The following is a 72089-nucleotide window of genomic DNA, read 5'->3' as shown; positions in this document are numbered from 1 at the left end:
TTTCAAATATCTCTAGGGAAAGATAATGTAGTTTGTTTAGCTATTTCTAGGTTAAGCTATTGAACCTAGAGAGATCGCTTCTGCCCACATAAGGGATTTGTCTAGAAAACACTGGCAATGTTAATCCATCTGGAGAGATGAATTCTATTTACTCATGTGGTCGATTTTTGTGTCAGTAATAACCTTCCTCCTTGGATGTCAATAAAGAGGGAGCACAAAATGTTGAAAATGATTGTTCCATGTATTTGTTTACATTAATTTTTCGAATGTAACATTTCCATTTGTCTTGTTTGTTGCATAACAATTTATATTTTTTTATTTACTTATATACATACATATCATGGTATTAATTATGTGTCATTTGAAACAATTACTAGGTATGTACCAAGTTAAAGATACGAATGTATATATCGAGCCTCTTATCGACGAGTTACTAAAGGTATTGACCAACATCACTATGTATGGCATTTGTAAACCAATAAGGCATAGGAAATTTCAATTCTATGGAATACTTGTATGGACAAATTTCATGATGCCCCAGGACTAACACATTTTTGTTGTATGTAATGTTCCAATATTGCACTTTAATAGCACATTTGGTAAACAAAATTGTGGCCAAAAGTAGCACATTTCTTATGGATGCTAGCAAGAAGGATAATACTAACATGGGAGCGCATACAATGACGAGGATTTGAGGGATATTCTTATTGTTATCTGAAAAGTCCAACAAAAAACTGTTGAGCACCTCTTCAATGGATGCTAATTTGTAGAAGGATAATGGAATAAACTAGTGTTGACGTTTTATCAATCTAACTGCCTCAACAATGTAGAAATCATTGAAATGATCTCCTCTTGGAGACCTACGACTTTTAAAAAGCCAATCCTCAACCACACATGGGTCCTTTCTCTAGGTTCCATTTTTTGGTCCTTATGGAAGGAAAGAAATAATAGGCCTTCTTCAAGGGACCCTACAAAAAACCTGAAGAAGTTTGGGTCAAAATTCTTAAAAACATAAGAAATACCACTCTCATTGTGAAATGGACGAAAGACAATTGGTTTTCTCCCCCTTCGGAATCCTCCATTCTATCCACCCTCTTTGTCCTTCCCTGTCATTCCATCCATTCGTCTCCTCTCTATTATGTAGGCCCCTTCTCCTTGGTGCTTTGGTCCCCCCCTCTGTAGATTTTTCTTAAATATAACTTTGACGACGAATCAAAAGGAAATCCTAGAACCTCAGGCTATGGAGGCATATTTCGTAATCACAAAGGAGATCCCCTCTTCATCACTGCTCGTTCAATTGAAATAAATAGTAATAAAGCATCAAAACTTTTTTCGTGGAAAAAAGGACTTGGTTTGGAAAAATCCCAAGGTTTTCACAAATTGCTGGTGGAGGGGGATTCTCATATTTCTATCAACATTCTCAAGCATCTTCAGAATGTTACCAAGCCGAACAAATTATCCTTTTGTTGGATATTGGAAAATTACATTTCGAGAATAGCGGAGTTGTTAACACACATCTAGGTAGTCATTCCAATTCATATTCGACACTCTAGTAATAAAGTGGCATATTATTTAGCCAATTTGGGTTGCATTGATATCAACTTCTCTTTTTCGACCCCTTGGGAATCAATTCATTCCTATGCTCTAGTCAAAGACTACAATGACATTATACTCAAGGATAAGAAGCAATGTACCCTTGTCACAAAGAAATCAAATAGAGACTCATTGGAACACAAATATTTTGCTATGATGCTCACTAAAATTGAAGCTTTGCTTCACAACGGAAAGGGTACAACCTCCTCAAGCACCCCTGATGGTCCTATAGATGTATCAAATTCAACCTAAACATCACTAATGTTTCTTTAATAGTGGATAGTGGCATCTTGCTATGGTTTTCACTCCTACAAATATTATTGATCATATACAAAGTACCTACAATTTTGCTCTAGTCAACACTGCATATCTTTTCACTATAATTGTATTTCATAAAGAAAATCTGTTAAGCTTTAATATTTGCACTTTATATGTGCTCTTTAGGACAAAGGAATTATGTTTTCATCACTAGTCTAGTTTCCCTAATGACAAGAGGCAATGAAAAACTATTTGATGCATATTTTTCTTAGATGATCAATAGAAATTTAAGATGAAAAAAATTATATTAATAATTATTTTTGAATAATTTATTTTATAATTTTATTATCTTAAATTTATGTTGATAATTGAATAATATTATTTCTCATATTATATCATCTTATTAATATTATTATTTTTAAATTGTGATATATTTAAAATTTAACTATAAATAACTATAATGAATGATATTTAAAAATTAAGTTTGGATAAATAATAAGTACAAATTCAAATGTTACACAATAATTTTGTTTTTAAAAATAGATAATAAATAGGAAAACAATTTTAACTATGAAAATAAGGTATTAAAGATATGTTTAAAAATTAAAAATAAATTTTAATTATAATAATTAAGATATTACATTATAATTTTCTAATTTAGTTAGATATTAAATACAATTAATTATTGAAATAATTTAGATAACTCTAGCCAAAATATTATCTTCATGGCATAAATATGCCTAATCTTTACTAGATTATTAGAAGATGAAGAAATATAAATTTTGGAAATACGAATGAAATTTAAAATGTTATTACATTAAAAATTTAAGAAGAAATTGTGGTGTAATAAAAAAACACACACACACACACACTATATCTATCTATCTATCTATCTATCGACCTATATATATATATATATATATATATTTCTTCATTGACTAGAGAATAAGTTAAACTTTGTTAAAATAAGAACAAATTCTCATGAGTTTTATGGTGATATTGGACATTGGTAGATTCTCAAAACACCATGGTATGAAGGAGTCTGTCACTTTTGTGAGACTAAGAGGGTCAAAGATGAAAATACACTCTCTTTGATTATCTTGTTTATACTTATATTAAAGCTAATTTTCATATTACTTCTCACACTATCAACCTTCTTGACCTTTTAGGTTAACAAAATTAGGACGAACTTCGAGCACTTTTATTAATATATTTTTAAAATAAAAATAAAATGCTAAAGAATCCCTAGAAATCTCTTACCTTCTTAAGGTGCTATAAACCACTTTTAGTCTTAGTCTAAGTGTATATTAATCATGGTCATTATCAATAATACACTAATTAAAAGATTACTATTTATTATATTAAGATGATGAATGAATTATAATATTTTCTATATACAAATTTACTTGGAGACCATTTTATTTCTCTTGTTATATAGAGTTTTCAAATTACAAATATTAAATGTATGCTCAAGATTTATTAAAAAATAAATTATTCTTGGTCATCACCATTTAATAAAAGGTTGTGATTAAATTTCTTAAGGTACTTACATTTTGTAAATGGGGATTTGTCATTATTTGCATTATTAAAAGGTTTTTTCGTCACTTGACTAACTTCCAAACCTAAGATTTGAATTCATGCCAACCTTATTGCCATTATTGACTTTCATGTTTGCATATGTGTCCTAATACTATAAGTTTTTCTCATATGGTTGGGCTAGTGTAGATGATTAAGCATATTATTATTGGGCCAGACACCAAATTGATGTATGAGACCCCTTTGTTTGTGGGACAAGGGACCTATGAAGGCATACATACTCTACCCCCTCTGGTTTTGAACCTGTGAACTCTTTGAGGAAATACATGCTCTTGACCATTAGGCTCTCTCTCTCTCTCTCTCTCTCTCTCTCTCTCTCTCTCTCTCTCTATATATATATATATATATATATATATATATATATATATATATATATATATATATATATATATATATATATATATATATATATATATGTATGTATATATATGTATATATATGTATATATATGTATATATATATATATATATGTATATATATGTATATATATATGTATATATATATATATATATCTATATATGTATATGTATATGTATATGTGTATATATATATATATATATATATATATATATATATAAAGAGCTGGAGGTTAAAAGGAAGCTAAGATACTATAAGGAGGTGATCAACCCCACCCTTGATAACCATAATTATCTCTTTGTGTTGACCAAAAATAAGAAAAAATGAACATCGCTTGAATAAGAACCAATTCTCATGAGCTTCGAAGTGAAACTGGTCGGTGGTCTATTCCCAAAAGGAAGCTAAGATACTATAAGGAGGTGATTAACCCCACACTTGAAAACCATAAATATCTCTCTGTGTTGACCAACACTAAGAAAAAATGAACATCGCTAGGATAAGAACTAATTCTCATGAGCTTCGAAGTGAAACCGGTCGGTGGTCTATTCCCAAGACTCCTTGGGATGATAAAATCTGTCAGATTTGTGATACTAAGAAGGTGGAAGATGAAAAACACTTCCTTTAAGACTGCCTGATTCTTACTCACATCCACTCTCAATTCACTAACATCTGCCACACTTCTAATCTTCTTGACTTATTAAACAAACCCAACTATAGCAATCTTGGAGGGCTTCTTTCTCTTCATCACAGACACAAGATTTTGAAGAATCACAATTATATTCTTTTTCTTTTCTTGAGGTCGGATAGACTGCATTAGTTTTTTTTTTTTTTTTAACACGATTGGGTATTGATTATATTGCAAAAAAAGAGAGAGGTAAACTCCTATTACATTCGATGGGGATTGGATTCAAGTAGAAAGATGAAAATGGGATCGCAGTCCCTAATTCTAAACTTGATTCCAATTTTCTATGTATTCCTTTGACTAGCTTGGCGTATTGCCATACATACTGTCCTAGAAGTAAAATAAACTTGCAATACATATACAATTAAAATACTTCACAAAAACTGGTTGACTGACTGTTCCTGTTGAGAGTGGCACTTCTTGCTTTACTGAGTGGAGGTTTCCCCTTGCTGGCTCTGAGTGATTGACTTGATAGAATCTATGGTTTCCTCAAGATGCTTGCATTTGTTTTTGAGCTCTATTATTTATGCTTTCTGCTTATCTATGTCTCTCTATTTATACATGTTCTCTATTTTCATTTCTGACCTGAGATCCTTGAGAGCTTCATTGAACCTACCTATCATGAACTTGTTGGCCTTGCATGTTGGACAACCATCATTTTTTGCAACTCTTTCTATGGGATTGCACTCCATTTTGTTCCTCTGACTTGCTGAATCTTTGGTGATCTTTTTATTCCTTTTGTATTTGCTCTTGTTGATCTTACAACTCTTTTTGATATACCTTTTGTTGAGAATTTTTTTTCTCTGCTTCTCTTTCCTTGGAATGAGAGTTTGATTTGTTGAAGCCTGTTACCACACAAATACACAACAGTGCCCAATCTGGCAAAGATAAGATGCTCTGAGCTTGTTTTGAAGAAATACTATGAGGCCTATTTGAAGGGATGTCCACTGAGACTTTTGCGAAAGCTGAATGGATGATGGAGGAGGCACTGTGAGAAGGTAGATGGGACTGAAGGAAATGATGGAGATTTCAAGAAGAGGGAGACACCCTGATAAAATGACACAAAGAAGAGGAAACACAGGGCAGAATGCTATGTCGATTCAATGGAGGGATACACAGGGAATTATTGGGAGCGGTATGCTTGTTGGAAGGAATGAGAAAGCTCTTGCTGTTACAATGTTTGGAGATGGCTGAGAGGCTAGTGGAGAGCTCATAGAAGGACGACGGGTGACCCGAATGTATGAAAATTCCTGACTAAGAGATTGCTCCACTGATGGCTTGACACAGAAAACTGAAAACATATAACTGAGAACTATTGCTATTCACTGAAGAGTTACATAAGCTTGTATTGAGCTTACTAAGATTGTTGATGAACGTGAGGATACATGTCCTATTGCAGTGTTTGAATATGGTCCTTCGATTGCAATTTATGAACACATTTGTTTCTTGAAACTTGACACTGAAGTGACAGATATCGACTCAATTTAGGAAGAGAATATTTCTGTCATCCTTGGCCTGCGAGCTTTGGATAGTGTTAGATTTTGTTTGGATTTTCTGCTTATACTCCTGAAGGTACCAATTGAGTGCCTCTGTTAACAAATCTACCTTTTGATTTTCTGGAGTACTCTCACTGATTTTTTGATTTCCCTCATGCTTTTTTCCATTTTTTTTCTCTTTCTTCATGAGGGATGTTGTAAATTATGGGATGGAAATATAATATATTTCGTTGTTTTCCTTGACGTTGCCTGCTTCTCTTTCTGTAGCCTTATTGGCAAGGTTATCAGCCTCTTTATTATGTTCTCTCAGGACATGTTTGAAGCTGACTCTTCCCAATCCTTTTAGATTCAGTCTTATCCTCTGATATATTCTGTTGATAGCTGTATTATTGGGATTTTTACTATTGATCATTGCTTCAATGACAATTGCAGAGTCTCCTATTATCAGAGGATCTCAGATTATTTTTTTTTTAGTATCCTTGAGCTTAATAAAAGACTGTAGGCTTCTGCTTTGTTATTTGTGGTTTCTCCTAGACCCCATTCGTAAGTGACGATCTCTTTCCCATCTGGATCACTTATCGCTCCTCCTGCTCCTGCTTTCCCTAGATTGTTTTTCGATGCCCCATTAAAAAAAGACTGAATCTAATTTGTTTTTTCTCCACTCTTCAAGTTCTTTTTCACTCATCCTTAGTTTCCAATTTATTGTTGTAGGAGCTTTCTTTGGTCCTACTTTCCCAGTGGTTTCCAATATAGCTTTGCCAATCCAATCTCTCTCCTCTTGCTGAAGATTGTTGTGATCCACTGCTGACATCCCTTTAGTGTTTATAATTTCTGAGACTAAACCCCATGTTTTTGATAAGATTTTACCTGTTCTTGGCTTTTGATCTTTGAAGATATTTTTATTTCTAGTTAGCCAAATCTGCCAACATAGTACTGCTGGAAGGCATTTCTAGAGCCTGATAATTGTAGCCTTGTTTTTTTTAGAGTAAGGGTAATTCTTCTCCCAAGTTTTATAAAATTCTGAGAAAGTATTTGTGAAGTTTAAATTGATTTCCAGCGGGCTTGTAATCTGCTTCCAACATTCTCTGGCTATCCCGCATTCCAAGAAGAGATGCTAGATGTACTCTTCCTCTATCATGCACATGGAGCACCTAGATGGGCCCTGAATTCCTTTTTTTTCTTTTTAAGTTTTCAGCAGTTAGTATTTTTACTTTGAGAAGAGTCCATATAAATGCTTTGATTTTAGGGAGACATTTAGTTTTTCAAACCACTTTCTAGAGGCTCCACTCCTGATGGTTTTTTTGTTCTTGAAGTGCTTTGTACCCTGTTTTAACCGTGTACCCTCCTCCATTTGGATCCCAAACATAATTGTCCTCTTCCTTAGTACTTATGGGCATTGCACCTTTGAGGTGATGCTTTAATTTCTCCCATTGTCCTTTTAAGTTTAAGGGGATTGTTGGGATTTTCCACTCATGCCAAATTTGCTGGTCCCATGCCGAAATTGAATGAAGAGTGTTCAACCCTCTTTCTGCCATCCATTTTTGTATGCCAAGGAGGTCTCATTGAAGATTTAGAGGCTCTTTTCCCATTATTCTGTCATCCCAGATTGCCACCAATTTCCCATTTCCTGGATTTTTAGATATATGATTCCTGATTGAAGGGATTATTTTCTTTACAAGTTTCCAAACTTGCGTGCAAGGTCTCACAAGAATGATGTATGTCAATAACTTTGTTTTGGTTTGATTCAAGTATTTTGTGGCGAGGGCTTTTTTCCACCAACTTTCCTTTCCGGTTATCATTCTCCATATTATTTTCATCCCTAATGTAGTGTTCATTAAGCCTGGTAAATGTATGGATAGACCTCCCTCTTCATATCGTAGTGTGACTTTACCAGACTGAACTTTTTGTTCTCTTCCTTTCCTCCCCACCAAAGAAAGCTTCTTATGATTATTTCCATTTGCTTGTGAGTGCTTGTTGGAGCCAAAATAATCGCATACTGATATATTGGGAGAGCTGAAAGTAGTGCCTTAATCATAATCACCCTGCCTGCCATATTGAGCCACATCATACCCCATTTTTGTATTTTGTCCTTCATTTTTTCCACATGTTTGCTCCATACTTCAGCTTTCACATTCTCCTTGGCTATTGGAAGTCCTAGGTAGGTGAAGTGCATCCATCTTACTTGTGTTGGAATTTCAAGGATTTGTGAAATGTTATGCATTATTCTTGGAGGAGTGCTCCAACCATATATTCTACATTTTGAATTGTTTAATAGCCCTCCGGATACCTGAAGAAAGTCATCCAAAACTTTTTAAAATCTTCTTGCTATTATACTTGATACCCCTCCAAATAAAAGAGTGTCATCAGCAAAATGAGAATGATTGATATTTTTTACTCCTTTTGCAATTTGGATACCTGTGATTTTTTTTCTTTCCTTTGATTTTCCAATGCTGCACTTATCGTTTCAGCCATTATAATATATAGAAATGGGGATAGAGGACATCCTTGTCTCAATCCTCTTGAGATCTGAAAGAAGTTATTGGGCCTTCCATTTATTAGTGGCGCTATTCAAGGGGTTGAGATACAAGCTTGTATGATCTCGATTATGTCTTGAGAGAACCCAATTTTTTTAAGAACTGTTGTTAGATATGAGTGGCTGACTCTATCAAAAGCATTTGCCATGTCTAGCTTTATAATAATTCCTTTCTCTTTCCTTTGAATGCTAGTATGAATTGCTTCCTGGACAATAATCACATTGTCAATTATTTGCCAGTTGGGGACAAAGCCGCCCTGGTTTTCAGAGATTACATCAGGGAGAACTCTCTTGATTCTATTGGCTATAATTTTTGTGATAATTTTTTAGGAGGAGTTGTAGAGAGATATTGGTCTGTATCTGTTGAAAGTTGTTGGGTTGGATTCCTTTGGAATTAGAGCCAAATATGAGGATTTGGTATTTCCTCCCATTTATTTTTTTTTTAATACATTTTTTGTCATTCTCATGAAATCTTTTCTTATGACATTCTAGTGCTGCCTATAGAAGGTGATTGTGAACCCATCTAGCCTTGAAGCCTTGTCTGGATGTAGACTCCATATTGCTGCGAGCACTTCTTCTTCAGAGATTTCTTTGTTTATTTCTGAATTTTGTTCCTCACTTATTTTTTTTGGATGTGTTGTAGAAAATCCCCATGATCTGTTGGCTGTTCATTTGCTGTTAATAAATCTTTGAAGTGGTTATGGGCTGCTTTTTTTAATTCCTCCACTCCCTTTATTTCTTATCCATCCACTTTCATTTGGCATATCTGATTTCTGGCTCTTCTAATTTTCATTATGTTGTGAAAGAAGACAATATTTTTATTCCTTGCTTTCAGCCAAAGGCATCTAGATTTTAATCTGAGCTCTTCTTATTCCTTTCTATTTTGCTTGTATATTTCCCAAAATAATTCTTTTTCTTTCAAATAATCCTGCTTGTCCTTGTCTTTGTTTTCCTTTTATTCTTGCATGTTGTCCATTTTTTTTGTAGTTCTATTTTTTTTTAATTTCATTCTCTCTTGCCCATATTTTTAGCTTTATTCTCAGATTTTTTTTAATTTTGTTTCCCATACATATTGGGGAGATCCTATAATGTTTTGTGCCCATCCCTCTTTGATTTGAGTTCTGAAATCTTCATTGTTGTCCCAGATTGAATTGTATCTAAAAGGAAGAGGACCTTGGTTGTCCATTTTGCCCAAAATAAGTGCTATTGGTTTATGATCCGAAGATGTAGTGTGAATAATTTTGGATTTTATAGAGGTGTAATCATTTGCTATGGTTTCTTGAACTAAAATTTTGTCCAACCTCTCCTTTATATTATTCTTACCCACTCTCTTGTTGCTCCACGTGTATTTCCTGTACCTGGCGGGATATCAATTAGATTGTGCTGCTCCATTATTTCTTCCATAGCTTCTCTTGACAAATCCGCATGATAAGTCCCTCCAAATTTTTCCTCTACCTTTCTTAGTAAGTTTAGATCGCCTCCCAAAATTATTTTGCCATTTTGACTTTCTGTTAGTACTTCTTTTACCGAATTCCAGCATTGTTCTTTTTCTTTATAATGATTTGGAGCATATATGTTATTGATGCTGTAGTTTTCCTTTGTGCTGAGATCCTTTAATTCTATTTTGATCCAATGTTTTCCGATTTTTTGATTTGTCATTTCCCATTTCCTTTTTTTCCAAAGAGTGCAAATTCCTCCTGAGGCTCTTGTTGCCTCAAGCGTCATTCCTTCATAATTTTTTAATTTTTGTATCATTTTTCCAGTTTATTGACTGTTTTTTTTGGTCTCCTAGATCATGAAAATGTCTGGCACTTCTTTCGTTAGGATGTCTCTTGCTGCATTTACTTTGTAGGATGTGCCCAGACCACGACAATTCCAAGAGACCACTATCATTATTTATTGGTTTGTTGATGCACGATGCCCTTCCCTCTCTACTGATTTTTCTCACTGTTTCTTGTATTTTTCCCAAGGAAGGAGTCCATTGGTTGCTGAGTACCTAGAGCCATCTCTTTGGCAGCTGCTTCATCCCTTATTTCCTTGTTGGATTTTCTGCTTGCTTTTTTTTGGTGTTCATTGATTTGTAGGGTCTCTTTGGATTGGTTTCTAGTTAAGATATGGTCCATTGATGTGGGGAGAGCGAGGGTTTGAAGGGATGGTGGAGAGGATAAGGGGGTTATGTGAATGCGATGGGGATCTGGGTGAGGGAGGATCTGTAGTGTCTTCTAGTGGCCCAAAGGGGTTCGAATTTGTGAGGTGTGGGGGGAGGGCAGTGGAAGGAGATGGTGAGGAAGTTTCATTTGATTCCTGAGGCTGCGAAGATGGGGGGGGGAGGCTGCTTGTTGGTGGGTTTCTTCCTTTTTACTTGCTCCCATTTATTTTCTTGTTCCTCTACATTTTCACTTTCTTTTTTTTAGAGCATCTATTTGCAAAATGATCATATTCGTGACATACCTTGCATTTGAATGGGATCTTCTCATAGTCCAGCTGCTGTATATGTGTCCATTGGTCGACCTTGATCTTTATCACTTCTGGAAGTCCTTTTCCTAGATCCACTTCCACACATATTTTGGCACATGCATGCATATTGTCTTTCGGTTCACATGTATATATATTTTTCTACTGCATTTCCTATGGCCTTTACTGACTCATCTCCCCAACAGTGTAGAGGGAGATGGGGTAACCTGACCCATACTGGCACTCCACTTGGCACATCCATTTCAGGATCGAAGTCTGGGGTCCATTGGTTTAGGTATAGTCCTTTGGTATCCATGAAATATGGGCCATTTCTAAAGATCAGATCCCTATCTTCCTTTGATTCAAAATGAAAGGTGTAGTATCCCCTTCCACATAATCTTATTGCGATTTTCCCATTGATGGTTGAGCTCCAGTTTCTTTCGACCCATCTTTGAACCGATTTGGGGGACGACCATAGCCCAGTGAACTATCCAACTAGACCACGTCCAGTGAGAGACAACGCTGCTCTGTGAGGAAGAGCAGGTGGAAGGAAAATTTATGGAATATCATCAAGTTTTTTAAAAAACATGTTTACTGTTGGCCTAATTCTTGAAGGTCCCGTCACTGCTATAAGGGAGGAAAACAAATCAGCTATTTCTTCATTTCCTTGGAGTTGATCTGTTAGTGGATCGCCCTCCTCTGGGGGAACCATTGGCTCTGAGATCTCAACAGCATGAGGTTGCTGAGTGGCAACTGCGTGCAGAGAGGGAACCCGGTAGGTCAAGCAGTAGGCTCACGTGTGCAACCTAGGAAGTTTTTTGCCACTTCTAAGAATAAAATCTGAAGGACTTACATCTTCAACTGATAGACCGCATTAGTCTTTATAAAGGTTAATCATCATCTTTATTAAAAGAAAACATAATTATACAAAAATAATTTAATTTAATATTTTTAACTATATTTTTTTATTAAAAAATCTTAATTATATAAAATTTATAAAATTTATAAATATAATTATATGAAAATTTTGTGATCAATGTATGGAAATAATCGAACAGTCAAATCAAGTTATCGGTATGCACTCAGTAACTACGGAATTAATGGTGCTCCATTGCATCATATTATTAGCACGTCGTTTAAATACTATTCAAAATAAACTAAATTATAATTTTATTTTAAATTATTATTATTGTTATTAATTATAAAAAGAATTAATATATAAATTAAACATATACATTTAAAAAACATGCAATAAAATTTTTACCTATAGATTCAACTCCACTTTAATTCATTTCATACAAAAATGTAATTTTAAAATAAATTTGAACATTTGATTTATAAATAGTCTTATGAATATTTTAAAATATTATGTGGAGTTTTGAATCCCTCTTATTTACCTAATATTATTGATAATTAAATTAAAAATTTTGAAAGCATATTTAAAAAAAATAAAATTCTAACTTTATTTTAAATTATATATAGATATATATATATATATATATATATATATATATATATATATATATATATATATATATATATATATATATATATATATATATATATAACAAGAATATTAACTACTAAGATTCACTTATTATGGAGATTTTTAAGTTGGAAATAGGCTTATTCATATGACCTTTTTTTTTAAATAATCAATTATATTAAAATGACAAAATGATATAACTATTTTTGAGATAAATATTGATCTTTGATATGTGAGTATTACTAAGAATATTCTACAATGTTTACTGGAAATTAAATCTCACCATCTACTTAATAATTATTGATATTTAAATTAAAATTTTCGACGTTTTATTCTAAAATATACGTCTCTATCAACTTAATTATGTAAAACTAATCCCTTTTAAAGATACATAATAACAAGTGTTGCAGGGTAACTTAGTCCCATGCCACTCTAGTCGGAAATTATGTTTTGGGAAAATTTGCAGCATGTCTTTTTCAAAATAGGCTTTCCTTTACTTTAATTTAATTATCAGTAATTATTAGGTGGATGGGAGAAATTCAATTTCCATGGAATATGACAAAATATTCATTGTAATATTTAGATATCAAGTGCTAATATTTATCTCCACTTATTTATGTTGTTTTAATTAATTTATATCAAATTAATTAATTAAAGAACATGTGATATTGAGCATGTGGTATTGATAAACCATTGTATTGTAACAAGAGCTACTTACAAGTTAAGAATCTCCATGATAAAGTGGAAGTGAATCTGATCTGAAATGAGGGTTTAACATCTTGTTATACTTACAAGAACCTCTCACTCCAAAGCTTAACAATTATTTGATCTAGCTTATGTTGACAATTGTGGAATTAAGTACTTGAAACAGGTGTATGTCTTTGTTTGTTTTTAACTGTTTAAGTGCTTTAAGTTGATTTGTTTCTACTAATATTAGACACACATAACAACCATATAATGCAACAAATAAACATCAACACATAACAACAAATTTACTCTAGGGGTTCACTTGAATATCGTGGGCTACGTCTCCTTGAGCTTCTGCCAATTTGACTTCGCTCTTTGGGATTATGGCTTCAATTCTTTTACAAGTTCCACACTCAAATCCAATGGTTATTTACTGAACCAATGGGCTTAGAAAACCATCTATATCCCTGTCATGGATGTCATCATTCTGCAAACAGATCTAAGATCCCTTAGACTTGATTCCTTCAATAGGTGCACTGAGCTTCCCTGAGCTTCTTGACGGCACAAACTCCTTCAGAATTCTTCAAATGTCTTTGAACCCTCTTCTACTATCTCTAGAACATATCAAACATCAACAACATTTTCTAAAAATGAGCACTGCATCCCTGATCTCAGACTTCCTCCATGGATGGCACCAGGTTGCATGAAACTTCCCTGTAGTATCTTGGCCTTTAGAAGTCTTCAGATGCTTCTGTAAACCCTTGCAATGGATTCAAAAGGCTCATTACATTCAGAAATGACTGTTGGTTCGCTGAGAACGGATACTGGTAGCTCCTACAACTGCCTCCAACTCCTGGTGGCCCTAAACTCCAAAATCTCCCTGGACGAAAATCTCCTTGAAGATGGCTTCTTCAGCTTCTCTGGACTGTTCCATTGGCTTTAGAAGGCCTCAATTAGCCTAGCCAGCCTCTTGTTTCACTCTCTTAGGTCAAAAATAACTTCTGGAGTGCATTTAATCATTATCTCCTAGAGATCCTCCACTAAATCTGGTTAACTGCACTTAACTATAGTTAAATTTGGCAAAGTCTGCCTTTTTGTCTGCTCTGCCAAACTAAACCATTGGGCTGACTATTACATAACTGTCTCGGCGTGCATATGGGGCGGTCACACTGGCGGTTAGGGATAAGGTTGGTAAGTCGGGTGGTTTTGATGGCACGATTTACCCCGCGGTAATGTGACTAGTCTTTTGGGACCACTGGCGGTCCTAACCCTCAAGCCTCCAACCATTACAACATAAATATAACCCGGGACCCATAACTATTAAGAAACAATGGTTAGCGGAGTTGGTAGCGTGCTTGTTTAGCCAGTTGGAGGTCATGGGTTCAATTCCGTTGGACCCAACAAAATTTTAACATGCCATTCCAGGGCCACGATTGGCCACTCAAACAAGAATATTTGGGTAATATTTGAAGGAATATTCCTTGAAATATTTTTTTTAATATTTTCCAAAAATCATTTTATCCTTGGAAATTGTAGTTTACTAGACTTTTTCAACTGGCGATAACTTCTTCATACGGTGTCAGTTTTTCGAACCGTTCACGGCACCGGAATCAAGAAGACGAGATTTATCCAGTCGTTCAGGTTCGACACTCTTTCAAACACTTTGAATTTTGAGCTATCATTAAAGTCCTGGATCAATATCTGATCAGAATCTCCATGGTTCTCCACTTTTATAAATATTGTTACATCTTTATATATATATATATATATATATATATATATATATATATATATATATATATATTCTTTTATTATTATTATTATTATTTTATTTTTAATTTGGGCAATGTGAGATGTATCATGGCATAAGTGTTTTGATGTTTATGTGCATTTAGCAACCATTTAATTTATATGGATATTGGTCAACACTAAACTAATAATGATAAATAGGCAAATGGAATCCTATTTAGTAAGAATTAATAAATGAGAAGTGAAGTAGATCAATTAATTGCTTGCTAAGACACAAGACACAACTAAATTCATAAATTTGGTGGTAGTAATTGTTAGTAAATCTACATAGTTAGAGTTTACTCCTACATAACTGTTTAGGAAAACATAAATTATGGTGAAAAACAATTCATGCTAAGTATATTTATTTACATCTTATTCCTTTCCATTTTTAATGCAAAACTTGCTTAAACTAGGCAAATGAAATCCTATTTGGTAGGAATTAATAAATGAGATGTGAAGTAAATAAAGTAATTGCTTGCTCAAACACAAGACACAAGACACAACTACATTCATAAATTTGGTGGTAGTACTTGCTAGTAAGTCTACATAGTTAGGGTTTTACTCCTACATAACTTGTTGAGGAAAACACAAATAATGGTGGAAAATAATTCATGGCAAGTATATTTATTTACATCTTATTACTTTTCTTTTTTATGCAAAAACTTGTTTAAATTGTGATGGGAAGTCACTTATGCTAAATATGTTATTTAAATGAGTATGAATTATTTTCAAAGATTTTATTTTTGGATGGTTTTCTTGCAAAATTTAAAAAGAAAAAATCACTACAGGAATATTGCTACTATACCCATAAATTATGGCATAAAATATATAAAACAATTATCCACATAACATTATATTGTGCAAAGGCTACAATAAGTCCTTCAAATTATAGTTCAATCAAATATTTGAATAATATCAAAAATAAATATTTATTTTTCAAAGTTAAACATTATACATTATCGAGTTGTCTTTAGTGAGACTTTTTGGAAGCTTTTCCGGTGGGTTTTTCCCGTCTAATTTCTCTAAAATCTGGCAGGAATTTATTGAAATCACAAGCTTGATAGGTAACCCCTGCACAATCGAAGTGCCCTAGGGTGTTGAATCCATATATACAATCAAAAAACTAGTTTAAATAACACAAATAAAGATTTCACCCCTATTTTTTTCCGCCATATTCCGAGGCACCAAAAAGTCTAAAAATTCACACTAAAAACAACACCATAAATTATATTAATAAACCTAAACTTACTAAAATTTGTATTAAATTAATATTAATTTAAAAAAAGTATAACACTAACCATTTTTAGAAATAATATCCTATAAAAACAACCAACTTTCCAAAATCATTAAGTCACACAACTGACCACTATATTGAAGTAACTTCATATTCAATCAAGGTAAAAAAATCCAGATCTAAGCAGCTTTAAGGGCCATTTCAATTATTTTACCATAAAATGTTCGAGGATTTGGAAAATAATTGAGTGTATTTGACCAGCAAACCGTCACAGACAATTTACCATTTAAAATCCATCCCTGTAACCAAAGCAAATCGCCCCTTAACAAAAATTTACCCATCAAAATCCATCCTGTAACCAAAGCAAATCCCCATAACAAACAATTTACGAATCAAAATCTTTACCCATCAAAATCCATCCTGTAACCAAAGCAAATCCCCATAACAAACAATTTACCTATCAAAATCCATCCATGTAACCAAAGATATACGGTAAACTCGTGCGCTGACATCTTTGTGGACCTGTCTGCTAAAATGCCGATTCGGCGGAGATTAATTTTCCCAGCAATGTTCCCATCGAATTCAAGTCAATCCATCGTGTGTCGTGCTAACACAAGCATCACATGCAGGGATGAGCATGCAGGCAACAGAAATCCCGAGTACCTCGGGTCAGGGAAGACTGCAAGCTCCGGTCAGATGGTAGCGGACATGGCGCTCGTCTACACATTAATAATTTCATACCCTTCACATACTACGTGGCCTCAGTGCAACCAAGTCTGAAAAAACGTATCAACAAATGGAAGATCTTCCAACAACGCTCTGAAACGTCTGGTGTTTTTTCAGAAAGACAGAAAGTGTTTTTGGTGGGTTGAGCCTCTATTTCCTTTAAAGCGTCTGCCTACCTTCCACTTTCGCTCATCTCACGTACAAAAATTCAGAGATTCGTACCTTTAAATTTACTGTATGTTTGGTTTAGTATAGTATATACGAGGGGTAAACATAATTTCATCGAAAATGTGTCATGTAAGCACAGTAAATGGCAGGTAAAATCGACCTGACAGTTGCTGTTGGTATTTGTCTGCACACTGCATTTTCATGAGAGTACTTTATATATATATAAAATATAAGTGTATTGAATGTTTTGTAGGGTGAGGTTTAAATTGTTGGATTTAAATAACTATACAATTTTATATTTTGTATATATATGGTTAGATTTAAAGTTATTTTGTATATATGGGGTTAGATTTAAAGTTATTTTGGAGTGTTGGATATGCATTGTTAGATTTCAAGCTATTTATTTTATAGGTTAGAATTTATATTGAAATATATAGAGTATTTCATATTTTATAATTAAATATTTATTTTTGTGTTTGAATATGGAGAGTATTTAATATTTTATAGTCAAATATTTAGAGTTTCTCTTGACATTAAAAAAAATTATATAAAAATTTTGAATGATACTATCTCAAAATATAATGAAAAATGTATGAAAAATCTTGAATGATTTTGACTATCTCAAAATATAATAAAAAATGTATATTTAAAAAAAATAAAATTTTTAGTATCTTTCTAAAGATAAAATGAAAAATTACCCTAAAAACCATGTAAATTATCTCTTATAAAAACCAAACTTAGCTTATGAATAAAACTTATCACTTGATAGGTTATGAATGCAACTTAAAAAACTTATGACTTGATCCATTATGAATGGCCCTTAAAAAAACCATATTCAAGATTAGTTCAATGAAAGTCTTTTGTAATCTGGACTATTCATAAATATGGAAGAAAATCTTGTCAGAGATGGTATAATTTTTTTTATTAATTTTGACATATATATATTTTTTAAAAAAAAAATAGAATTTCACATTAAAAAAATCTTTTTGAATTTTAATAAGTGAAATTAGTAGTAAATGTATTATATATGTTTATTTGAAATGTTTTAATTTCATGTAATAATTATATTTAATTTAAAGCTAAAAATTAAAATAATTATGTTAATAAGTATGTCTATTTTAGAATAAGCTTTTATAATTTTAATTTAATTATCAATAATTTTTACGTGGATGGTAGGAATTTAACTTTCATAAAATATTTTAGAATATTTTTAGAGGGTGAGATTCATTTTCAAATTGGTTATGCCTTTCTTTACCTTTTTGATTAAATTTATTAATTAAAAAAATGTCATATGGACAAGTGTTATATGAAATGAATTATAGTTTCATGAAGTGGGGGTGAAGCTCCATGGTTAAGAATCTTGTTGCATGTTTTTTTTTAAATGTATCTATATCTAACTTATATATTAATTATTTTTATCAATAATAATAATTTCAGCTTTGTGTTTGTTTTTCAATCAGGTCAAAGGATAAGAGCTTTGTGTTTGTTTTTCAATCAGGTAAGAGGATAAGAGCTTAACTCGTAGCTAGGTGGTTTAATTCCCCCTCCACTAGGGTTTTATTCTCCTAAGGCATGTTAACATGTGTGTCAAAAATTCAAACATGTTGAAAATAATTTTAAATAAGTTTGGCACTCGTTGTGATTTAAGGTATATATGTTTACCAAGGGCCTAAGGGATCAAATCTCTTGAGATGCAAACCTCTTTTAGGGTGAAAAGAGATTTAGAACAATCTTAACTCTAGATAACTCCAAATTTACCAAGGGCTAAGAGCCATCAGATCTCTTCAGATGCAAACATTTTTTAGAGTGAAAAGATATTTGATCCCTCTCGACACTTGGTAGATTGGTAGATCTAGTATTCGACATGAATAACATGGGTCAATACCATAGGTTCTCAATACCATGGTCATTTTTATTTTTGTTATTATGTTCTTATAGGGATATTTTATTTTGTTATTTTTTCTAATTTTTTATTTTCCAATTTCGAAGGTTACATTACTTTAATTGATTAATTAATTTATTTTTTTATGTAACTTGATTTAGTCAAAATGTCAAACATTATGTTACATCTCTACCATACTAGGTTGGATATCTACCATACTAATCAATGATAATTTAAAATAAAGTTACAATTTAGTTAAATTTTATGGTTTTTTTTAATCTTAATAATGTGACATGTATCATGAGGTAACTATTTGATTTCTATCTATCAACACTTAATTTATATGGTTTCTCTAGTTACATACAAACATTTTTCCCCAACGATAGGTATCCAATGTAGATACCATCCCTAAGTTAGGCTATGAGACCTCCAAGGTAAGATACATACTTCTATATCTATATCAAACCAATCTATTTTCTCTTATGCTCAACCAATTTTATTATCATAATCACTCTACTAATCTCCTCCAACCCTCAAAACATTGATGACACTCTCTTTCTTCACCCATAAAAAAAGGAAGATCTTTCTTTTCTCTACTCAATAATCCTTAGGGCCAAATTCTTAAAATAACATAAACATATAGAGTACATACAATGTACATAAGATGCAAATGTGGAGCACAACTCCAAAATAGATAAGATATATGAGTTACATAAGAACCCCTTAAAAAACTGGAAAACCTTTTCCAAATACCCCAATATATTCATTACCCAAATCATGTGTTCTATATTCACCATAATGAATATATTAAGTTCTACATGTATTCTAACTCATTTCATATGTGGGCCCTTTATTAATCCAACCCCTATTACATATACATTTACCAAATACATACACAACTACCCCTATATACACCCCCTTGGTATCATATCATATTCCTCCATCATATGCTCTTCAATGTGCACAAAAGGAGGCCAATTTGTTTTTTGTTTTGCGGGAATCACTTGTAAGAATAATAATTGCATCTCAAGCATTTAAAGAGAAACAAATGCATAATGGATGATGGAACTTTAACTTTCCCAACCTTTATTCCTAGGAAAAACTATCCATATTCATCCAAGGCCTATGATTTACCCTTCACAGTGTTGATTTACTCTTCACAACGTAGATTTTTCTCAATTTACATTGTTGTTAATGGTTAGTAATGGAGAACACATCATGTGAAATCAAGAACGTGCATGTGAGAACAAGCTAGAATGAGTTCTTAGAATGAGTGATGGCTCACATTACTCCTGATAGGAGGTGTATAAGACTCTTACACTTTCCCATGATGATTGCGCTCAACCCATGTTTCCATAAATACATGAAAAGACTTCCACAACAAGCTCTTACATGCATTTAATGATTGGTTTTATAAGAAAATGGAAGTGGATGTTTTCATTTGAGATACATGGTAGGAAATAGATGATCTGTAAGGCTCACACTCGACGATAGAATACTTAGTTTCCCACGAGCCCCTTTTTCATCTTCCTCTCTTATGGAATCTTAACCCCTCTTGTGCTCCTAACAACCATCTGAGATAATCATATATATTATACTCCACCATTAATATTTACATATCTTGAGTTTATTGTGGCAAGGCTACCACATAACCCATATAAATATATTTACATCATATATTTATCTATCCACTAATCAAACCTTCAACTTTACACTAGGAATCTGCACTAATGTATTTACATCATTTACACATGGGATCATTTATTGAAATTCACATCACTTGATTTCCATCATTATAACCATGCATTTTAATTTATATAGTAATTATATCCAATATAATCAAGGATTCAAAGCCATGGTATTACAAATATCATCCAAAACTAGATAAAACTACCAATTATTTCGATATATCACTCATACCGTAAATAAAATTATAGCCAAAATGTTAACTTTAATGTTTGAAAAATACCTTTAAAATCATTTATTCAACATTTACAATATAAACACATTATATTGATTAATTAACTTAAAACCTAATTATTTAATTATTTTAGAACAATGTATCTATTATTAATTAGAAACGATTATATTTGTACTAGAAAAATGTTCCAGCTACATTGTACAACATCAATATACATATAAATCCAACAAAGCTACTGAAACAATGTCCAGAGGGGATTTAACATTCTAATACCACAAAACATTCCTTCAAAAACATTTTATGAAACCTACTGCAAGTGTACAATAACACAAACTCTTAGCAATAAACAAACTTAAAAATACATACAACACACTACTATATATAGTAATAAATTTTGACGAAAACGTATGATGGTATGACTAAAATTTGTCATAATGCCGAAAATTATAAGAATTAATGTCATTTTTTAAAAATTTATTTTAATAAACCTAAATTGGTCAATCTTCTGATGACATGTTTTGAATGTGTTGTAATTCTCAGAATATTCTTTGTACCATCATAAGAGTGACGGTATTTGACGGTCGTCACAATATCAATGATTTTTTTTTCTCTATCCATTGCACCATTAATGGAATGTTGGGTCACTTTTTGACTAGTCAATTTTGACTTGTTCAATTACCGTTGACAATAAGTAAATTTATAAACATGTTTCTTTTAAGAGAATAATTTTAAAAGGTTATAAGGTCTTTTTGTCAAGAAGAATATATATATATATATATATATATATATATATATATATATATATATATATATATATCGAATGAATTACAAAATATAATATATCTAGTTTGCTAATCAATTTTATAACATAATCATCGCAATTTTTTTTTATGGGGAAGAATGTCAACAAAAATTAGTCGGGGGAAATTAAGGGGATGATGGGAGATGTTATTTCCCTTACACTAAATGTGGGGGCTTACGTACTATAAGAGATTTAAGAGAAACTTCTAAACTTGACATTGTAAGAAACATGGGCACATTGAAGGGGGATCGAAGGAATATTCTCCCTTGGTAACCTAGATATTCATTATCTATTGTGTTTATATTAATTGTATTTGTAAAATTTTATATTGTTATAATGTTTGTTATGCAAACTACTTTTAATTTGTATGATTGTTTCTAATTATAAAGTCAAGCTGCCCCCTAGTCGGTGTTCGAATGCCCCATGTAGTAATTGAAATGTTGTGCAAGCTGAGGAACATGGAGAAAATATTGAAGATCAAGTTAATGATCCTATGGAAGAAGATGACAATAATAACATAGTTCAAGATGATGAGACAAGTGAATTGATCCAAGCCTTGTTCAGTTGACCATTTAATGATGAGGATGAGGAAAATGATGATAATATTCTTGATGAACCTTTGCTAGAAAAGGAAATGCCACCACTTTATGAAGGCTCAAAAGTAAATCTTCTCTCCGCTATATTATTTTGGTGAACTTAAATGTTTTGAATTGTTTTTCAAAGTTAATGATGAGGATGAGGACAATGATGATAATATTCTTGATGAAACTTTTCTAGAAAAGGCAATGACACCACTTTATGAAGGTTCAAAAGAAAATCTTCTCTCTGCTACATTATTGTTGGTGAACTTAAATGTTTTGAATTATTTGTCAAACACTTGTATGACATAGATCTGGAAGTATGTGATATATTTCATCACATATTAGACATAAAGGTTGATTTTCTTCCTTTTATTTTTGTGTTAATTAATGTGTAAAATAAGAGTGGAATATTTACGATTAATATTCTTTACACTAACTTGTGATTTTTTGTTGTAGATTGTTAGGTGAAATTATGTCACCATCGTCAAATGTTTTACCTTTCACATACCACGATTTATATACCATTATGAAATAAATTGGAATGAAGTATCAAGCTATAGACACATGTCCTAATGATCATATTATATATTATGGAAAACATGCATCGAAAAAAAATAAAAAAAAATTACCCACAATATTAGAGCAATAGATATCGAACCTATCAAATAACAAAAAAGATGCCTCAAATGGTTCTTCGTCATATTCCTATAATTTCATATTTTCAATGATTGTTTAAGTGTGAAAGCATAACACAATTTATGAATTACCATGCATGGAAGAGAAGTAGAGATGATGTTCTTTGAATGCCTACATATGGTTATGTATTTAGGGAAATTGAGGAAAAATGGCTGCAATTTAAGAAGAACCTTGTAATGTTAGGCTTTCATTGGTAGCTGACTGTTATAGACCATTTTGTCCCACTTAGTCAAAAGGCCCCAAACCTAGATCTCTCTTCATCCTTTACAATTTGTAGCTTCTGAATTTGTACTTTAGGGGGCAATCTGTTACATGTCATTTTATCACACTTAGTTAAAAATGCCCCAAACTTGGATCTATTGTCATCCATTACACTTTGCATCAATCCCTTGTAAGGCGAAAAGGAAAATTATTTACAAAAGTTATAAGAATCTTGGATTACATTGGTTCAAAACCCTAATTTGAGACTCCTTCGTACTTAGTTGCAACACAACCTGCGATGGTGCATGTTGCACACATGATACTTGCATTGGTCAGCGCAGGTTTCCTTTACTAAAAGTGTGACGACACTTGGAAATGAGGAAAAATAAATATAATTTCAGAGCTTCCTCCTCTAGAAGCTTCATGAGCTGATTCATTCATTTTTTGCTGAATATGATCTCGAATTCCTACCAATGAGGCTTTATCCCTTATCTCATGGAACTTACCTCCTTTCAAAGTGGATCTAGCCTTAACATGGTGGATCTAGAATTCCTCATCTGCCCTATAAAATCAATACCTGCTATAGAGTTTAGGTTGGCTTATGGAGACTCTGATTCTTCCCTTATGTTGTTAGTTTGAGTTTGGAGATCAATAATCCATCCTTATGCATTGGTGAGATTGAAGGATTTATCATTGTGGCAAAGAAAGGATGAGAAGGCTGGGAGATATTTGCAACATCAAGGCCTCAACAAGGGTTGTAATCTTTCTCTATTATCATTAATACAAAGTGTATTTTTTCCCCACACATCATGTCTTTGATTATATATGTGTATAATACTCTTCCTTGACCTCTTATTTAGAGTTATTTGAATATATCATGTTGTAAATATCAATCTCTTTGCTTGTCCCTGCTAATTTGCAGGCTCTTCTTTCGGGAGTTAAAGTTGGAGATGGAGTGAGCGGATGAAGAGAAGAAGGAAGCTTGCACTGAACACCAGGTAGGTATTCTTCTTATATTTTAAATATCTCTAGGGAAAGATAATGTAGTTTGTTTGGTTATTTCTAGGTTAAGCTACTAAACCTAGGGAGATCACTTTTGCCTGTAGAAGGGATTTGTCTAGAAAACATTGACAATGTTAATCCATATGGAGAGATGAAGTCTATTTACTCAGAGTGGCTAATTTTTGTTATCAATAATAACCTTCCTCCTTGGATGTCAATAAAGAGGGAGCACATAATGTTGAAAATGATTGTTCTAGGTATTTGTTTACATTAATTTTTCGAATGTAACATTTTCATTTATCTTGTTTGTTGCATAATATATTATATTTGTTTATTTACTTATATACATACATATCATGGTATTAATTATGTGTAATTTGAAACAATTACTAGGTAAGTACCAAGTTAAATATATGAATGTATATATTGAGCCTCTTTTTGACGAGCTACTAAAGGTATTGGCCAACATCACTATGCATGACATTGGTAAGCCAATAAGGCATAGAAAATTTCAATTCCATGGAATACTTGTATGGAATTTCATGATGCCCCAGGACTAACACATTTTTGTGGTATGTAACATTCCAATATTGCACTTTAATAGTATATAATTATTTGAAGGTATCATGCATGTTTTCTAAATAATCCCTTCGTATAATTGACATTAATCCATCTCTTAATGTAGGTCTTCAAATAAAGGGTGAATTTGCATGTCTAGTTTGTGGTCCTAAGATAGAATCTTGTCATTCAAAAAGTTTAGGAATTGAGGTGTTTGATGAGTAGAGGAACTTCCTCTCTAAGAACCATAGGCATCACACTACTGGAAAACATTTTTTCAATGGGAGAGAAGAGAATGGATTAAAACCATGAAGAATGACACCTTACTTATGGAAGTTTGAATATAACAGAAATCATCAAGATATGAAATCTATTTATGTATCATATATGTAATGTTTTGAATTTTTATTTTTATATAATTTATTTTATTGACGTATTTGAATATTGTTGTTGTGGTTTCTTCTATGCTTGATCATGAAGGTCATGAAGGTATTAATAATGGGCTTCCATGAGGAATGAAAATTTATCCCACTCAATTCATGAGGTTTCCCTACTATGAGGACCTAAGAATAGTTCATTAGTTTGATACAATGCATATCAGAAAAATGTGATGGAAATGTTATGACGAATCATAGATGGTAAGAGGGATAAAGAATGAATCATCAAATTTGTAGTGACATTCAGAAAGCCAATCATGCAATGCAAAATGTGATCCGATCAAATAGCGGTGGAGAGCGAAATTTCCTTCCATGGTTATTAACAAAGAAGTAAAGCAATGATGTAAAAGAGATCATTCGAAGAATTAAATTTCCCACAAGTTTACATAAAAAAATATCTTAACTAAGAAAGGTGAATTTGGTGGGGGTAAAACCACATGATTGGCATACCTTCATTAAGGTAATTTTTATATATATTTCAGTTTTGGTATACATCTTCATAGTTTTTTTTTTGTCTACTTTGGATTAAATGAATAACAATTCATTTTTATTTCTGCAGTATGTTCTACCTCTATCTCTCTTAGACGAATTCAACAACAATGTTAAACAAATTATATATGATCTTAGGAAATACACGAGGCAAGTAGCGATTTATATGCAAAGTGTTTTTAAAATCAATATGTAAAAAATCAACCTGGATGAAGGGAATAATAACCTTCTCCCAACTACTCAATTAAATTCAATTACTACAATTTATATTATTATTATATATTTTAAATTCAGAAATAAAAGTTATATTAAAATAAATAAAATATTTTCAACTTAACTATCATTTTAAAATATCCATAATTTACACACTGTTTTCTCTCACATTTTGTTTGACTATACAAAGAAAAATTGACACTATAAACAGAGTTTTGGAAGCTTCCTAGCCTTGGACGTCTTCTCATCCTCATGGATATTCTAGATTTAATTTCCTTATTATACCTGCCACAAGCATGGTATAACGCATTCAATTTATCTTTGACTCGGTATTAGTTTGCCTTTGACCAAAAATTTATGACGTTTATCCATAGTTTAACATTAGGAATTAAATTTTTATTTTTATTTATCTTATTTAAATTTATTTATTTGTAAGGTGATTGGTTGACGTGTTATTATGGATTATTTAGTAACTTCCATTTCTATTAGTTACTAATTTTTTGTTTTTAGTTTTATTTCTTTTTTATTTAACTTTTTTTTTCTTTTTTTCTATTATTTCTATTTTCATGAATTATAATTTGTTCACAATATTTTCAATTTAAGGTGACTTATTATTATATTAAAAATATATTTTAATAAATTTAATTATAAACAATTATATATATTAATAAAAATAAAATACACACACATAGATATATATAGATATATGTTAATATAAATAATATTAGTTAATCACATTTCTTAATTTTTGGTGATGACATTCAATAATAGAATATTTTATTAGTTGTTTGATTTTTGTGATGAAATATTTGTCTTTGTTATTTTTTTGTTTAATTAAGCTATATTTAAGCTAAGCGATAGGTACTAGCTACTATGTACCCCTTGTTTTATTAAGCTATTGGATAAACGATTTGATTATAAATAATTTAAACACTTATAATTATTAGAATACTTTGGAGCAACATATTTTTTTTGTATTTTTGTACATAACAGAGAAGTATTTTTGTACATAAGAGAAAAGACGTTTCTTTCTATATATTTTGTAAATATAAGTTGAGCATTTATATTAAGAAAAGAGATAATTTTAACATTTATTGATAAAATATATATTCTTAGATAAAGTTGTAATCTTTATATTTTTGAATAGTTTTAGATATTTATTTTTAATAGTTGAAATTTATATTAATAATTAGGTGACGATTTATGGAAAATTATGTGGAATGGTAAGTATGATCTAGGTACAAGCTTAGCCACTAAGCTTTGTAGCAATCAAAACAGGTTGGGCTTTTCCATTTGGAATTTTGTAGACCAAAATAAAGTCTTGATGGAGGAGTGGCCAAGTCTTGTGATGATTGCTAGTTTCAATTACATAAATTGAATACTATAGACCAATGCTCCCAATTTGTGAAACTAATGAAAAGCAAGGGTGGCGTAGTTATAGAAACTTCGGGAGGACGACTCTAATTGGAGGGTTTAAAAAAGATAAAGAGAACTGGGACTTTGATATACTCCTAGAAAAAGTCCTACATTAGAGGAGGATAGCTATTCTAGAGGGATCGCACAAATTAAGGTGGGGATACAAATCATTGAGGAATTTTTTGTCAAGGAAGCATACTTTCTAATCTCTATCATCAATCAAACCCCAAAAGAGAAATTTAGACCTATATTTGGCAAGAAAAACTGTGGGAAAAAGTAGCACTGATCCAGGTGGATATTGGTGGCCACCTACCTATTCCACTTGGACCCCCAACACTGTCTCTTTTAGTTTTTCGTTTTCCTTAAATGTAGCATGGTTTACTATTTTTGGCATTTTTTAGGTCCTGAACTTCTAGAGTCGTTTTGAGGCCCTAAATTGCGTTTTTTGGGAAAACAGAGAGATCAAAAACGTCCCATTCCAGCTTGCTAGTTTACTTTTGGCCTTCTCATCAAGGTCTTCAAAAATAGGTATTATGATAGCTAAACAAAGATCGTTTGCCAAAGTTATGAGCCCGAGAAGTTGATGTACCAATTTACCCAAACAAGGCCCACAATTTTGGTGCTTCATCTCCTAGGGTTAGGTTTTTGGATGTTAAGGGTTTGCCATTGTTTCTCAATAATAAATAGGCCTTTGAGCCTCATTGTAACATAGTTCTGAGGCATGTAGCCGCCACATCTCTTCTCAGAGATAAGCTACCATTGCCTGAGCTAGTCTTATTTCCATTCTGTTTGTAAGCATATTTCAATATTTGATATTAATGAAATGAAGTGTTATTTCTACTGCATCTTTGTATTTATGGTTATATCTGTAATTTGTTGCGTTCCTATTTAAATCTGGATCAGTGGTATCAAAGGGGTCTGCTCTTCTTCTGTTTTTCTTTGCATGTCCCCAACGAGGTCAGGATATAAGGATTTAGGGGTTGAACTGGTTGAACCTTTGCAAGACCAGTGTCACAAATCCCGACAACCCCCCATGGTAGATGAAAGGAAAGACGAGGGGGCAGGTGATCCTATCAAAATCTTGCTCGAAGAAGCCCTCGAGTGACAAAGGAATGCGATGATGGACAAATTTGTCCAGATCCTTCACGACCAGCCAAGGGTGACGCATATACTTTCGGCAAATAATCTGGAAGCACCACACTCTCTAAGGTACAAGGTAACTTTGACATTCCCATATTTGAAGGTCAGATAGATGCAGACATTGTAGATAAATGGTTAAATCTGCTAGAAGGATATTTTTCCATTCATGATTTTTCCACCCTGGAAAAGATCACTTTTGCACTTCTCAAAGAAGCCCCCCATTTCAAGGACTAGTGGGAAACCTACTGTGAGCAGAAGGATGAAAGTACAAACTCACTATTTTCAGCTGCACCCACTTGGAACTCGTTCCGGGATGCCATCAAGGAGCAGTACTACCTTGTTGGGAGCTATGAGGATAAATACATAAAGTGGAAAATGCTGCGACAGGGAAGGGGCCAAGATGTACCAGAGTTTACCAATGTTTTTCATACCCTTGGCACAAAGTTGGTTATCAAGGATTTTGAGAACCATTTTGTTCTCAAGTATCGCGGCTGCCTACACAAGTACATCGAGGATGAGATGGAGTTCCTGAACATCTCCTCGCTTAGCATGGTATACCGATATGCCATCAATATCGAGAAAAAGTTTAAACAGAAGAAGTGATACTTTGGATTTGCAAATCCAAGGCAAGGGAAAGGTACCCCCAAATCACAGAACAAAGGACAAAGCCAAGGCGGGGTGGCCCAGGACAACCTGCCAAAATTTCAAAAAAAGAAAAACACCGCGAAGTCGAAGAAGGACACTAGAAAGTGGTGTGAGTTTGATAAGAGCTCCACTCATGACACAAGTGAGTGTCAGGCCAAGCAGTCATTGGTGGCCGAGCTAAAGGCTTTAGAATCAGATGCACATTCCAACTTTGAGTCAGAAGCCGACAAGGGGAAAGAGAAAGGGAAGCATATTATTGATGCAGAGCCTAATGCCACCATTGCCACCATGAATATCGAGAAGAAGGAACCCGAAGATCCAGAGGAGTAGGAGCATCTCTTCCACTCCAAGATGTGGGTAAAGGGTTCCCCGCTACACTTCATTATCAACAGTGGGAGCCAAAAGATCCTAATCTCAGTAGAGGCCATGAAGTGGCCGGGCTTACCGACCACAACACATCCACAACCGTACACCATGGGGTGGCTTCACCAAGGACAGGATCTTCGTGTGAGCTAGTAGTGCCACCTCCCATACAACATCAAGCCCTTCATAGATGAGGTATTATGTGACGTTGCTCCCCTTGATGTTTGTGATGTATTATTAGGCCAACCATACTTATGGAAGTGACATGCTGTGTATGAGTTAAGGGCTCGTGCTATTATTGCTACTTTGGGAAATAAGTTATATAGGATACCGGAGGTAGCACTACCTGTTTCCATCTCTTTGGTTACTGCAAAACAATGCAGTAAGCTCATTTCCAAAATTATGGAATTTGTTTTCCTCATGATATGCCCTCAGGGAAAGAAGAAGATGGTGGCCACGACCTCTATATAGGGCCCCTCCGCACGACAACAACATATGGACAAGGTCATGGAGGAATATGAGGACATCTTCACCTCCACCACACGGGTGCCTCTACATTGTCAAGTTAAGCACCCGATTGATTTGACCCCAGGTGTGCCACTGCCCAATGGACCAATCTATCGGCACTCTCTTCTAGAGAATGATGAAATCAAAAGGCAGATTCAGAAGCTACTACAGAAAGGTCAGATCTGGCCAAGTTCATCGCCCTGTAGGAGCCTGATCGTGTTGGTAGAGAAGAAGGATGGGACTTGGAGACTCTGTATTGACTATCGGGTGCTGAACAAGATCACTGTTCGGAATAGGTACCTGATCCCACGGATTGATGACCTTCTGGACCAACTGAAGGCGGAAAAATATTTCAACAATATCTACTTGAAGTCAGGATATCACCAAGTACCAATCGAACCCTCCAATGTGTGGAAGACTACCTTCAAAGCTAAGGAGGGTCTTTTCGAATGGTTGGTTATGCCTTTCGGGTTGTTGAATGCTCTTGCAACCTTCATGAGGCTAATGAATGACATCTTACGACCATTCATCAACTCATTTGTAGTGGTATACTTGGATGACATCTTGATCTTTAGCCAGAGTTGGGAAGAGCACCTCCACCACATCGACAGGTTCTCCAAACCCTGCGACAACGCAAGCTATGTGCCAATTTGGAGAAATGCACTTTTGGCATGACCTAGGTTCAATATCTGGGATACATTATTAATGAATCAGGGGTGCATGTGGATCCAAACAAGATCCAAGTCATTCAGGATTAGCCATCTCCAACAACTTTGATAGAGCTCCGCAACTTTCTGGGTCTTGCTAATTTCTACCGCAGGTTCATGTTGGGATATCACTTGGCCCTTGAGTCAAGTCACCAAGGGAGGAGTGAAAGAAAAATTCTTTTGGTCTGATTCTCAATAGAAGGCATTCACAGAGTTGAAACATCGCCTCTGCTCTACACCAATGCTCACATTACCAGACTTGCAACAACCATTTGAGATCAAGATAGATGCCTATGACTATGCTATTGGGGTAGTCCTTACTTAATAGAGGCATCCAGTGGCATATCACAGTGAGACACTTTTAGACACAGTCCAGAAATATCCTAGTTATGACAAAGAGATGTATTCCATTGTGCAGGCCTACCGAAAATGGAAGCATTACATTTTGGGGAAGGAAATGGTCATCCACACAGACCACCAGCCCCTACAGTTCAAATAGACGCAAGAGAATTTGCAGAATGATTGCCATCATAAGTGGTCCACATACCTACAACCGTTCCATTTTAATATCGAGTATAAGAAGGGTAACATCAATAATTTGGTAGATTGCCTCAGCCAACCACCGATCATGGCATTAACCGCGATGCTAAAATATTGTGGGCATGGGACTTCTGATTGGCCACACATGCCAGACGCTCTTTGAGAGTCAGCAAGTTCCAAATTTTCACCTCCAGGATGCCTTATTATGTTGCTTGGGACACCTTTGTGTTCCTTTAAGAGAGTATGCCAAGATGATTTGGGAAGCACACTACAGTGAAGTCACTAGGCATTTCGGGGTTGAGAGAATGGTGGAAGTACTGCAAAGGTATTTCTATTGGCTGAATCTTCGACAGGATGTCAAGAAGTACATCAGATCTTTCACTGCCTGTGCCATTGCCAAACCAACCTTTAAGAAGCAAGGCCTCTATACTCCACTGCCTACCCCTAGTCTACCTTGGGAATCCATCTCCATGGATTACATGTCAGGCCTTCCTTCTACTAAGCATGGCAAGGATTGTGTTTTTGTAGTCATCGTTAGATTCTCGAAGATGGCCATTATGGTGGCCTGCAAGAAGAATATCATAATGGAATCCACTGATAAATTCTTCTTTGAACGAGTGTGGGTACACTTTGGGAACCCACAATCTATCATCTTAGATTAGGACAGCAAGTTCCTCAGTACATTTTGGTCCAGTCTCTGGTTGATGCTGGACACCAAGATCACTAAGTCCACAACTTTCCATCCCCAAACTAATGGCCAAACAGAGGTCATCAACAAGATGATCATACACATTTTGTGCATGTACAATGCAAAGCATGCACGCACATGGGATGAGAGCCTCCCCTATGTCCAACACAGTTATAACCGAGCTCTCCACAACTCGACTGGCCACATCCCTTTTTAGGTGGGCTTAGGATTCCAACCACTATGTCCAATTGATGTGGCCATGACATTTGTAGTTACTCATACAGATTTGGTTCATGCCCAGTTTGAAACCGATAAGGAAAACAACTTCATTGAGCACATCCAACATATTCGCTAGCAGGTACATGAAATTCTGGAGAAATATGCCAAGTACAAGCAGCGACATGATCAACATCGAGTGCCACACAAGTTTCAGGTGGGCGACAAAGTCTAGTTTCATTTGCAAAAGGTACGCGTTACCAGAGCCTATCAGAAACTTAGACCACTCCGATATGGTCCTTACACCATTACCAAGGTGGTGGGAGACAATGCATTTGAGCTCAACATCCCCCATTCCTTCGCTTGCACCCAATGTTCAATGTGGACCGCCTTCGACCATACTTCCCACCATTGCTAGACACATCAAACATTGCAGAACAACTCACACCTACAGGGTTAAATCTAGATTGCATGGAACAAGCCACAATTTATTAGATCATGGACACGCAGATCAAGAACAATTGAAAATAAAGGATCCTACTATACCGAGTTGTCAAAGTAGGCCAACTCCTTCACCAGGGCAAGTAGCTCCCCAGGGACCAAGTTCATCAGAAGTTTTCTCATCTCATGAAAAAACTCAACGCAATGGGGACCATTGATTCCTAAGGGGGGAGGAATGATCCAAGTGGATATTGGCGACCACCTGCCTATTCCAAATGGACCCCCAACATTGTCTCTTTCAATTTTTCGGTTTCCTTAATTGTAGCACAATTTACTCTATTTGGTAGTTTTTTCGGGCCGTGAACTTTCAGAGTCGTTTTGAGGCCCTATACTGCATTTTTAGGGAAAAAGGAGAGACCAAAAACATCCCTAATTTTCTTGTAGGTTTGCTTTTGACCTTCTCTTTGAGATCTTCGAAAAGTGGTATAGCTAAATGGAGATCGTATGCTAAAGTTACAACCCCAGGAAGTTGATGTACCAATTTACCCAAACGGGGCCCACCGTTTTGGTGCTTCATCTCCTAGGGTTAGGTCTTTGGATGTTTAGGGTTTTTCATTGTTTCTCAATAATAAATATGCCTTTGAGCCTCATTCTAACACAGTTCTGAAGCATGTAGCCTCCACATCTCTTCTCAAAGATAATCTACCATCGCTCGAGCTAGTCTTATTTCCATTCTGTTTTTAAGCATATTTCAGTATTTGATATTAATGAAATGAAGTGTTATTTCTACTGCATCTTTGTATTTATGGTTATATTTGTAATTTGTTGCATTCTCGTTTAAATCCAGATCAAGCACTCTTCTTATGGAGGCTAACAAGAAGGAGAACACTAACTTGGGAGTGCATACAATGAAGAAGATTTTAGGGGCCTTCTTATTGTTATCTTTTCAAATACTATCAAGAAACTATCGACTACCTCTTCATGCTCATTTGGAGAGGAGAAATTGACTAATCTGGCATTGTCGTTCCAACAATTTGATCACCTCAACAATGTTGACATCATTGAAACAATCTCCTCCTAGAGACTTGTGGCTTCTAAAAGCTCAATCCTCAACCATGAATTGTTACTTTCTTGAGGTTTCATTTTATATTCCTTATGGAAGGAAATAAATATTAGCATATTCAAAGGATCCTACAAGGAACCTGAAGAAGTTTGGGCCATAGTTCTTAAAAACATAAGAGAGATCACTCTCATTGTGAAATGGACAGAAGATGACTGGACTACTCCCCCTTTATAATCCACCATTTTATCCACTCTGTCTCCCCTTCACCCTCATAACCTCCCTTCACCTCCTCTCCATTATGTAGTCTCCTGTTCCATAGTGCCTTGGTCTCCCCCTTCGCAGAATTTTCTCAAAAAAACTTTGATGGTGCATCCAAAATAAATCCTAGAACCTTAGGATATGGAGGAATATTTTGTAATCACCAACGAGATCCCCTCTTCACCATTGCTAGTTCAATGGGAATCAATAGTAATAATGCAACATAACTTTTTTCTCTAGAAAAAGGACTCAACTTGACAAAATCCCAAGGCTTTCGTAAATTATTGGTGGAGGGTTATTATCATATTGTTATCAACATTCTTAAGCATATTTAGAATGGTATCAAGCTAGGAAAATTATCCTCTCGATGGAGAATGGAAAATTACATTTCTAGAATAACAAAGCTGCTAACACAAATCTAGGTAATCATTCTAATTCATGTTTGACAATTTGGTAATAAAGAGACATATTGTTTAGCCAATTTGGGTTGCACTGATCCTAGAATCTCTTTTTCCACCCCTTGGGAATAAATTCATTCCTCTACTCCAGTCAAAACTACAACACCATTATACTCAAGTAACAAGCAATTTACCCCTGTCATAGAGCAATCAAACAAAGACTCATTGGAACACAGAGTTATGGATATAAGGCTTGCTAAAATTGAATCTCTGCTTCACAAGGGGAAGGGTACAGCTTCCCCAGGCACCCCTGATGCTCCTATAGATTTATCAACTTCAACCTAGACATCACTATTGTTTCTTTCACAATGGACAATGACACCTTGTTATAGTTTGCACTCCTACAGCTAATGGGTAGAGTACCCACCATTTTGCTCTAGCCAAAAATTCATATCTTTTTGCTATAATTGTATTTCATGAAGAAACTCTATCAAGCTTTAGATTATGCAATTTATATGTACACTTTTGGACAAAGGAATTACTTTTTTGTCACTACTTTGTTTTTTGTGACAAAATGCAATAAAAAAATTTATTTGATGTATGGTTTTCTTAACTAATCAATAAAAATTTCAAATATATATATATATTTGGAATACATTTTAGTATAGGAATCAAATGTTAAAGAATTCTCATAGATACCTTACTTTCTTAAGGTCATTATCAAGAATACATTAATTGAAATATATATTAATATTTTTTCCTAAAAAAAGGATAATTTTTATTAAGGAATAGTAATTACATTTTGTATGTTCAAAAATGCACTTAAAAAGGGCTTGTTAAGCCATCATCCAAAAAATTATGCATATCTCTATGGTTGATCTGTAACCAGATCTAAGACCAGAAACATAGGAAACAAATTGTGATCATAAGTATATGCATTATATGCTTCCAAGCCTTATCAACCTCATACAAAATTGTCATAAAACCATGGAGAGAGTAACATGCAAAAAAACAAAAACGTTCCAAAAACCATCATTCATAATTTGTTCTGAGGAATGTCCAATTAGAGCCCTTGAATGAAGGATCCGTGGTGATATTTTGTGGTGATCTCATTTAGCTATTCATAGAATTTCCATAGCCCCAAATCTTGTGTGGTTCCAACCTTAGAGAGAGCATCTACAACGTAGTTAACAATGTAAATTTTGAAACGGGGACTATAAATTCAAAACAGGAACTCTAGCCAAAAAAACTCTAGAAAAACATGAAAATATTGCTAAAACCGAAAAGTGTTGATGTCAGAATGACATTTTTCTTTCTAGGGTAAATTTTCAACATGTTTTAAAAATGATAGTGAAAACCATTTTTTGTGCAAAAAACACCCTAAAAATGAAAAGTTTTGATGATGGAATGACATTATTTTTTTTCTAGGATAAATTTTCAACATGTGTTGATGAGATCAGGTATGTTTTTTTTAGGACAAATTTTCAACATTTTGAAATAATGGTGTAAAATATTTTATCATGACTCCCAAAAACATTAAAATTTCAAATTATTAATGAAAACATTAATTTAAAAATAAAAACAAAATAAAAACAATGAAAAAAGTTTTAAAAAATAACAAAATGTAAATAAAAATATTTATTAAAAACAAAACATAAAATAAAAAAAAAAAAAAGCCAAAAAAATAACAAAAAAAAATCAATCATAAAAATGTCAAAAAGGAAAAACAAAATTAACCTAATAAAGATAAGAATTAAAAAACTAAAAAAAACAAAATATAAAGAAATAAATAATAACAAAAACTATAAAATATAGTAAATAAAAATACAAATATTTAAAAAACAATTAACAAAAAAACTAAAAATATAAAAAAAAAAATTAAAAGCAAACTAGATTAAAAAAAACTAGAAAATTAACAAAAAAAACCATAAAAATTAAAACGTTTTAAATAAAAAAAAAATTAAAAAACAAAAAAACAAAAATTTATAATAAACCTAAAATAACAAAAAAAAAATTGAACAACAAACTACTACAGAATTCGAGGGAAGGAGATGGAGACGGGACGGGAGGTAACGCGTGATGGTTTAGGTTAGGGTTTCTGAACCCTCTACACCTACTGAACCGTGATGCCCTCGGTTTACCCGTGATACTCTGATACCGTCTCTCCTCTAACCGCCGTAAGCCCCTTCGTCGTTTTAGTGCTGAAAGTTTAATGAAGGAAGTGATACTGTGCCGCGACTACCGGTTAAAACCCTGTGACGGTTTGAACCTGCCCTGCACGGTCCGTTAACTGAGAACTGTCTTTTTCTCCGGGTTTCTCTACTCACCGAGGTGTCCGCCGTTCCGAGACGCAGCTGGCAATGGAGGATCTGGAAGCCATTGATTATTCAGCTGACCCGATGGAAGGGGTCTCCATCTGGCGCTCACCCTTTGCCACATCAGAAGGTATGTTCAGTTCAGGCCTCTCCGAAAATTACTCTCCACTCTCGCTTAGTGAACAGTCGAGGTCTTATCTTGTGGTCCTCCCAGATGTACCACCGACCTGGCCAGCCCTCTCTACTCCCCCCCACTCTCCGGCAACCCTCGGTTTCGTTTCCGGTTGCTTAAACCCTAACCCTGGATTTGAACCACCGGCATCTGGCTCCATTTCCCGGCCGCTACAAACCCCTTCTCTACACTCGGCCACAGCCGGACTCTCTGGCTCTCTCGGTACTTCTTCCGGAAGTTTCACCTCCGTACCTCCGCTCTCGGGCCCCCCTAATGTTTCAGGCATCTGTGACCCCTCCTCCTCACATCAGATCCCGGCACCGTTGAACGTTACTGCCCCTCCCCCCGGTCGCCCTCAGAACATTCCCCCCCCACAGGGCCCTAAAAAGAAATACAAGTGTTTCAAATCCAAGGAGGACGACATCTTTCTCAGGCTGGAGGAGGACATCCAGTGGGGAGAGACAATGGAATTTGCAGATCGAGTACTAGTCGGGCGCATCAGAGGTCGAAGCTATTCGGCAGCACGTTTGAAGACCTGGGCAGCTGAAGTTTGGGGGCATCATTTGGTGGACATCCCTTTCGTGCAAACCTTCATGAGGGGATGGTTCGCATTGAGGTTCGCTCGTGCTGACCATACCAATTGGGTCTTGTCCTCCTACTGGCACTTTGAACATGCCCCGGTGCTTCTTAAGAGATGGACTCCTTTATTTGACCCCGAGACGGAGCAGATAGGCACTGGGCCCATATGGATTCGGCTCCCAGGGCTACCTCTACATTACTGGTCAGAAGATATCTTCAGGAGGATTGGCAATGCCATTGGCACCTTCATGGACTACGAGAAATCTTACCAGCAGACAGGCATGATGGCTTATGCCCGGATTCTCATTCACCTGGACACGAGGGGAGGACTTCAAGAATTCATTACCATACAATGGAGAGACACGGCACGCAAACAGATTATTGACTACGAAGGCATCCCCTATCGCTGCCGTAGATGTCACAAAGTGGGACACCTCTACAGGGACTGTCCACTCCTTCGGAAAGCGATGAGGAATGTTAAGGATGGAGTGGCCGATCAACCCCTGGGCGACTCCCCCAGGCTGAATCCGGAGCAGAATCAAGAGGAGCAAGTGCATACACAGGATGTTGGTGAACCCCGTAGCACTCCAGAGGCAGCAGACACTGCTATAGTCTCCACTGCTCGCCCTCCTTCATCACCAGCTCTTGTGCGTCCAACGACTGAACAAGCGGGCACCGCGTCGACGGGTATGTCTTTTTCATCCCCCTCTCCTATGCCACCTATTTCATGCATATCATTTGGCATTACATCTCAGTACATTATTAGCTCGGATCCTATTTCTGCACTTTCATCTTCTGTGGCTCATCGTTATCCCCTGGACATACCCCTTCATCCCTCTCTCATCTGCTCCCTCCCGCTTCCTTCTCCGGTGGCCCCATTGCCAGCCATCGCTGATAACATCATCCCTCACATCCCTCTCCATTCCTACCTCCCAGGTATCCCCCATTATTCTCTTCGATCCTGAACGAAGGACAGAGGTCTTGATGTCGTTGGACTCGACCCTGTGGTTGCTCCTATTACCCTCAAGAACTCCCGTGGACGTCGCTCCCGCATAACCAAAGCGAGACACACTGCAGACGAAGAAGTTGCCCTTGGGCGACAACAAACTATCTTCAGGGCCCTTAGAGCGAAGGATGGCCCTCTATCTCAACCTACATGAAGATACTATCCTACAATTTCCGTGGGTTTGCTAGTTTAGCCAAAAAACTAGCGCTCAGGAGATTGCTTATCTCATCTCAGCTAGATATTATTTTCCTACAAGAAACCCTCTATTTGGCTGAACCTCTTATCCATACCCTCACCTCCTGGCTACCTAACTAGACCTTCCATGCACTGGATGCGTCCGAGGGATCCGGTGGATTGGCTATTGGGGTTTGTAACAGAGCAATGGCGATCTGGAACATTTGGGGTGGCAGAGGTTACATTGGTCTAGACATATTTGCTTACTCTGTAGCATTGGATATTCAAATCATCAATGTCTATGGCCCTTGTGCTGACCGAGCCAACTGTTGGAGGACCTTAAGGGAATCTGAATTACTTCAAGCGGACAACATTATACTTGGAGGTGACTTAAATTTTTCCCTTGGATTCTGCGAGTCATGGGGGCACTTGGCGCAAGTCGATTCCCTGTCAGATACATTATCCAACCTACTAGAGGAACACCAGTGGGTGGATATTCCTTCTTCTAGAATACAGTATACCTGGTCAAATAACCGAAGTGGAGAACAAAGCTTGGCCAGAAGACTCGACAGATTCCTTATTAAGGAGTCACTGCTCAACAGACTCCCCAGAATTCGTCAATGGGTTGGCACGGCAGGCATATCCGACCATCGCCCTATATTCTTAGAAGCAGTGGACATTAATCATAAAATCAAAATCCCCTTAAAGTTTAATGCCTCTTGGTTACATGACCCTTCTTATATACAATTGGTAAATAATTATTGGAAAAACAACCTCATCAGGGAAGATGAGGACCACTCAGAGGGCTTCGTTAGAAAATTAACTGAACTCAAGCAGATATCTAAAATCTGGGCACATCAAAAGCGTATCCAGGATAATCAAACTCTGAAAGAGGCAGAAAGAGTCATTGCTGTGTTCGAGGATTCATCATCTAGGACCTTCCCCACCCCCGAGAGCAAGGAGCGGTACACCTCTCTTATAGCGAAGCGCTCTCAAATTCTGAAAGAAAGAGAAGAAAGTTGGAGGCTAAGAAGCAGGGCAATTTGGCTCACAGAGGGGGATGATAATACAAAATTTTACCATAAATTTGCCAATGGGCGCAAAGCCATCAACACTATATGGGAGTTAAGAAATGATCGAGGTCAACCTGTATCATCACAACAGAACCTGGCCAGACTGGCGACAGAGCACTTTAGGGGTATATATAAAGCTCCTGGAGATATTAATTTCATGGAAATCATGAGGGTGGCTGAACTTTTCCCCAGATATGTAGAACAAGAAGAGTAAGTTGAACTACTGAAGGAAGTGACCATGGAAGAATTGGAGGCTACTTTGAAATGGTTTAAAAAAGATAAAAGCCCAGGCCCAGATGGGTGGTCCATTGCGTTCTACATCGCTTTCTTTGAAATCCTGGGGAGTGACCTTATGAAGATTGTAGAGGAAACCAGAAGGAGGGGCAGAATATCCTCTGCTATTAAATCCACCTTCATCGCTCTTATCCCTAAATCGAATGACCCGGTCTCCTTCGATGACTTTCGCCCCATTTCTCTCTGTAATTGCCTATATAAGATCATTGCCAAGATTATTGCCAATCGCCTCAAGCCCATACTCTCGCAGCACATATCTTCAGAACAATTCGCCTTCCTACACCACAGACAGATCCACGAGGCTATAGACACAGCTCAAGAGCTCATGCACACCATGCAGATCAAAAAACAGAAGGGAATGATTCTAAAAGTGGATCTGTCCAAGGCCTTTGACAGAACAAACTAGCTATATTTAAGGTTGCTGTTAACACATCTTGGTTTCCCCTATGAATTTATCAAATGGACGATGAGATACATCACTGATGTATCCTATAGTGTGCTTCTCAATGGTTAAGCTACTTCATTCTTCACTTCAGAGAGGGGGCTCGGACATGGATGTCCGCTCTCACCTCTTCTTTTCTTGCTTATTATGGAAGGATTAAGTAGAATAATCTCATCAGCTAGAGATAGGCATTTATTGACTGGCATTAAAATTGCGGATAACTTCTACCTCACTCATCTGTTATTTGTTGATGACATTCTGATCTTCCTGAATGGCAGCATTGGGGACTCCACTACCCTCCATAACTCTATACTTCTCTTCCAGCATGCTACAGGTATGAAGGTCAATGATAATAAGTCCACGATTACGACAGTCGGCTGCTCTATACATGAAATCGCCTTTGCTACACAGCGTTTCCCCTTCAATTCTCTGAACCTGTCGGATGGTATAAAGTACCTCGGTTTTAGACTGAAACCTCTTGGATACAGAATAGCAGACTGGACATGGCTCATAGTGAAAGTGGAAAAAAGGCTTCAGGTATGGTACCACAAATATCTCTCTCATGCGGGCAGATTGGTCCTCATTAAAGCTGTGATTGAAGCCACTCCAGTCTATTGGATGACCCTAGCCTGGATACCAAAAAGCATATTGAATAGACTACAAAGTATTTGCTGCATATTTCTATGGAAAGGTCACCAGTTGGGGAGACTTTTCGCCTGGGTCAAATGGGATACCATTGCCAAACCCAAATGCTGGGGAGGATGGGGTATTCAGAGGCTCGATCTATTCTCCAGAGCATTAGCAGCCAAACTTGGGTGGCAACTTCTCACCTCAAATGGTCTTTGGACTCGAGTTGCATATGTTAAATATATCAAGCCTCAGAATGTTTTGGACTGGATCTGTAAACAGCAAGGAACTGGCCAAAACATATCCAATATCTGGAAAGCGGTAATTGGCACCTTACCTCTACTGTGGGAAGGAATCACTTGGCGCATTAGGGAAGGTAATGCAGTGCGCATTGGTCTGGACCCGTGGGTCGTTTGTGGCAATGCCCACAGATTATCAGCTGATCTTATAAGGCACCTTCAAGACAGAGGGGTTACGCACATTAAGCACATTGGAGATAATGAAAATTCCTCCTTCCTCCATCAGGCATGGACTACCGCTCAAGTGTTAGAAATTCCTGAACAGTGGCAACGCGAATGGTTGGAGTATACGGATGCTATCACACAAGCTCACATCAGGCTCACAGAAGGACCTAACGAAATCATCTGGGCCTTTTCCAAGCATGGAGCATACTCCCTGAAGTTAGGATACTTAAGGCTCATGGAATCTTACAGGCCCCCGGATATCCTCCCCACTTGGAAAGCGCTCTGGAAACTTAAGTCAGCTCCTCACACGCGATTATTGATTTGGAACATTCTTTTTGACAAAATCCCTACAGGCACCAATCTCATGAAGAGATCATTTTATGGACCTTTTCGTTGCCACTTATGCCGAGGGGAGGAAGAAAGCACAGATCATCTTTTCTTAAAATGCAGCACTGCTCTACAGTTTTGGAAATCCCTCATCTCTCACTATCCGAACTTGAAAAATTGGCAAGGTAATAACCTCATGGAAGCATGGAATAACTGGTGCCAGAATCACATCGGGAAATCCATCAACATTCCATTGCTGGCCTACTGGGCAGTATGGATCGCGCGCAATCAGGCCATTTTTAACCTCAGAACCCCTCACTGGCCCACAATCTTACACCATACGATTGCTGATTTTGACATGATACCTGAAGAGGAATCCTCTGCCCCCCCACGCACCATTAGACCTGCGATCATCGACAAATCTAAGCCTTGGGCTTACTTTGATGGCTCGGCACAAGATGCGGGCTGTGGGGGAGGGGCCATACTATATCTCAATGAAATGCATTGCTACAAGATACAAATAAAACTAGGCAGAGGCACCAATAATTTTGCTGAACTGTGCACGGATAAACACATCATACACTTTGCAATTCATAAACAGTGCAGACACCTACAACTGTTTGGAGATTCTAAAATTGTTTGCAACTAGCTGAATGATGCATCTCACAGTCATGCATTTTCATTGAGACACATTTTAGATGAAGCTAAAAGACTGATTGCTTCCTTTGAATCATTTGTTTGTCGACACATTTATAGGGAACAGAACACCGTCATTGACCAGCTATCCAAAGAGGCAACGCACAGACAAGGAGATGACTGGTTGATTCAGGAGGAAATCGACAGAACTTTCTACCAGCATTACCACAGACCTTTTGATGATCATATTGGAGACGGGCTATAAAGCCCACACATAACAGTACCATTTTTGTTTATAGCATGTATATATATCTACTGTTTAGTCATGAGTACAACTCTTTTTTTGATATTATCAGTTTATATGTAGCTCTCTGCGTAGAGCATGGACACAATTTTGAACACTGCTAGTTTTACTGTTTCGGTAGTGCTCCCTGCGTGGAGACAACTTGTTTTATTTTGCCAGATTTACAGACTGTGAACTTGACAGGCACTGCTGCCTCCATATGAATATGCTTCGGCATCTACAAAATGTAATTTATTAATACTAATAGAAATTACGACTTTTTCCCAGGGGAAAAAAAAACAAAAAAAAATCAAATTAAAGAAAAAACAAAAAATCCATTAAAATTAGATATATGTGTATATATATGTGTAAATATATGTGTATATGTATATATATGTATATATATATGTATATGTGTGTGTGTGTGTGTGTGTGTAGATATATGTGTAGATACACACACACACACACACACATATATATATACTTAAAAAAAAAATTGCGCTCCACAGTCCATCAGGCGGCTGAAGGCCAATTCTCACAGAAGTCTTAGAATTGAAAACACAAAAGTCTCTTTCTATTATGGAAATAATTCGATCAATTTACAAGTGATACCAGAATTACAGACTGTAGCATAGAGCAGAGCGCGTAGATCAACCTCAGAATTGAAAACACAGAAGTCTCTTTCTATTATGGAAATTCTCCAATCAATTTACAAGTGATACAAACTGTAGCATAGCACGAAGCACACGGATCGACCTTAGCAAAGTCTCAGACTCAATGCTTCCTAAGATTCCCACCACTTTAGGTTCACATATGCATCAAAGTGCACATGCGCAGGCTTGTCGAACTCGACCTAAGACATAATGACAGAGAACTTGTAGAAAGAGAGAGCTCTAGCGACTCGAATGCCCAAATGTCGATACATTTTCTTTATTTATAGGATGTCAAGAGAGCATCCAATCTCTTCCCGAAATCTAACTGACTACATAAAGTGTACAAACTATAGATCTCAAAACTAAACTTTTCCGTAGATTCTTTAAAATGTGGGTCAAGTCCCACCAAAAGTCGGAGAAGTGCTCTGAGTTTTAGATATTTGTCCAGAAAGTTAACCTAAGATTTTACTTTGGAAAATTTTACACAGTGGAGATTCCTGAGGAGGAACCCATGAAAGCAGATTACAGAAAAGTAAACACAGTGGAGATTCCTGAGGAGGAACCCACAAAAGCAAGTAAATCGTGCACCATTCACGAGAGTAAGTAAACCATGCACCATACTACACAGAGGAGATTCTTCATGGGTGAATCCCTCGAAAGCCGAGAAAGATGAAATGAGAGTCTACCAATCCTGTCCTTTCAAACTTCTATCAGAATCATATTCATAATCAGAATCAGTGGGTACTTCATGATGAGGATCAAGATTTATTCCAGGTATGATTTGAGCGAGCCAAGGTGGCTCATGTCCAAAGCAAGCTGAAAAGGATGAAGATGCCATAAAAGGATCACAATTGGTTGGTAGAATACCAATTTCTCCAAAATAATCGATGTTGATGTTGAAGTGGTGGCCTATCGGAGAGCTGTCAGGGGTGATCAATACTGTGGTACCTTGATAAATAAGATCATATCCAAAGATATCATATCTCAAACTACCTTCTTCCATATCTTTATGAAGAAAAGATAAAGTCCAACGTGGGCCTACTTTACCAAGATCATCTTTCCTTGGAACAAATGAATACATCAATAGATCCATCCATTGGCTCTAATGTCTGAAAGGGAAAACAACATCTTCACAATACATTACAATAAAAATTCTCCCTCAAGCTTTGAAATATTGCAGAATTCCATAACAATCCATCCAAGTTATACTTGGATCAAATATATAAAGAATTTTTGGGTGGTTTGCTCTAGCTTGACCAAAATAGATGTGATTATTATTAATGAGGCTCCAGTGGATGTTATAACTGTGTCTCCCATTCTCAGAATTGAACCATTTTTCTAAAATCATTTTCTGGATCTCTGATGGCAGTGATAAAATCTTTTGAGAAAAACAATCCTAGCAAAACTGATAATGGCATGATGGACATAAATTGATTTGAGATTGGATTTTAGAAGAACTTTCTCCTATCTCAAACTTTTTGATGGATATAACCTTTAGATCTCCTGTCCCTTCTTTAGTCATCAAATCAGGAAGATAGTTTTCTTTCCCTGCTTTGTAGATAATATCAAAATCAAATCCTTCGAGCCAGAGTTCCCAATGTAGGAATCGAGAATTCCCTTGTTCTATTTTTTTATTTTTTTTTTTTTTTTTGCGGCATACCTTTCATATGTTTGAGATCTGTCTTGATAGTAAAATGCACACTTTTTAGGAAAAGGCGAAATCTTTTAATCCCATTCTTGACAGCTAGTATTTCTTTATGTGAGGATGGATATTTTAACTCAGTCAGCGAAAATGTTCCTGAAGCATAAGCACAAATCTCATCTCTCTTATGATGCTTTTGTAGAAGAATAGCAGCCCAACAAGAGTCAGAAGCATCAGTTTCTAGAATGAAAGGTAAATCCTATTCTGGAAGGGATAAAGATGGAAAATTCTTGATTTTTTCTTTGATGCACTGGACTGCTTCAGTCATCTGTGGTAGCCATACTGAATCCTTTTTCAATCTTTGTTGAATAATTTTGGTGTCCTTAGCTTGTTTTGGATAGAATTGCCAGATATAGTTCAAACATCCTAAGAATCTTTGGATAGATTTGATATTTGGAAGTTGGTCTGGAAATCTTAACAGAGATTGCAAAACATGAGGTTGCAGTTGTATCTTCCCTTGGGAAATATATAATCCAAGATATTCGATCTTGGTTTGGGCAATAATAAACTTATCTTGAGTGGGAGATAGGACTAAGCTGTGCTTGAAAACAACATGATAAAATGATTCCAGATGCTTTTTATGTTGTTGTATGTCTCTGCTAAAAACTAACAAATCATCAATATATACAATAACAAAATCAAAATCATGGAAAATATCCTCCATGCGTTTCTGAAATTCAGAAGGCACATTCTTTAGGCCAAAAGGCATAACTATCCATTGGTATTGTCCTCCTGGGACAACAAAGGCAGTCTTATACCTGTCTTGAGGATTTATGCCTATCTACCAGAAACCACTTTTCAGATCAAATTTGCTAAACACATTAGCACCTGAGATTTTTGCAAGGAGTATGTCTTTGCTGGGTAGAGGATACTTGATGGCTTCATTTAATACCTTGTAACTGATCACCGACCTCTTTTTCCTTCTTTTCTATTCTGAGTGCTTGTTGACATAGAAGGCTAGGCATGCCCATGAACTTTTGCAAGGTTCAATCAATCCCCTTGTCCAGGAGTTGTTTGATTTCTTGTTGGCACAACTTTTGCTCTGTAGGGCTCATGTGGTTGGCTGAGGCCTTTTTTGGTTTATGATTAGACCCTGTCCTGAAAGGAAGTGAAACAAAGTACTTTTCTCAGAACCAAAATGCATTAGGATGCTCTGCTGTGCATTCTTTCCGAAGCTTACATGCAATATCTTTGAGAACTTCTTGCCCATGTAGCTCAACATGTTTGACAATCTTTTTTATTTTTGATAGGTCTTCAATAGCTTCCGTGACTGTATCCACATTATTAGGAGGAATCCTAATAGAGTATGTATTTATCATAGGGACATATACTTTCTCATTTTGGACACTGAATGTGATCTCGTCTTGATAAAAAATCATGGGCATGTGTCTATTTACAAAATCTTGACCAAGAAGAATATCAGATCCAGTGTTGTAATTATATAGAGTAACATATACAATTATTGAAGAAATATATATAGGAAAATCAGGAGCTACATAAGAAATCTTCATGAGTTGTTTGTTAATAGCTTTGAAATGTACCTTCGTTGGTTGCCAATAATAAGCTGGGATAGATTTGTATTTGCAACAACTACTCATGGCTCCTCTATCAATTTGGGCATCTAACTGGCTTTTGAATCCTAGTATTTTGATGGAAACTGGAATGACCATCCTGTCTCCAATGCCACTGATTTCTTTCACTGGTTCTTCTTTTGTATTCAACCCAGTTGTTGTGTGTGCTTTGTAAAAAATAGACGATATAAATTTGGAATTGAGTTTGTCTAGTTTCTGGAAATTAATTTGAATTTGTTCTGCTATGCTGACCAATTGTTGTCTGTCTCTTCGTAGACTTTCTTCAAGTATTCTGATGTTTGTTAGGATAACATTGTGGCCTGATTCTATATTGGGATCTGGTGCAGATTCTGTTGTAAACCATTATGTAGGATCAAGGTCTTCATGAAGCTGGGATTCCATAGTCAGTGCATTAATTTTCTCTTGGATCTGTCTCCTTGGGATAACTAGGCTTGGATTGAGAGAATCCATCTGCCTTTGGAGACTAGCTATCTGTTGTTGAGTATTATTAAAAGAAAACATAAGGCAATCAGAGAGATATGTACAATCACCTTCACTTGTAGCATCATCTGTTACTGAAATTTTCTGAAATGCATTTTCAATGTCACTATCAGAGTCAGTATTTATAGAAAAGTATTCAAACTTAGAATTTGATTCAGAGACTAAATCCTAGTCAACTGGATTATGTGAGGAGCTGAACAATTCCATAACTTTGTTCTGGATCCCTCTTTTGTTCTTTTTTGGACATTTATTTGCCCAGTGATCTTTTCTCCCGTAGATGAAACATTTTGATTCTCTAGCTAGTTTTGATCTCCTTCTGAATACATATCTATTCTTGGGGAATTTGCTTCCTTGATGCTCTTTCCATTTGGAACGGTTAGGGAATCTACGTCTTGGGTTGGAGCACTTACACTTTTTTCTTTGGAGGAGTTCTTAAAGCATCCAAAGTGGTAAGTTTCTGAGAAAGAGTTGCAAATATTAGGAGTGAAACTTAGCTGCTTCTTGACATTCTTTTAGGTCTTATAAGTTGCACACTCATTCCTAAGAATTTGAAGAATATGCTGTTGTAAAGAAGCTAAGGATAGAGTATCTATTGAGATACTTTGAGAAGATAGTGCCTGGTGAACAAGATCTGGAATTTTTTCAGGCATTGATGCTATATAATGACATAGATATGCAATATTTTAGTGGTCTGGGATTTTATAGTACAACTTTCACATGGTGAAATAGTATTCATCTAACAAATCTAGGTTGCACAACCTTTGACTCATGAACATTTGTTCATAATGGTCTGAATCTGTTGATAGAGTACCAAGAAACTCATGGGATAATGCCATTAACATTGCTTCAAGGGGATCTTCATTGTCTAAAATTTCAAGTTGTTTAAATCTTTTCAATGTTTCCCACCAAAGTCTTGCATTACTTGTTAGTGCCCATGTCACCTGTATGACTACATCCTTCCATGTGGCTTTGAGGTCAGATTTTCTCTTACTAGCCCATGCATTAATCCTTTGTAGTAAGATCAGTGTTTGATCTATGTTCAAACAGTCAAAATTAATAAAAAAGGCTGGTCCTTGGCTACTGAGAGTAGGAGTAGTTTCTTCTTGAGCTTCTGTTGACGACATAAAATGAGCCCATTTAGAAAATGGACTAGTTTGGGACTGAGATCCAATATCATACCCTGAAGTTCTTGGAGCTTTATGTGAGAAGTGGAATGATTCATTTCTTGTATGTTTAGAAGACTCACGAGTGCCTTCTTTCCCTGCCATCTTGATTTCATAATTTTTTAATCTTTCTAACTTGGTTTTAATTAGATCTAGCTTTTCTCTAGCTAATCTGGCTCCATCTGTTACTCTTGTAGTATCTAAAAATTCATCAGAAATAAATTTCAAGGATAAGGTAGAAGATGACTTATAATTTTTGAAGTAAGAAAACTTTGGGCCTTTAGCTTTTACTTCTTCATAGTTGGGAGGAGATCTAGGTCTAGCAAAAGAGTCTTGAAAGCTAGACACTGCCTTACTGATAACTCCTAATTGAATTATGATTTCTTTTAATTGCTCCTCTTGCACATTATGATGAGCATACATAGTATCGTATAGTTTGATGTATCATTCTCACATGATTTTTGACTTCAAGAATGCCTTTGGCTAAATCAACTAAGTTTTGAGCCAAACATATAGATTGATAATTATTGTAATTGAGCAATTTGACAGGCTCAGTAGGTTCAACTTCTGAAGATTATCAATAATGCAAGAAATGAAGATCACTTTGAATGGAACCACTTTGAATTTTGGGGTAGTAGCTGTTGGCTCTAAGATTCTCTCAGGAAGTGTGATTCTATTTCTAGGTTTTTCTCTGGGAGGACTGTTCATTTTTATGTCAGATGTGGGAATCATGACACAATCAGGACAATCTGAATGCTAACGATGGTGTGACTGAGAATTGGATGGAGTATCAATAGTATGATATTTATTTTTGGTATTTCTTGTGTTATTTTGGCAATACACATATGACTGAGAAGAAATGGATTTATGCATTTGTACATGACTACCAAAACTAGTAGTAGGTATAGTAGAAACTGACAATCTTGGAGGAATAGGTGTTTTTTTAAGTTTTTCTCACAAACTTCAATTTAATGGATTAGGATTCTAGAACTTGAGACTAGTTCGACCATCTCCTGTGGGTACAACTCTTAATTGGTGGGATGTGTTAGCTAATTGGGGATACTTTTGAGAGAGATATTGGTATGAACTTGACCATTCTTCAGGTAGAGTTAGCTCACTAAATCCAATATGGAGTGGAGTTTCATTACCTGGGCCAACTATAACTCCCTCTTTGAGTGCTCTTTTATGCAGTCTGGAATTTATAGGGGGCATGCTTGATGTGACAAAACATATACAAATTGTGGTATGAAGTTGAGCTATCTAGGTATTAGGAGCAAAGTTAAACCCATGGAATTGAATAAAGGCTTGTGGGAATTCATTAATGTAAGGGTCCATCAATGAGACCTGATAGTGAGGGATTACTAATGACCATGCAGGACAATTATTTAAAGGAATTTGAAAACCTCATATTAATGCATCATTAAAATCATTAACTATCGAATCAAGGACACAAGTTAAGCATGAAGTATTTAGTCCAGGTCGCACCAGAGGATTGATTCCGAACTGTATAAGCCTAATATGGATGTACTTAAATCCATTTTCAAGACCCCACTCTACATCTTCCTTATGGATCAAAGGAACCTGGTAGACTTACTGAGACAAGGAAATGGGAATATTCACAGAGGAAAATCAGAAGAGACTAGCAGCTCTAAATTTAAACACAAGCATATGATATATCTTATGCACATCAATATCTGGGAGAGTCCAGTTGGGTTGAGGATCAAATTCTTGAGTGAAAGCTCGTGTATTATGAAATACATCCTTATTTTCCTTATTTAATAATTGAGACAACCAAGACCTTTTTTGTCATGTGCTTCTTTATGTGTTTCAAGAAACAAATAATTTTTCCTAGAATCTATATTATCCAAAGAGAGAAAGTAAAAGACACCTGAAAAATTGCAAGAATACTTTGCAATTCATGGCCTAACGCCTTCAGCCCAAAACACAACCTCAACTAGTCTTCAACAGGGACTTATCACAACATATGAGCTTCAGCTTTCACCTACAATTGGTAACCCTTTCTACCTCTACCTTGATTTGGCTTTGATACCATAATTACACAGAAGTCTCAGAATTGAAAACATAGAAGTCTCTTTCTATTATGGAGATACTTTGATCAATTTACAAATGATACCAGAATTATAGACTGTAGCATAGCGCAAAAAATACATAAGAAAAATTAAATTGTCAAAAATATGCTCCAAAAAAAAGAGTGTATCCTGCATCACCACTTTTCAAAATCGGTTCTTTTTGCTACCTCAATGAAATGGGTAATTGTATCAGTTCCCATTTCAAAGTTTACATTGTTGATTCCATTGCTTATTAATATTGCGACAAGAAACTTGATCAAAAGATTATTTGAGTTGTAAAACCTCCTTAAGAATGGGAATCATTGTGTGCATGTGGTAGCACTGTAACTCATTAAACCAATTAATAATGATCATAAAATCACAAAAATCTTTAAGGGGTTGCCTTCCTTTTTAATATCAAAGAGAAGGAGGAGATTGAGACTAGGAATTTTTGTAGAATTGTTCATTCCCCTACCCAATCCACCCTACAGCTTGAAGAAGTGATTTTCATGAATATATAGGACAACCCCCCTCCACAATCTCCATTTTTTTAGGTCACCCCATCAAAATATTCCCAAGGTTGAGATTTTTCAACCTCTTGAACAATACTATTCCACAAAGTATGAGCAACTTCATCATTTGGGATAATTTCGAAATCGAAAACAACTTTGGTTGCCACTTGATCTAGAATGGAAGATTTATATTTGAAAATGGCTTCATTTCTAGCATTCCAAATACCCGGATAGCTTAGGGGTGGCATATTCCTGTTCTATTTAAGGGGTTTCTTCTCCCACTATTCTTTCCATGTTTCCTTGAAAGAGTCACCATGTTAGTTCAAATCACAAGCAATATGATTCTTGATGAAATTCCATAATCCCACTATGAATGGAAAAAAAATAAAAAGGTGCTCAACATATTTTGTTGCATTTTTGCATAGAGCACACAAGCTGGGGCCATTCATGCATCATCTTTGAAAATTATCCTAGGATAATGTTTTATTTTTCAGAAGACACAATAGGAATAATTGAGTTTTGGGGGCTCTTCAACTTCCAAAGCTTCTTCCACCACCAAGCCTCAATGTCTGGTTGTATATTATTACAAATATACACATACTCAGATTTTGATGAATATTCTCCCAAAGGCGAGTGAACCCAACGTAGTGTATCTGCTTCCTCTCTAAGATGAACATGAGTGGTGCTTAAAGCAACAGTAGAGTTATTCCATAACTCATGAAATTCAATTGGTAAATTTAGTTGGAGGGCGCTGACCCAACCATGTGACCCATATGGATGTGCGGAAAGGGATTAACAACCTGGTTTAGAGTAAGTCTCCCATGTAATTTAGAAATATGACCATATCACGGGGAAGCCGATACTTTTCTCCACATCCTACTCACATATCTAAACTAGGTATCATATTTATTATATAGTATTTATTATATTAATACGATGTATGAATTATAATGTTTTTATATACCAATTTATTTGAAGACCATTCTCATTAGCTTGTATATAAAGTTTTCAAATGAAATGTATGTTCAAGATTTATTCAAAAAACAATATTTTTGGTTGTTACCATTTAATGAAAGGTTGTGATTGAATTTCTTAAGTTACATGCATTTGAAAAATGAGAATTTGTCATTATTTGCATTATTAAAAGTTTTTTTTAGTCACTTCACTAATTTCCAACCCTAAGATTTGAATTCGTGCCAATTTTATTGCCACAAATATTTTTCTTGCTTGCATTTATATGATTCATCAACGATTTACTAGTAATATATATAATTTCATTTTTTATAATTATATAATCCTAATAAATAATGATAAAGTAAGATTTAAAATTGTTTAGGATTAGTTAAGAGTTTGTACTCCCCATAAGTTAAGGAACTGATATTCATAACTATTTAACAAAAGTGAAGAGTGACTCATTAGAAACTATCAATAAATCTTTTAAATAGTATCATTTTCTTTAAATCATTTTAAATAATATGATTTTCTTTAAAGAATAATAGTTTATATATATATATCTTAAAATAATAATAATAATTAATCAATTTATATTGACCAAACAACCACCAATGATTATATTTACAGTTATTTTAAATACTATACATTTTCTTAAATAATAATAATGAATCAAATATATTCACTAAATAAAAATCAATAATTATTTTTATTATTGGTTCACTGATAAATGATAATTTTTCCCACATAAATTAAAAAAGAAAATAAAAATACTATTAATAATATAATTAACCAAGAAAATAGAAATATTATTAATAATATACACAACCATATTAATAAATATGGTTGATATACACAAATATCTATATATCAATCACATGCACGACAACATTAATAAACATGGTTGATATATGATAAGAGGTGTAGGTGACATGGATTTCATATTAATATTAATATTTATACTGATAAATATATAACAATAAAGGGAGGCAAGAAGGGTCATTTATCGCCCTAATGAAGAAATAGAGACGAAATTGAGGCTAAGGAAAGCAACAAATAACCAAGCATAAACCTTAGCTCTTTGGCAAACATAAAATTGGCCTCTCAAAAGATATTCAACAACCAAAAGTTTTTGAGGACTCCATGCTAGTTATTCAGAAGTTTCACGAAGCCAAATACTTCAGAGAAAAAGATTTACCTTTAATGACTCAAAATTAGATTATAAATTCAGAAATCCGAATTTATAGCCTTTTTCACATTAAAAGGGAATATAATCAAACTGTAGATGGACAATAAAATAAAATAGGGGAAACCCTTGAACAAGGAATGAAGGAATGATAATACAAAAATGATCCATATATATGCCATATCCCATAAATGAAAATATTTATATGATCAAAATCAATATGTATCGAATTAACACCCTTAGAGGTATGATTAAATGGGAATTAAGTTTTGTTAGGCCTATTAATGGTAGTTCTAATCCCACGATAAGCTAGATCTCTGGCGGATGACATGCTTGCACGACAGGTAGAGGAGGTATACTTTATAGGTGCGAGTGCACGTGGAGGATAATCATGCTTGACGATTGGTGGAGGCTATTTCTTTTCACATTTAAACCTCGGAGTAGTCTACCTAGGCAAAGGAATGGCCCAGTTTCTGTCACCGGCCATAAAATCATCCGGCTCGAGCCGCCGCCAGTCCCTCCGCGCATTGCCACCCTCCCCTAGCTCCGCCACCCTCCCCTGGCATTCCTGACAATACCTCACAGAAAATTTGATCGGAGCTGGTAGGATTGACATCCCTTGATAGATGGAGTCTGAGCTGGAATTGCAACCGCAGAGAGTTATTGCCATTTCTAATTCGAAATGAGGAATTGTGATCCTACGGGCTGCTCACTCACCTTCCTCCTCGAGTCGGCGCCTCCTGCTTTGCAATTCCTCCGCTCTGCAGCTCGCCACCCAGGTATGATACCTCCAACCTTGTTAATTGAAATTCCATTCAATGCGAAATTGAAATTCCTTGTAATGTAAAATGATCAGGTTCTAGTTGTTGGTTGCTATTATTTTCATTTTAAAACCCGTGAAATTGAAATTCCCTGTAATGTAAAATCATCAGGTTCACGGAGCAACTAATGTTAACAATATTTCGGATTTTTGCGGGGTGTTCGGTGACAGCATTGGCAATGCTATTTGGAGCCGAGCCGAATGAGTATTTCTATTGCAAATTAGGTGGTCTGAAAGTGGCTTGTCAAACATCGAGGGTTACCAAATTGTATCAATCATTGTAGTTCTGCGACCGAGAATTATGCACTTGCCGGATGCAAAATTGAGGTTTTCTCACGGATATTCTAGCGGGAGTTGAGGCGATCAGCAGAGAATGCCAGAGGTATGTAACGATTCCTAAATTTTTGGGCTCAGGGTTTTCTTTTTCTCGCGTCTCTGTGTGGAAAGGAGGATTGGGGCATATTTGCGGTAGTAGGATGTATAATGTTGGGGATGGGATTTGAAAAGAGGGCGCTATAATTCTTCTGGATTAATTTCGGTGGAATATTGAGAAGGGTATTTGATGTATTTTGTGAACTAGAGAATAGGGTATTTGTTAGTGTAGAAATGACTATGCATTATGAAGAAAATGGGAGGGTATCATGAGCTTGTCATATATTGACACAGCGTAGGCAGTTTTGATTCTTTGTTTTCTCGTGCTTTTTTTTTAAGAAGCATTTCAGATCGCATGAGTGGTTGTTCTTGTTTTATTTACTGGTTTTTTCTTGTGTCCGCAGATCGATTTTTGTTTTACCTAGCTCCTATTTGATAAATAGTCATTCTTCGCGTCCTCTGTGGTCAAGAAACCCCTGAGACCTTGGTTATGGATTCATTAAGAAGGAAGCGAAAAGGAGCAGCAATAGATCTTGCCATTTTGGAACAAAGAGGTCGTCTATGTGATGATGGTGCATCAGCCACATCATTGGCCACACACCTTTCTTTCCAACAGCAGAGGAAGCGGAGGAAAGAAAAGATGAGGGACGAAGAATTAGGTTCCCGGCATCTGCATCCTACAGCAGCTGCTACTCCTCCTCCTCCAAGAAGGGGTAGTTTACCTAATTCACCAGGACGAGGGTTAAAGAGAGAGGTTGGTTGCATTGATCATGCTACTCGGACTGGCAGGAAGCGGAAGCTTGAAATTGCTTATTCTTTAGGCCTAGAATTGGGATGAGGCAAATTTGGTCTGGTAAGAATATGCAAGAGCAAGGATACTGGAGAAGGGCTGGCATGCATGACTCTGCCCAAAAATACTGAAGAAAACGTGCATAAGGAAGTTGAGATTATGCAACATCTTTAAGGCCATCCTAGTGTTGTCACACTCCAAGCCATGTGTGAAGATGGAAAATATTTGCATCTTGTGATGGAATTATGGTCTGGTGGACGCCTGATCGATGAGATGTCTAGGAATGGATGCTACTTTGAGCACCATGCTGCTAAATTGATCAAATAATTAATAATGGTCATTAAGTACTGCCATGAGATGGGCGTCATCCATCGAGATATAAAGCTTGAGAATATTCTTGAAACTAGTACAGGACAACTGAAGCTAGCTGAATTTGGCTTGTCCATGTGGGTTGCAAAAGGTATTTATTTCCGAGATTCATTGTAATCAACCCTGTCTCTCATTTTAGTAAACACATAATTTTATGACATCCAAACAAGGGCATTATTATCATTATTAAATAACCATGGATTTATGTTGACTTATAGTTCATTAACATCACTTGTATTTATTCTAACAAGACAAAACTTATCAGGTATTGTGGGAAGCCCTGCGTATGTTGCTCCTGAAGTTCTGGTAGGGACCTATGCAAAAAAGGTTGATGTGTGGGCCGCTGGTGTCCTCCTGCATGCACTGTTGATAGGTGTATTACCATTTCGTGGGGAATCTGCTGAAGCCATATTTGAGGCAATAAAACAATTCCAATTTGATTTTCATTCTAAAAAATGGCAGTCTATCTCAGGACTAGCAAAGGATTTGTTATCAAGGATGCTTTCCAGGGATGCTGGAAAGAGACTTTCTCTAGAAGAAGTTTTGAGTAAGTAAAACTATTGTACTACTAAGAATTACATATTTTTTATGCGGTGTCTTGTATTTTTTGCTAAGATGCAATTATGCACATATGAATTTTATGATCATATCTTTTGTTGCTGCTGCAAGCCACCCTTGGATCATGTTTTACACAAAATCTAATATAAAGGTGTGATCATGCAGTTCAAAAAGGAAAAAACATACCTATCCTGTCAAGGATGAATGGTCAGAATCCTTGCCTTAACTATCTCCACGTACAAGGGAGAGGAGAGCACAGTTCATAAATTCAATTCCGACAGATCATGGAGAAGATGAAGCTTTCTCTGGGGTTTTAATCTCACGTCCAAAGAAACCAGAGTATGATATCCAAGTAGCAGGGAAATATGACCTTGTAGATGCTCTTGCATCTGCTACCTCCAGGATAAGATTACCAGAACCCAAAAGGAGCAGATTGTGTACCACTACATATCCTATTCCACAACAATGTTCATCTAATCTAAAAAGCAGCTTTTGTACAACATTTTGAAAAAGATGTTGACTGTTACTGACCGGAAGTGCTCATTAATTACTGATTTTACGGCCCAAAATACTTTGACATTTCAAGAGTAACTGATAACATGAGTCATGCCATACACTGACTGAAGTAAGCATTGGGGCAGCTGTATTTTGAAGATTAAAACTGATCTGAGCATGAAATGACTCCATTGTTTGTGCCAGCCTAATTTGTAACTTCCTATGGTGATCAACAATTCTAATATCATTTTATGTACAGCTTCTAAAAGATTAGTTTGACTATCTGTATATATTGGGCTTCCCAATGAAGATGTAAAATGCAATATATTAGAATTGCATTTTGTATAAAGCATAACAGTATCTTCTATAACAATTTTTGGTGAAATACTGTTATTTCAAACTAAATTGCTCTTGTTTGTGTTTTAAGTCCTCATTTGAGGTAAACGATAGTACAATCTATGACGTGCATTGAGCATTTTAGAAAATTTGGAGGGAAAAATAATTGCTCAAGACCAGATAATTAATAGAATCAAAGTCATTAATGAGACATCTGTCAATTTTCATGATACATCTAAGCTTTTGACATTTCTGTGTTGCCTTGCAATTGGAAATCATTGCAAAGTTCAAACAGTTTAATATCAATGTTTGTGATGAGATGATAAAGCCTATATTCTTCGACACTCCAGGCTCCTGTTGTTTTCTGAATTAATTGCTGGTCAGCTTGCTTGGTGGACTTCTTTAATTCAAGTCAACTAAATGTTTATAAGAAAATTTATATTATTAGAAATTAAAATATTATTTTGATTTTGAGATGGCAAAGGTCTAGGCTCAAATGTGTCAAAATGGTGCAAAAGTGGCGTTTATACATTGAAGTGTCTTGCTTTCCAAATCCAGGTCGAGCAGTTATTAAATTTTTCCTTTAAAGTATGGCAACAAATCATTTATTTCATGAAAAGAGAGAAGTGCCTGGAATGACGAAAAACATTGAGGCATATTACGTTGCCCTTGTTGAAGGGTTAAAAGAGGCAAAACAACATGATGTCAATGATATTGAAGTCTTCACCAACTCGGAGTTGATATGTAATCAGATGAAAGGCATCTATTGGGTTCGGAAGGACAATTTAAAACCTCTTCATAAGGAAGCAATAAATTGGAGTTGTCAATTTCAACATTTTACCATCAATCACTTTGCAAATATTGAGAAGATGTCCACTGATATAATGTCCAAAGCATTTTTAAGCACATATGTAGATGCCAAATATGACATAGGATCACCATCCACTGCAACAGAAATCATTGATCACCATCAATATAAATCCCCATTATGCGAATGGGTTGTTGTTATCATTTTTCTGGGGTCTATCATAGCATGGTTCTTTCACTAAAGAAGAACCCATTAATGTTTTATTTTTCCCCAACATGTAATGACTACGGTTTTTTGTATTGGAGACAAATTTATGGACAAATGTATTTTCAGAAAAGTAACTAGTTCATGGTTTTGTGATTATCATCAATACATTATGATGTTGTCTGATCCTTCCAAACACCTTCTCAGATCTTTGTTTTTGGAGAGATATTGATATGCTATGTGATTTGTTCGTTGGTTGTTGATCAGTGATGAAAGGTTTCTTTACTATGTTTATAAGCAATTTATTCTTAATAACACATATTTCTCAATCACCCAGTCACTCTTCCCGTCTCCACCTTGGATTTCATCCCAATAGTTTTCCCAGATCACAACTCTATTTTGGCTTGACTTCTTTGTATTTCAGATCTTGTGCTTGTGGATTTATCATGATAGTAAGGACCTAGTCTTTTTAAATCAAAGAAAATCTTGTTCATGCTCAGTGTGTCATAAGGAAATGTCAATATTTCTCCAAGAAATCACATCCGTCATGATGGTCTACTATGCTAAATCTCCCATGTGACCACTCCAATTCCTCCAAATCCTGCACTAGTTTTTCCTCTACAAAGGGATTTTTAGATAAAAACTAGAAAATATGAAGTTGGTGTTCTGGTTGTTCTTGTAAGAGAGCTAAGAGGATTACTTGCAGTTAGCGAAACCTCTGCAATCCCTCTAATAGTCAACCATTTAAGATTGGGTTCATCTTTAGCTAAATGCAAGGACAATTTATTTCTGTTTTGCTGTCATTGTGTTGCAGTGGAAGTGACAAAACTGTAAATAGTTTGTTGAGATTGGCATCATTAATGCCTTCTCTGTAAAGAAAAAAAGAAATCTCGTTATATTATTAGAATCATTCACAGTTGGGACTCTTCAAGAACTGCTCAAACAATTCTCTTGCCTGAGATTGGCAATTCAGCCACTTTAACACACTAGTGAAGCAGCTGCCAGTTTTCCACCAATTCATGTAGGGGCCTGGCTTTTACTTGTACAGATATTCTTTGGCAGACAAGAATCAAAATAAATGTAAATATATCTGTTATTTGATAGGATTTTGTTTTGTACAGTATTTAATCAGTCATAAAGGAGATGGACGACATAGAAATTCGGGGTGTCCAACTCACCTCTGTAATTCACCCTTCTAGGAGGTGCGTAATTGCTCCCACATGGTCATTGTAGCTTGATGTACCTTTGGGTCCCATTGACCTGATTTGATCATTTGTGTAATTAATATAAAATTTCTATCTTATCAAACATATATATTTGAGTTGGACTAGCTTAATTAATATGTGCCCACTTTTGCTAAACAATACATATTTTATGTCTGGAATCTGGTTTAGGTATTCTCACACACAGCCATCATACCATTATCAACAAGGTAATGAATTTTGTTGTTTAGGTTTTACTCCTTATCAGTAAATCTATGTTTAGGTTTTACCCTCCACTTTTTTTAGTGAATAGATTGAGGAATGTGATTACACAATCTTGCTAGAATATTTCCTTGAACATGTATGTTAACCCAAATAAAAGGTTACAATTCATAAGAGTTAAAATATTTCATGCATAGTATGGAAATTTATTAATATTGAGGTGATAGTGGATGTATTCCTAATAGTGCTTATCATTTAGCATGCTTGGTTGAAACTTTCCAACTCTGCTAGTTTGAGTCTTAACATGTGACAACTTTGGATTGTTATTTTTCTTTCATGGATTGTCACTTAAGAATATTTGACATTTCCTCAATTAATTAGAAGGGTTAATAACATAATGTTATACAAGTTACCTTAGTAAAAGAAAAAGGACATAAATGGTTTCCTAGGGAGAAAAGGGGGAGAGCAAAGGTGGAGAAAAAGAAGAAAAGACAACCCTTATGCACTATTAGCTCCCTAAAACCTCCTCCATGTGGAACTTCCCAAGGGAGGATGTTATGTTTTTAAATATCATTCCATTCAAGTGGAGCTTTCTAATTCCACATATCTCGTGGTGATCATATATCTCATTGGTTTCTTATCCCTTTCATCTACAATTACTTGTTTACAATGAACAACCATTCTTTGGATTTAAATCCTTTGAACAAATGTTCCTTTTTTTATAATAACTATAGTTTGCTAGGCCTCGTTGAAAATTTGAACTAGGGGCTCCATTTGTAAATGAGATAGCAACACTAACAATTAACGCTGAGTGAAACACCATCCCTGACAAAATTGTTTCTTTGAGTTCATGTCCAGTGAACAAGTGTTTGTCGCATTTGTTCTCAAATTGTTTTTTATCATTGATTTGTAGCATAAGTTAGAAAGCCACTAATGCCCTAAACTCTGCATATACAGTGCTTCTATCGTGCAAGTCGACACCCTGAAATTGGTAATTAAGTGTGTAGGATTTAAACCAATAAGTTGACCAACATTTGTGTTCCTTGTTGTTTAACTTGGTTAATTCATGTCTTACATTACTACCAAATTTTTGATATCTCTACAAGAAAGTAAAATAGCGAGTCAATTTAATCAAAGTCAATTCATTGCTCACTAAGGGAATGTTTTTTTCACATCAAATGCCTACCTATGGAAAGAAAATTTCCCATGAGTAGCATTTCAGAATGTTCAACATTCATGAAAAAGATGAGTGTTATCTTCCATTTAAGGTCTGGTCTTAATGCAATCCCTAAATAATCATGATTATAAAGTTTTTATGATATAAATCTACATAGATGTGGGTCAAAATATTAGACACATTGGTAATTAATAACATGGAATGCTATCATCAATTTCAATGCTAAACAGGGGTTTGTCGAATCTTATAAATTTTTGCATTAAGATGAATCACATCAGTTCCTCATTTTCTGAACAAGTTAGATAAAAATGTCATAGTGCACAATGAAGCAGTGTCAAGCTAGTGGTTCAACTCATTAATTGACAAGAGGATGGATCATCTACAGCACAAATGACAAGAGGAAGGCATTAAAAGCATGGACAACACCATGATTTCTTATGTAAAGGAGACAGAATGTGTTGGTTGGTATGGATATATTTTTTATTTGTGTACTTTGTAAAACTACAAACTTGTATTTATGTAAGCATTGAAGGTTATAGAGTATGAATAGGATGAATAATGTATTGGTTGGTATGGATGTAAGGGTTTATTTGTGTACAAGGAGAAAAAAGAAACTATAGCCTCTAGAAGTGATTCATTATGTCCATCTAAACAAAGATATGATACACAGATCCATGATGGAAAGATAATAAATTCACACAAGCATCCAATGTATCAAACATTGACACTTGTATATGCAATACCAAGCTTTCAAGTGGTATCAGACCTCGGCATGGGCAAGTTTGTAATCTTCTTCAAAAATACCAAATCAGGCTTTAGTTCCAAATAAGGGGTTCGATTTGTGTCTTGTTTGCTTCATGTTTTTAGAACTCATGGAAAAGTTGGTTGTGCAGTTGGTAATAGAGTTTGTAATTGAAGCATTAGAATAACTAAGAATGCATGTTTCAGGTTGACTTGGTTCAAAAGCAACAGGTTCAGAAAGCTGCACATCAAGATGCTATGAACCCAAGAGCTTCTTTCTTAAATATGAACACCATAAATAAAATTAGATTTGTTTTGATCATATAACAGATCTAACATTTGAGAATATATTTGAAGAACAATTTAGATTGATTTCCAAAACACTAATTCATTCCCAAATGGTGGTGTGTATACAACATTGTTACAGCTTAGTCTGCATTATTAGACCAGTTACATGAGAAAATACAGAAACATTGCAGTAAAAAGAACCAACAATTCAATTTTTTGAACAATTACAAAGCCATGTGAATTAACATGACATTCCATGTCAAAGTTCAAAATCTCATGAAACTTCAGGAGAGTAGTGGCATATAATTGATCTTTTACTTTTGCATTGATGAGGGCTCAAACATTCCTCGGTGCTCATCAGGCACCCATATTTTAATATTTCACTGATGAAGGCTCAAACTTTCCTCAAATTTTGCAGGCACCCATGTTCTCAATGTACCTAGAGCCTTTTGAAACAACCCAACATTAGACTATGTCAAAGCACGAAGTTTCATGAACTTTAAGAGAACATATTATGTCCATGAACAGATTATGAAAAAGGTATTTTTATAACAACATAACAATGGGAAAACATAAATATACTTATCATATGATAAAGGGCCACCTGACGATGCCATGATAACCTAGCTTATCTATTCTTTGTGCATACCTCATTGATTCCCACTAGGGTTGAAGTCCTTCCATAGATGATCAGTCATGGTAGAAGATGATGCTTGTCCACTTATTCTATAGTTATCTAGAAAAATGTCAAATATTATCGCAAAGAAATTTTCTAGAGCATCTAGAGTTGGTGAAGACTTCAATATCATTGACATCATGTTGTTTTGCCTCTTTTAACCCTTCAACAAGGGCAATGTAATATGCCTCATTGTTTGTCGTCATTCCAGGAACTTCTCTCTTTCCATGAAATAAATGATTTGTTGCCATATTGTAAAGGAAAAATTTAATACTACTCGACCTGGATTTGGAAAACAAGACACTTCAATGCATAAATGCCACTTTTGCACCTTTTTGACACATCTGAGCCCAGACATTTGCCATCTCAAAATCAAAATAATATTTTAATTTCTAATAATGTAAGTTATCTTATAAACATTTGGTTGACTTGAATTAAATAAGTCCACCAAGAAAGCTGACCAACAATTAATTTAGAAAACAACAGGAGCCTGGAGTGTCGAAGAATATAGGCTTTATCATCAATGATTTCCAATTGCAAGGCAACACAGAAATGTCAAAAGCTTAGATGTATCATGAAAATTGACAGATGTCTCATTAATGACTTTGATTCTATTAATTATTGGGTCCTGAGCAATTCTTTTTTCCTCCAAATTTACTAAAATGCTCAATGCACGTCATAGAGTGTACTATCGTTTACCTCAAACAAGGACTTAAAACACAAACAAGAGCAATTTATTTTGAAATAACAATATTTCACCAAAAATTGTTATAGAAGATATTTTTATGCTTTATACAAATGCAATTCGAATATCTTGCATTTTCCATCTTCATTGGGAAGCCCAATATATACAGATAGTCAAACTAATATTTTAGAAGTTGTACATAAAATGATATTAGAATTGTTGATCACCATAGGAAGTTGCAAATTAGGCTGGCACAAACAATGGAGTCATTTCATGTTCAGATCGGTTTTAATCTTCAAAATGCAACTACCGCAACACTTACTTCAATCAGTGTATGGCATGACTCATGTTATCAGTCACTCTTGAAATGTCAAAGTATTTTGGGCTGTAAAGTCAGTAATTAAGGAGCACTGCTGGTTAGTAATAGTTAGCATGTTTTTCAAAATGCTGTACACAAGTTGCTTTTTAGATTAGATGAACACTACTGTGGAATAGGATATGTAGTGGTACAAAATCTGCTGCTTTTGGGTTCTGATAATCTTATCCTGGAGATAGCAGATGCAAGAGCATATACAAGGTCATATTTCCCTACTGCTTGGATATCATACTCTGGTTGCTTTGGACGTGAGAGCAAATCCCCAGAGAAAGATTCATCTTCTCCATGCTCTGTCGGAATTGAATTTATGAACTGTGCTCTCCTCTCCCTTGTATGTGGAGATAGTGAAGGCAGAGATTATGACCATTCATCCTTGACAAGATAGGTATGTTTTTTCCTTTTTGAACTGCTTGATCGCACCTTTATATTAGATTCTGTGTAAAACATGATCCAAGGGTGGCCTGCAGCAGCAACAAAAGATATGATCATAAAATTCATATGTGCATAATTGCATCTTAGCAAAAAATGGAAGACACTGCATACAAAATATGTAATTCTTGGTAGTACAATAGTTTTACTTACTCAAAACTTCTTCTGGAGAAAGTCTCTTTCTAGCATCTCTGGAAAGCATATTTGATAACAAATCCTTTGCTAGTCCCGAGATAGACTGTCATTTTTCAGAATGAAAATCCAATTGGACTTGTTTTATTGCCTCAAATATGGCTTCAACAGATTCCCCACGAAATGGTAATACACCTATCAACAATGCATGCAGGAGGACACTAGCAACCCAAACATCAACCTTTTCTGAATAGGTCCCTGCCAAAACTTCAGGAGCAACATACGCAGGGCTTCCCACAACACCTGATAAGTTTTGTCCTGTTAGAATAAATACAAGTGATGTTAATGAACTATAAGTCAACATAAATCCATGGTTATTTAATAATGATAATAATGCCCTTGTCTGGATGCCATAAAATTATGTGTTTACTAAAATGAGAGACAGGGTTGATTACAATGAAGCTCAGAAATAAATACCTTTTGCAACCCACATGGACAAGCCAAAATCAGCTAGCTTTTGTTGTCCTGTACTAGTTCGAAGAATATTCTCAGGATTTATATCTTGATGGATGACACCCATCTCATGGAAGTACTTAATGAACATTGTTAATTCTTTGATCAATTTAGCAACCTGGTGCTCAGAGTAGCATCCATTCCTAGACATCTCATCGATGAGGCATCCTCAAGAGCATAATTCCATCACAAGATGCAAAAATTCTGCATCTTCATACACGGCTTGGATTGTGACAGCACTGGGATGGCTTGAAAGATGCTGCATAATCTCAACTTCATTATGCACGTTTTCTTCAGTCTTTTTGAGCAGAGTCATGTAGGCCAGCTCTTCTCCTGTAGCCTTGCTCTTGCATATTCTTACCAGACCAAATTTGCCTCGTCCCAATTCTAGGCCTAAAGAATAATCAGTTTCAAGCTTCCACTTCCTGCCAGTCCGAGTAGCATGATCAATGCAGCCAACCTCTGTCTTTAACCCTCGTCCTGGTGAATTAGGTAAACAACCCCTTCTTGGAGGAGGAACAGTAGCAACTGTTGTAGGATGCAGATGCCGGGAACCCAATTCTTCGTCCCTCATCTTTTTTTTCCTCTGCTGTTGGAAAGAAAGGTGTGTGGCCAATGATGTGGAAGATGCACCATCATCACATAGACGAGCTCTCTGTTCCAAAATGGAAAGATCTATTGCTGCTCCTTTTCGCTTCCTTCTTAATGAATCCATAGCCAAGGTCTCTGGGGTTTCTCGACCACAGAGGACACGAAGAATGACTATTTGTCAAATAGGAGCTAGGGAAAACAAATCAATCTGCAGACACAAGAAAAAACCAGTAAATAAAACAAGAACAACCACTCATATGATCTGAAATGCTTCTTCAAAACAAAAATCATGAGAAAACAAAGAATCAAAATTGCCTACGCTGTGTCAATATATGACAAGCTCATGATACCCTCCCGTTCTCTTCATAATGCGTAGTGATTTCTACATAGTCATTTAATGAATACATAGTCATGTCAATTTTTAATATTTTTGTTGGATATCGCTTGCATTGATATGGTATTTTTCATACCAAACAATGCACTTGAATGTCAATTTTTGTTATGTATCTATGGATTGTATAGAGTATTTATATATTTCTTATATGAGACTACACGAATGCTAGTTATTTGTATATTACTGTATTTGAAATATTTTTTATATACGTATGCCTTTGTAAGATGGAAAGATGATTGTTAGTATTTAAAGTTATTTAGTATTGAAATTTATTTCATGTATAAAGTCAATGAGAATAAACACTTGAAATTGCTAAAGATGTAACATCAGATGCAAGATTGAAAATTGAAATTACAAAGCAATTGAATTTTTTTGTAAGTGAAGGAACAAGCAAGTGTACTTTGAAAAGAGCTTAGTCACTTGGTTCACATGAAAGAGCGAATGGATATCACTGAAAATGATATCAACATAATAAGAATGTAGTAGATGCACATAGAAAGGATGTAGTAGATGCACATAGAAGAGCAGTGTGTTAACAAAAGAAAATAACTTCAATAGAGCATCAACATGATGAAGTCAATAATCGTAAGTATGAGAACATGAGTAGTACCATGGGAAAAAATTTTCTTCAAATGTTTGTTTACGTGGATGTTGAAGATGTTGAAATTTTTTTACTGTACCAAATTTTTCTAACAATAGTGTTCTTTGGGAACATTGTATTTACAAAGAAACTGTTCATGCAAGCAAGAACCAAGGGTCCTTTGCAAACAACACAAGAAATGGAGTATTTTAAGATGGAAATAATGATGCCCATGAAAAATTTGTAACATCTAGTTTATTTGGTGATAACAATATGTTTGGTGACATGGTTGGGAATTTTCGTCATTCTACTAGCAATGTGGCGTGGGGCATTCCTTCCAGCGACTATATAGTCAATATTTCCAGTCCTCTAGAATCTGTTCGCGCTCAGTCTCTTGGAATAAAATAGGTCCTTGAAGCATTTTTTTCTTTGATATGATTTTGAAATATGAATGGAATATATTAATTATTATATGTTTTTCTTGTTTCATTTCTTTGTGCAAAACAATTTTCTAATGAATATTGGTCTAGAAATATAGGCATAAAGAACACATGATTTGTCCATACCTCAAGTTCAACCTAGACCATTTGAATTCCATACTTCATTAAATTGCGAGAACGAAGAACTCTTTCACATCAATTTTAAAAAATTGGCTGTTTCGTGGAAATAACATTTCGTTGAAATGTTTATTTCCCTCGATGTTATGCATTTCCTAATTTTTCATGTTTTGCAAATATTGCTGGTATTGAGCTTCTTTGGGTACAATGTGTTTACATAAAGAACGCTCATGGAAGTGGAAATGGTTAGTGTTGTAGAAATGATGGAAGAAATGTAATTATGCAAAAAAAGCACAATGATGTGATTTGACAATTTGCGGCATCTGATGTTTTTTCTGATAGTAGTATGCTTGCTGGGATGGTTGGCAATTTGTGATATTCAGTTCTGAATGTGGGAACAAGCATTTCTAGAGGCAAGTCTATAGACAATATTATTATTGGTAGAGAATCTATGCACACTCCCTCTTGTACAAGACAAGTGTTGTAAGTGGATTTATTTTCATGGGATTTGTACATTTGAATATATATTTTGTAATTGCTAATGCATCTTTTATTTTATGTTTTTTTGTAGAATAATATTCGAGTGAATAGTGGTGGAGAAATAAGTTCACAACCAATGCAACGTTTATTGGTTGGTCAAGTTTAGCTCAAACAGTGCAATTGGAAAGAAAATGTATGTGTTTTGTCTATTCAACTTACAGCACACTTCAAAAAATTAACTTGGCATTTTTAATATGTTTCATTTGGCATTATGATTTATAACTTATGTAAGTAGAACGAACCCAACTTCAACAAATATAGAAGAACAAATTATCATCAATTTATGGAAACAAATGTTCAAACCAATGCTCTAATTCAGTTAGTTATTTCATGTCATCCTCAATCTATATTTCTATTTGGAAGAGAAAATGAAAGTGGTAGCCATCATTTTAGTAGATAAATGATTGAAAATGAATAGTCTTATTCTTGCATTCTGATTTCTTTTTTCTATAGAATAGTCTTAATTTGAATTTTAAGTTTTCCTTGTGTAATATAGTTATGAATCCTAATTAGATGATTACACCAGCATAGATCCATCTTAATCACGGATCTAACATGAGTCGAGAGATCAAATTTCTTCAAGTATAAGCATATTTTAATAGAGTGCAAAAAACATGTAATTTTTCATTGTTTAAATTGTTCAACATGTATAGCATATTTTTTTATTATTATAAAAGACTTTTCTTTTTTATCTATTGAATATTTTATTTTTATTTTAAAAGGGACATGTGTCACCTCCAAATTGAACACATACTTACAGATCACCTTCACACTCGCATGTAGAATCCTCTCAACTCAACCAGCAAAAATTACACCCAGATTACTTTCTTTCTTCTCCCTCCTTGCTCTATAAAATCAAGTGAAGATGAGATATAACAATCCCCTCCTACAACTAATCGATATCATACATGCGGCAAACAATGATGGAAACTTTGGTTTGCAATATTTTGTAAACTTTGTATGTAAAATAAATTTATATTATTTTATTTATAATGTAATTGGATGTGTGGAAACCCCATATTGCATCACAAAGTTTGAAATGAAGACATCCATATCACAACTCTTGAACTGTTAAACTTTCCCATGACATTGACCTATTAATTCATTTATCAAATCCATCAGCTAACCACTAATGATTGTTCGACTATTACACGCTCCTCCTGAGCTATTTGAACTTTACGGCACTTTCGATATTGGACTGGACAGCTGTCATGTTGGTTTGGGAGGGGGAAGAGTATAGTTTCTCTCGTTCATCCTCATGGCCTTGATTTCGATTCGCCGGATTATACCCTCGCGGTGCATAAAGGGCGACAAGGGTCACATGGACCGGTCCTTGTATTTCAATACATTGTTCTGGAACTTGAATTTCTAGGACAATGCGAGCACTCTGGCCAGAGAGGTGGAAGATCCAAAGCGGTCCCACATGACCCATGTGTGGGACTGCCAAGCTCCGCACCTCCAATCTCACTGTTCATCGTGTATGCCTGCAGCCAACCATGGAAAACTCGATGACAGAAACAATGCTCAAAGCTAAGACATTAAGACTACTATTGCTTTCCATCTCACTCTTATTTCAACCGATTTCAACATGTTTCTCGTAAGACTTCGTACTATGAGTAGCGATTTATCCCATCGATGGCTAGCGAATATAATGGTTACGACGCTGACGACTAAACGGTTGTGGGTTAGCGTGTCGATAGGTAAGGTTTGGTTTAACTCTGTTGACGTACCCAAATATATAGACAGGGACAGTGACGCATGCAAGTATCCTTTGTGGTAGCCCCTTCCATCCGCACTGCAAATTTGACAAAGAATGCATCGCTAGTATGCAAGCCCTGCTCATTGTTAAATTACTTTGTTCTTTTTTTTATTGAGGCTTGCTCCATCACGGTCGTTTTTTTGAAATTCGAATTGGTATTTAGGCCTTTGCACTATAACTGAACACTAGAAGTATACTTACGTTTTCAATGCTTACCTCTTGAATACTTCCACTCAAAAGGTTGCTATAAAAGTAGATGGATGATAGCTTAGTATAGTTGCCTAGTGTTGGAGGTATCTCACCACTTAGAGAGTTGTATGAAAAGTCAAGTTTAGATAGGCGTGTCCGACACAAAATCTAAGGAATTGCACCATTAAGATTGTTGTTTCGAATCCACAATTCTCGAAGAGATGTGCAGTTGCCCAGAAAATTTGGAACACCTCTAGTCAGAACATTTAAGTACAAGCCCATATGTCTAGCTTGATTAGACGACCAAATTTTGTCGGTATCATGCATGTCAAACTGTTCCCTGAAAGATCAATTGATAGAAGTTGTGTACAATTAGACAATGTTGTGGAATAGTATCCAACAACTCATTAGAGCTGAGGTCAAGTTTGCTCAGTGCTCTAGCCTGCCCAATCTTTGGTGGAATTCTTCCTATCAATAAATTTCCAGAAAGATCTAAGGTGCGCAATAAAGAGAGGCTGCCCAAAGATGGCGAAATGGTGCCTTGCAATCCTAATCCAGGAAGGATTATGGCAACTACTCTTTCAGTGTTTCTTCGACACCAAATTCCATTCCAGGAGCATACGTTTTTTGAGTTATCAACCGTCCATTTGGACAATGATCCACCATCTGATGTGATGGCCTCTCTGAAGGCCAAAAGAGCCTCCACGTCCCTTTCATCAAGATCGGCCATTGATGATAGGAATTGGTATCGAGCTTGCTCCAACATATTACGCCTATTCAAATAATCAGAATCATCAGGCTGAAGAGAACAAACCATTTTCCCTATCAATATGGGAATATGAGCACTGCTTCTTTGAGCAACTAACAGTTGTTGCACTCGTGGTTGCTGCTATTGGGAATATCATTGCAAATAACGTAAGCATTGTAACAACTCGAGTTACTACTAACACCTATATGGGGGCGCACGCGTGTCACCACAATTAGAGACTTGTAGATGAAGAGGGAGCTCCCTTGTACAAAGAAAATGAAGAAGAGGAAGAAGTGGAGGAGGTGAGATGATGAGAGGGCTTGCAAAGAAACCTCAAAGATGTGGAGTAGTTGGACCAACGCCCCAATCTCTCGTTACAGTCGATGGAAAAGAGTGAAAGAGAAAGATGGACTTGGTCTTTACTCCATTCTTTCTTGTTAGGTTGAGCTAGAAGATGATGCAGAGGATCTAACAGCGGTCGTAAGCAAGTTACATAAAGATGACGAAAGCCTCCCAAGGCCAAAACAATGCTCCTTAGCTGCCTCGAATCGGAAGCATACAGAACCTCTTTAGGCCAATGCTTGGCACAAATGCCTTCCCACATCGCCTCCTCTTCGGTGGAGCGCTTCTAGTGGCGGCTCACAGAGGTGGCGATTACTAGAGACTTTGAATCTAAATGCTTCAACACCTCGAACAACACATCCTCAGAACAAGACTTAATGGAACCACCATCATGTTCTTCCCGCCTCATTTTCTTCACCTTAATCTCTTGCCCTTGATGAATCCAAGAAAGAGGAAGGCATTGGATGTGCGTCAACTGCAACCGACTCTACGCAGGGAAAATGCGAGTCGAAGAAGGTTGTACTCAACAACAACGTTAACTCCTCGCTTCGAAGGGTGGTTGTACTTGGTGCAGCCGGAGAAATAGGAAAGAATCGAGCTTGATAAAAGTTTACACGTGTTGAATTCTAATAGGAAAGAATAACAAAAATGGAGGGAGGGGATTGGTTGGGCTAAACAGTGTTTGCCCAACCAACTTCATAAAGAAAACACCTTTCGACGTAATTAATGGTGCTCTGTTGCATCATATCATTAGCACATCATTCAAAGAGTATTCAATAAAAATACAGTATCAACTCTCATTTCTATTAGTAAGATAGGGAGATATTAAGTATCATTCCTCACGTATTCAAACCCAGTGATATTTGATTGTTAAAATTTCCACATAGAAATGAAATGAATTGGAAGTTTTTGGAAGGTGTAAGTTTTTTTTTCACAATTATTTTATAATAGATTGTTGATCCGGATTTAAATAGGAACACAATAAAATATAGATATAACCATATACACAAAGATGCAGCAGAAATAATAGTTCATTTCATTACTATAAAATATTGAAATATGCTTACAAACAGAAATGGAAATAAACTAGCTAGGGCGATGGTAGCTTATCTCTAAGAAGAGATGTGGTGGCTACATGCCTTTGAACTGTGTTACAATGAGGCCCGAAGGCCTATTTATTGTTGAGAAACAATCGAAAAACCTAAGCATCCAAAAACCTAACCTTAGAAGATGAAATGCCAAACTGTGGGCCCCATTTGGGTAAATTGGTACATCAACTTCTTGGGGCCGTAACTTTGGCATACAATCTTCGTTTCACATGTACAATATCTCATTAGAAAGATCTATCCGAGAACTACCACTTTGGGAAGAGAAACATCAATCCATGGACTCATGTTTCTCCTTGGTTGCCCAAAAACGTCATTTAGGGGCTCAAAATGGCTCCAGAAGTTCAGGACCCGAAAAACTGTTAAAAATAGTAAACTGTGCTACAATTAAGGAAACTGAAAAGTTGAAAGAAACAATGGTGGGTTCCAAGTGGACTTGGCGTGTGGCCACCAATATCCACCTGGATCATTCCTCCCCCCTTAGGAAGCAATGGTCCCCATTGCGTTGAGTTCCTCCATGAGATGAGGAAACTTCTGTTGAACTTGGTCCCTGTTGAGCCACTTGCCCTAGTGAAGGAGTTGGCCTGCTTTGACAACTCAATACAGTTGGATATTCTGTTGGCGAGTGTGCTCAATCTATGTGTCCATGATCCAATTAGTTGCATCTTGTTCCATGCAATATGGATTTAACTTTGTGAGTGTGAGTTGTTCTGTGATGTCAAATGTGTCTAGTAATGGTGGAAAGAGTGGCCGAAGGTGGTCCACATTGAACGCTGGGTGCAGGCCAAGGAATGGGGGAATTCTGAGCTCAAATGCATTATCTACCACAGCCTTGGTAATGGTGTAAGGACCATATTGGAGTGGTTTAAGTTTATGATAGGCTCTGGTAAGGCGTTCCTTTTGCAAATGCAACCAGACTTTGTCGCCCACCTGCAACTTGTGTGGCACCCGATGTTGATCATGGCGCTGCTTGTACTTGGCATTTGATTTCTCCAGAATGTCATGGACCTACTGGCGAATAAGTTGGATGTGCTCAATGAAGTTGTTTGCCTTATCTGTTTCGAATTGGACATGAACCGAATCTGCATGAGTAGCTGCAAATGACATGGCCACATCAATGGAACATAGTGGCTGGAATCCCAAGCCCACCTGAAAAGGGTTATGG

At 35.7% G+C, this 72089-nt stretch overlaps 1 protein-coding gene and 2 pseudogenes across 1 annotated transcript; 2 read left to right on the top strand and 1 right to left on the bottom strand.

Moving 5' to 3' along the window:
- The first annotated feature begins 38678 nt into the window (after positions 1–38678).
- Positions 38679–39758, top strand: LOC149185377 (uncharacterized). The gene has a single exon (XM_089415640.1). The coding sequence runs from the start codon at positions 38679–38681 to the stop codon at positions 39756–39758; it is 1080 nt and encodes a 359-aa protein (XP_089271766.1).
- A 14849-nt stretch (positions 39759–54607) lies between these two features.
- LOC149185376 (serine/threonine-protein kinase PEPKR2 pseudogene) lies at positions 54608–56065 on the top strand (annotated as a pseudogene).
- A 7042-nt stretch (positions 56066–63107) lies between these two features.
- Positions 63108–64833, bottom strand: LOC149185375 (serine/threonine-protein kinase PEPKR2-like; annotated as a pseudogene).
- Positions 64834–72089: the final 7256 nt, after the last annotated feature.

Source organism: Pinus tabuliformis, chromosome 3_2 (genome assembly GCF_031772625.1).
Source record: "Pinus tabuliformis cultivar Carrire ecotype Pingquan chromosome 3_2, CPIR1, whole genome shotgun sequence".
NCBI lineage: Eukaryota > Viridiplantae > Streptophyta > Pinopsida > Pinales > Pinaceae > Pinus > Pinus tabuliformis.
The sequence above is the reverse complement of the archived record's forward strand: the minus strand, read 5'-3'. Positions and strand labels throughout refer to the sequence as shown.

Excerpts from the sequence above, each read along its gene's own strand:
- LOC149185377 (XM_089415640.1), top strand. The coding sequence starts at position 38,679 with ATGGCGATCTGGAACATTTGGGGTGGCAGAGGTTACATTGGTCTAGAC.